Source organism: Pinus tabuliformis, chromosome X (genome assembly GCF_031772625.1).
Source record: "Pinus tabuliformis cultivar Carrire ecotype Pingquan chromosome X, CPIR1, whole genome shotgun sequence".
In the NCBI taxonomy this organism is placed as follows: Eukaryota; Viridiplantae; Streptophyta; class Pinopsida; order Pinales; family Pinaceae; genus Pinus; species Pinus tabuliformis.
In genome coordinates, this window is record NC_142308.1 from 1,140,133,372 (window position 1) to 1,140,205,460 (window position 72,089).

General features: G+C 36.9%; 1 protein-coding gene and 2 pseudogenes across 1 annotated transcript; 2 read left to right on the forward strand and 1 right to left on the reverse strand.

Annotated features, from left to right (window-relative positions):
* Positions 1–4,569: 4,569 nt before the first annotated feature.
* On the reverse strand, positions 4,570–5,154 carry LOC149143871 (cysteine-rich receptor-like protein kinase 6). The gene has a single exon (XM_089451973.1). It carries the CDS (start codon positions 5,152–5,154, stop codon positions 4,570–4,572), a length of 585 nt encoding a protein of 194 aa, XP_089308099.1.
* Positions 5,155–11,326: 6,172 nt separating this feature from the next.
* On the forward strand, positions 11,327–11,842 carry LOC149143872 (putative receptor-like protein kinase At5g20050 pseudogene; annotated as a pseudogene).
* A 5,666-nt stretch (positions 11,843–17,508) lies between these two features.
* LOC149143873 (putative receptor-like protein kinase At5g20050) lies at positions 17,509–50,339 on the forward strand (annotated as a pseudogene).
* The last annotated feature ends 21,750 nt before the right edge of the window (positions 50,340–72,089 follow it).

Here is a 72,089-nt window from a genome sequence, read left to right on the forward strand (position 1 = left end):
TTTAAGTAGTGGTTTTGTTTTAGAATTAGAAAAGACCTTTTATGTTCCAAGTTTTTCTAGAAACTTGATTTCAGTTTCAAGGCTTGTACCTTTTGGATATTCCATTAAATTTTCAGAAAAATCTTTCAGTCTATTTTATAAATCTGATTATGTTGGGAATGGTATTTTGTCTAATGGTCTTTACTGCATTAATTCACAAAACAATGTCACTTATGATTTAATGCATATTCACACTGGCTCTAAAAGATGTGTTATTAATGAAGATTCCTCTAAATTATGGCACCAGAGACTAGGTCATATCTCCATAGAAAGAATTAAAAGATTGGTAAATGAAGGGTTACTTAATACTCTGGATTTTACTGATTTTGAGACTTGTGTGGACTGGATAAAGGGAAAGCAGATCAACAAGTCAAAGAAAGGTGCCAATAGGAGTTCGGACATATTAGAGATCATACATACTGATATATGTAGTCCAGACATGGACTCACATGGTCAGAGATACTTCATCTCCTTTATAGATGATTACTCGCGATATATGTATCTCTACATGCTTCATAAAAAGAGCGAAGCATTAGATGCCTTTAAGATTTTTAAAGCTGAAGTAGAGAAACAATGCGGCAAGCAAATTAAGATCGTGAGATCAGATAGAGGTGGAGAATATTATGGTAGATACACAGAAGATGGACAAGCACCTGGGCCATTTGCAAAATTTCTTCAAGAGCATGGGATTGTTGCCCAATACACCATGCCTAGTTCACCCGACCAGAATGGTGTAGCAGAAAGAAGAAACCGAACATTATTGGACATGGTGCGGAGTATGCTTAGCAGCTCCAATCTTCTTAACTCCTTGTGGACTGAAGCACTTAAGACAAAAGTGTATATATTAAACCAAGTTCCAACCAAGGCTGTTCTTAAAATGCCATTTGAATTATGGAAAGGTTGGAAACCGAGTTTGCGACATATGCGCATTTGGGGATGCCCGTCTGAAGTGAGAATTTATAATCCACAAGAGAAGAAGCTGGACCCAAGGACCATTAGTGGGTATTTCATTGGATATGCTGAAAGGTCTAAAGGTTATAGATTTTATTGTCCATCTCACAGCACTAGGATTGTGGAATCAAGAAATGCGAAGTTTCTTGAAAATGACTTGATTAGTGGGAGCGATCAAACCAGGAACATAGTTTCTGAGAAGGATCATTCAGAATCTCAACCTTCCACCTCAAGTCATAGATTGGTTATTGTTCATAGCACCCCTCAAGTACAAACTGGTGTTGAACAACCAATTGTTGAAGTTCCACAAGCTGCTGACGACATTCTAGTAGGTCAGGTAGTTCAAGAGTTGCCAAGAACTTTTGAACAACAAGTTGAACCACATACTTCTCAGGAAGATGATGGTACAACATTAAGAAGATCTACTAGACTAAAGAGATCAGCGATTCCTGATGATTATGTTGTGTATCTGCAAGAATCTGACTACAACATTGGAGCCGAAAATGATCCCGAGTCATTTTCACAAGCCATGAGTTGCAAAGAATCAGAACTATGGTACAATGCCATGAAGGAAGAAATGAATTCCATAAAGAGTAATGAAGTCTGGGATCTTGTTGAGTTGCCTAATGGTGCTAAAACCATTGGATGTAAATGGATCTTTAAGACAAAGAAAGACTCATTGGGCAACATTGAGAGATACAAGGCAAGACTTGTTGCTAAGGGATTCACTCAGAAAGAAGGAATCGACTACACGGAGACTTTTTCTCCTGTATCTAAGAAAGATTCCTTGCACATTATTATGGCATTAGTAGCCCATTTCGACTTGGAGTTGCAACAAATGGATGTGAAAACGACATTTCTCAATGGAGATCTAGAGGAGGAGGTTTACATGAAACAACCTGAAGGATTCCCCTCTAGTGATGGTGAGCAATTGGTTTGCAAGCTCAAGAAGTCATTATATGGTTTAAAACAAGCATCCCGCCAATGGTATTTGAAATTCCATAATGTAATTTCTTCTTTCGGTTTTGTAGAAAACATTATGGATCAATGTATATACCTGAAAGTTAGTGGGAGTAAAATTTGTTTTCTTGTTTTCTATGTGGATGAAATTTTGCTAGCAACCATTGATAAGGGTTTGCTACATGAGGTGAAACAATTCCTCTCTAAAATTTTTGATATGAAGGATATGGGTGAGGCATCTTATGTCATTGGCATTAAGATCCATAGAGACAGATTTCGAGGCATCTTGGGTCTGTCATAGGAAACCTATATTAATAAAATTTTAGAGAGATTTCGGACGAAGGATTTTTCACCAAGTGTAGCTCCCATTGTGAAGGGTGATAGGTTCAATTTGAACCAATGCCCGAAGAACGACTTTGAAGGGGAACAAATGAAGAACATTCCATATGCTTTTGCTGTCGGAAGCCTAATGTATGCTCAAGTCTGCACAAGACTTGACATTGCATTTGTTGTGGGAATGTTGGGACGATATCAGAGTGATCCAGGTTTAGACCACTGGAGAGCTGCAAAGAAAGTAATGAGGTACCTTCAAGGAACCAAAGACTACATGCTTATGTATAGACGGACGGACAATTTGGAAGTAATTGGCTACTCAGATTCTGACTTTGCTGGATGTGTTGATTCACACAAATCAACATCAGGATACATTTTTATGATGGCCGGTGGAGCTGTATCATGGAGGAGTGCCAAGCAGACCTTGATTGCCACTTCCACTATGGAAGCCGAGTTCGTCTCCTGTTTTGAGGCTACTTTACATGGTGTATGGCTTAAGAGTTTCATTTATGGGCTTAGAATTATGGATTCTATCTCTAAGCCATTGAGAATATATTGTGATAATTCAGCTGTTGTTTTTATGGCTAAAAACAACAAAAGTGGGAGTCGAAATAAACACATCGAAATTAAGTATTTAGCTATAAGGGAACGTGTTAAAGAAAAGAAAGTGTTCATTGAGCACGTCAGCACTGAGTTGATGATCGCTGATCCTTTGACTAAAGGCATGCCACCATTTAAATTCAAGGATTATGTAATGAATATGAGACTTGGTTCGATTATGTAGTTTCTCATTGTATGGACAATGTTATCTTAATGAAATTCTTAATTATTGTGATGTTTTTCTCATATTTATGTGCACCTTAATTTGATTTGAGAAAACTCATTTGTGTAGGACCAGGAAGAAACATAAGGTTTATTCATTAAGAAATTGTTGCCACATAAATTACAATAAGAATAAATACATAGTAATACATGGAAGATAATACTCGTCATTAGAGGACTTATCGCCATGATTCATGTATCTATTACTGAATACAGATTATCAGTGGGTTTTAAGATGAGACATTAAGTTTGAAAGTATGGACCAAGTGGGAGAATGTTAAGCTCCATTAAGTTTTTCCCAACTGCTGCCTACAATTACGGAAGTGAACTGTAGTCATTTCCTTAATTTCTGGAAACCAACTGCAGTAATTTCCTTAAATTACAGAAATCAACTGCAGTTAATTAATTTCTTGTTGGGAGCTTCTGAAGTGATCCATTACTTTATCTAGAGTTCTCTACCATGATCTGTGGAACACCTGACACATAGCCAACAGAAGCTTGATGGAAGCTTGGCTATATATTTTTCTGTTTTGTCCCCAAGCTTGCATCTCAATCCCCTTCAGTTTTTACACCATCAAGTGAGAGAGCAGAGCTTGGAAGTGCCTTCCAGATTATCTGTGTTCTTTTATTTTTCTGGTTGCCTGAGGTTGTTATGTCTCCACCGTGTACTGTGCCCAGATTTTAGAGTTCCTTTCTCTCGTTTTCGTGCTGCCATGAGCCTATGAATTACAAGTTAATTACAGTGATCCCGCTGGTGCTTGTACGTTTACGTAGATAGATAATGTGCTTCTAAAGCTCACGGCACCATCGTTCCAATAAGCTATTGTTCGTTGCGTTGAGGAGTGTGCCTACTCCTAGAAGCGTGAACGATTACTTCCGCAGGGTGAAATTGCCTTCAATGTGCAATTCGATGTGCTAGAAGCCAATAGACCAGGCTGGCGATTATTAAAGAGATCGCAGGGTTCAACTTTTGTATGTGGAGGTTTACCACTAGAATTGGTCGCATTTCAGTCAAGCTATTTTTCTATCGTTTGAGGCCGAGAGGAAACTAAAGGCTCGGGCTCTCTTCAGTAATTTAACCAGATTTCAAAACAATTGGAAAGGAAAGCTACTACTATTTTTGATCAAGCCAACACATCAGAAAATAAGAAGGGAAGGGACTACTACACTTGAGGCATCAGAATGTGTTTAACATCAATGGCTGGAGGTATTCTTCTTGGGCATTAAAGTTTTATTTTTAGATTCTTTTAAGTATTTTTAATTCCGTATTAAAGAATCGTTGTTCAGGTTTAGCATTGTTGAAATTCGATTGTTAATTAGAATAATCGTTATTTCATCTAATAGGGAATCCTTGCTAAGACATGCCCCTGGCTGGTTTGTTGCTTATTTTCTCTAATTCGTGAGTCTCCCCCCTCATAGTACCCTAGAAAAATTGAAGTTCGACCAAGAAAAAAAAGATTTAATTCAACGGACTCTGCGCAGTATGCTACAGAAAGCAGACAATAATAGCAAAACGAATGCCTCTGCAATACCTCCCTGACGGCTTCCAGATAAGGCAGATTTCAATTTTTTTCGAATTCCAAACAGGAACATGATTAACAGGAGAAGAAAGCCGCCAGTAACACCAAAAATTATGGGTAGTTTGCTTGAAGACTTTTCTGGAGGTGATGGAGACGCAACATAGATTTGTGGTGCGGGTGAAGGCGAAGGATTAAAGAAAATATATCCTTCATATCGAATAATGCAGCTTCTAGCCATACCCCGAGCTCCGAGTCGTCCATTATTGTTTTTGAACAATTCATCAATTCTTGTTGACAGACATGTCTTGCAGTCGTCAAGGGGTATATCTCCCCAGCACTGAGCCAGGCCGTAGATCGGGCGCAACTGGCTGGAGTCTGCAGTTGAACCGGAAGCATATCGATTCGTTGCAGTTCCAGCTGTAATATCAGATGACAAATTAGACAAAAGCTGCCGAGCAGCCTCGGCATAGGCAGCAGGGTCTGGGGAGGCGATAACGTTATTGAAATTATTATATCCAGTATCATCCATATGTCCAATGAAGTTATAGTTTCCATTATAACGTAAGAAGCAGAACTTGGACCAAACATTACAACCAACGTAATTCCCACAATAATGCAGAACATCGATCTTTGCTTGACGCGAACAATTGTAGCATTCATCCACTGTTGCGTCTCCCCTGCATTGGAGGAGGGCATATATTTTGTTAGGAGTTTGGCCATAAACAGAGGTGTTAAACCTGCCTTGGGAGGTATGTTAAACCTCAACTAGAAGACGATTCAACATTACATTCATGTTGCTTACAAATGTGCTGCCGTTTGTATATTGAATGGTCAGGTTTGTGTAAGGAGTCGGCCACCACTCTGGTTGTAAGCTACTGCACATGAACATATTAAAGGAAAAGACGACAATAATATATATAACCATGAAAGACTAGGAATGCTTTCCATTGAAGTTGATCATCTTTGTGGTGGGTAAAGGCGGGAAGGCGAATGTCATGATACTGGGAGAGGCTCATGTATAGTGGCCTTTGATAGAGAGCAGAGGCACACAACTCATGAACAAAACACACAAACACTGAACTCAAGACTTGCTTCTATTCATTGATTAACAGGTATATATACAAGCTGAAGAATCTTATGGATATCAATTCAGGCGGTGGCTTCCTGAAGAAGTTTGGCCCTTTGTCAAAAATTTCTAGAACCAACATTAAAATCACTGTTGAATATTGGTTCTTGGTAGTTGGAATTATTTCTGGTTCCTTCTAACACTCCCCCTTAATTCCAACTATATAACAAACATCTGATATGCCTGCTGGTCTAAGTCTCAGCTAGGCTTACAACATAATTTAGATTTTCTACAATGCACAACTTACTTCTACACATTTCAAATTTAGCCTTTCCAAGAGGCTTGGTGAATATGTCAGCCACATTTTCATTTGTATTACAATATGATAGGTCAATTTCTTTTGATTGCAATTTTTCTCTTACAAAATGGTGTTGTGTCTCAATGTGTTTTGTCCTTGCATGATATATAGGATTGTTTGCCAATTTGATGGTGCTTTGATTGTCACATCTGATTACTGTAGGTGCATGTTATGTTTTTCCAACATCTTCAAGTATCCTCCTAAGCCATATTGCTTCACAGGTAGCATTGCATAATGCTTTATATTCAGCTTCAGTGGATGACAATGAAACAATTGGTTGTTTCTTACTGCTCCATGATATTGGTCCTGAACCAATATTGAACATGTATCCAGTAGTAGATTTTCTATCATCTGGATTTACTACCCAATCAGAATCAGAATAACCTGCCAATTCAACATCAAATTCATTAGTATACATAATACCAAAATTAAGTGTTCCTTTCAAATATCGAAGGACTTTCTTTGTTGCTTTCCAGTGGCTTTCACAAGGCTTAGCCATGAACTGACTAAGTATGCTAATAGAATATGCTATATCTGGCCTGGTAGTGGTGAGATAGTTCAAATTTCACACCAATTGACGGTACATTTTTCCATTCACCTCTTTGGTTCCATCATCACTGCACAATTTGACATTCTGTTCTAAAGGAGTAGATATTGCCTTGCATTCAAGCATATTGAATCTTTTAAGGATTTCCCTTGTATATTTGCTTTGTGTGATTAGTGTTTTACCAGGTTCCCTCCAAACTTCAAGACCTAAACAATAATGCAATTCACCAAGACCCTTCAACTCAAATACATGTGACAACTGATTTTTATTTCTTCAATCAACTTGCATGCATTTCCTGTTATGATAAGATCATCAACATATACAGATATTAAAGAAACATTCTTGCCTTCATCTTCCTTGATGTACAAGTTAGGATCATTTTTGCTTCTCATAAAACCTTTCTCATAAAAGAAGGAATCAATTTTCACATACCATGATCTTGGTGCTTGTTTCAAGCCATATAAATCTTTCTTTAACCTACAAACCAAATTCTCCTGTCTTTGTTTTACAAACCCTTCAGGCTGAACTAAATAAACTTCTTATTTTAACTCACCATTCAAAAATGCAGATTTGACATCTAACTGATGCATTTTCCAATTATATTTTGTAGCTAATGCAATCATGATTCTAATTGTGTTCATCTTAGCTACAGGTGCAAAAGTATCTTCATAATCAATTCCCTCCTTTTGTGAATATCCTTTTGCAACCAATCTAGCTTTGTGTTTATCAATACTTCCATCAACATTAAATTTAGATTTATATAGCCATTTGCATCCTATGGGAGCTTTGTTTTTAGGAAATTCTGTTAATTCCCATGTGTCATTCTTCATTATAGAGTTATATTCTTCATTCATTGCATCTCTCCATTCTTCATATTCTTTTGTTTCTTCATAGCTTGAAGTTTCTACAACATTCATAACAAGAGACATTAATGCATAATCTTTATACCTTACAGGTACCTGACTTTGACGTGATGACCTTCTTGGAGTTTTACTACTTTCATCTTTCTTTTGGCTTTGCAGAGTCTCCTCTCCTCTCTTTGGAGTGTCATGACTGCTTGATGCTACTTGTTCTTGAACTTGTACCTGTTCCTGTGCTTGTTCCTGTTCTTGTTCAACACTTGGATCTAATTTGACATAATCATCAATATCATGCCATACACTAGTATTATTTATTTTATCACCTTCATTTGCATTCTCATGAAACACCACATCCCTACTTGCAAGCAGTCTATGAGTATTGGGATCAAACAACTTGTATGCTTTCTGATTATCACAATAACCAATAAATATGCACTTAATTGACTTTGCATCAAGTTTTCTTCTTTCATCTTTAGGAATATGTGCAAATTCCTTGCAACCAAAAACTCTTAAATGACTCACTTTTGGTTTGTACCCATAAAATGCTTCAAAAGGTGTTTTAAGCTCTAAACTTTTGGTTGGACTCCTATTTTTCAAATAAACAGCAGTATTAATGGCTTCAGCCCAAAAAACATTAGAGATATTTTTACCTTGAAGCATACTACATGCACATTCAACTAGTGTTCTGTTTTTCCTCTCAGTAACTCCATTTTGCTGAGGTGTATGTGGCACTGTAAATTGTTGCAAAATCCCATTGCTTTTACAATATTGATTAAATTCTCTTGATTTGAATTCTCCCCCTTGATCAGATCTCAAAATTTTGATGTAATTACCAGTTTGTTTTTCTACCATATTCTTAAATTCTTTAAAGTACTCAAAAACATCACTCTTCTTTCTTATGAAATAAACCCATGTATATCTAGATCTATCATCCACAAAAATAAGAAAATACCATGCTCCACCAATAGATCTAGTTTGCATAGGTCCACATACATCAGTATGAATTAATTCAAGTATTTCCCTTTGCCTTTTTTCTTTATGTATAGGAAATTCCTCCCTATGTTGCTTGCCAAGTACACATGCTTCACATTCAACATGATCATTCTTCAAGACAGGAAGCCCTTCAACCATAGTGTTCTTTTGAAGTAGCATTAAATCTTTGTGATTTAGATGTCCATACCTTTGATGCCATAAATCTACTGTTGATATTGTTGTAGATGCCAATGCTTGATGACTTTTCCTGGTCACATCCAACTTATACAAGCCTCCAACTCTGGTTCCTGTGGCAATAACCTTGTACTTATCTTGAATGTCTTTCACTACACACTGTGATTTAACAAATTCCACCTTCAAATCTTGGTTAGTAATAGTAGAAACAGAAATTAAATTCTTTTTGATATCAGGAACATACATCACATTATGAATCTATTTCTCTTGTCCATTAGGCAAATTCACACCTATTACTCCATAACCTTGAACTTTAAGTGATCTATTATCTCCTAGACAAACATATGTTCCATCAATGTTTTCATGATATTCATCAAACCACTCCTTATTACAAGACATATGGAGTGACGCACCAGAATCAATGAACCAAGCATTCTTATCATCATTTTCCACAGACAATGCAGCATCAGAAACAAACAATTTAAGATTTTTAAATCCATCACTGATTGAGGTATCTTTGTCCACAAAATTTCCATTATGCCTTCTGTTTCTTTGCCTAGACTCATTATATTTCCTTTTATAACAATCTTTAGAATGATGCCCAGGTTTGCCACAATAATAACACTCATCATTTCTCTTATGGATTGGAAATTTAGACTGTGTCATACCTTTTTGTTTTGCTTGAAACTTGCCTCCTTTGTTCTTGTCCCATGGCTTGCCTCTATATGGATATTTGCCCTTAGCCACCAATGCCAAATCTGAACTGCTAGAGCCCAAATTAAAGCTCTTCATCCTCTCCTCCTCTTGTAGAAGAATTCTTGTCAATTCATCAAATGTAGGGGGTTTCTCTCTAGCTGCAAGACTTGAAACAAAAATTTGATAATCTTGCACTAAGCCATTTAATATGATGGTGACTAAGTCAGTACTAGACACCTTTTCACCAATATCTCCTAACTTATCACTTAAATCTTTGACACGAGATATGAAATTGCTTATATTTTCATTTGCTTCCATTTTTAGAGATAAAAGCTTAGTTTTCAAAAACAAGATCCGGTTTGTATTTGTTGTTTCATACAAACCCTTCAACGTATCCCATGTTTCTTTTGATGTCTTGCAATCTCTGATGTGAGGAATAATGTTGTCCTTTACGAACATACGCAGCAACACCTTTGCTTTCATCTCCCTTCTCTCCCAATCTAGAATAGAACCTGCAACAGTGGGTTTGGGCTCATCCCTACTCACTATGGACCACAAATTATTTCCTTCTAAAATAGTCATTAACTTGAATTTCCAATTCACATAATTTTCTCCATCAAGTTTGGTGGATTCATTCATATAATTACTAAGCAACAAATTTTCCATGATGAGAAACTTTCTCCAATCACCAAAATGCAATTTTTTTTTCTTTTTTTTCACAACTTCAATATTTCTTTACTCAATAATAACAACTCTATTCCTTTTTTTTTTTTTTTAAGAACAATTGAGTACTTCCTGAATCACATTAATCAGCACAAATCTTACAAAAAATTGTGGCCAATCACAGCTCTCTCAGTTTATCCAGCGTATTTATTTTAAGCAATATAAAAGTTGTAAGAATTGAATTAATTCCTGTAATCTTGCAAAGACAATGGAAAGGAGAAACTTGGTACCATTCCCCGCATACAAGTAATACCGCCAAAACTACAACTTTATCAGTTTTGGACTTACAGGGTGAATAGTATCACATGGCAGCTTCATCAGCAGATTATCCTACAACTTTAGCAGAGAGTTTAGCAGAGAAGCATTCTTAGGCTTCTCGGCCTCCTTATGTGCACAGCTTTCCACCTCTGGTTGCGGATGGCACTCGTACATTAAGATGTACACCTCACGAACTTCGGGAGAGTCCAACAAACACAAGAAGCTTTCAGCATCTTCCCTTGAAAATTACCACTTCCGAACCCCTGCATTCAAAACAAGTCTGGCTGCAGGCACTCGTACATTACATTATTTATTTCTTGCTCAAATATTTGCATAGTAGTCGACGGCAAAAAAACAAGAACAAGAAATCCCTCAAAAGAATCCACAGAATGCCTTACTAAAAATGAAACGTTTAGCGGATAAACAGGAGAAGCATACACTTCTCAAACTTCTTTGGCACGCTTACCACCAGTACGCCATTCTCCCAGCTCACAGCACACAGCTTACTGTTCTTCTGTAACACACAACAATATCTCACCTCCTTATACACACCACCGAGCCTCATATAGCTCTCAACCTCACACCAGCTCTGATACCATGACAGAGAGAAGAGGCGCACAACTCATGAACACAACACACAAACACTAAACTCAAGACTTGCTTCTCTTCATTGATTAACAGGTATATATACAAGCTGAAGAATCTTCTGGATATCAATTCGGGCGGTGGCTTCCTGAAGAAGTTTGCCACTTTGTCAACAATTTCTAGAACCAGCATTAAAATCACTGTTGAATATTGGTTTTGGGTAATTGGAATTATTTCTGGTTCCTTCTAATAGCCTTGAAGGCTGAGAAGCTCGCACTTAAATGTACTCGCCTCCGTCAACAATGGAGAGAAAAATTATTTGAAGTATTAAGCGCGACTCGAGTTTAAATGTGTTTACAATTCTCGGCCGTCACGTAAATAAATTCACCACAGTCCATCGGAGAGAGAAATCACCGTAGTCTAACTGTTCTATGTTAGAGAATGCCAATCTATGCTATAGACAAACTGCAATTTTCTTGTCACGTAAATAAATTCGCCACCGTCCATCGGAGAGAGAAATCACCGTACTCTAATCGTATTCTGGTCTATGAATTCATGCCCAACGGGTCTCTTGATAAATGGTTGTTCGGCCTAGGCAAGTGTTTAGATTGGAAAACTAGATATTCAATTGCTCTGGATACCGCCCGGGGACTTGCGTACTTGCACGAGGAGTCGAGGCTTTGTATTCTACATCTAGACGTTAAGCCTCAGAATATTCTGCTGGATGAGAATTTCAAGGCGACCGTGTCTGGTTTCGGCATGGCAAGCTGTCTAAATAGAGATATAGAAAGCCACTTGGTGACAGTGGTGAAGGGCACGATTGGATATATGGCGCCCGAATGGCTTTGGGGAGTAGGAATCACATCCAAGAGCGATGTCTTCAGCTACGGGATGGTACTTGTCACGCCCCCAATTATTTTTTCCTTAAATTGGTCGGGTGCAGCACCGCCTAAGTAACCAACATCTTTCATTGTTAACTTACTTTGCGAACTACGCCTTAACATTCATCATAAACATGAATTATTATATTAATGTGCGGAAACCATTAATAACAAACATGATAGAACAACCAGGAACACATCATATGCAAGAGAATGCTTTTATTATATATATAAGAAGATTTTGTACAATGACCGGGAGCTAGGCTCTACCGGCATTTCACCCGAGTTGGGCGCCCACCCGTGCAAGAGCGCACGGTGGTCTCACCTCAACCCCAAACCAAAATACAACACACAACCGAACACAAGTTTTCCTTTGCCCAAATGGGCGGGCGCGCCCGTGCACAACCCACACCAACCGCAATCCAAAACCTGTTCCACGTCCGGCGGGCGGGCGCCTTAGAACGCCCTCCACCCGCACCTTCAACCGCCCTTACAACCTTCGTGCAGCCCGTGTACACCGCCCGGCAAGCGGGCGCATCCCTTGCGCCTTTGCTGTGGCCTTTACTTGCTCGCACCTCTTGTTTGAGCGACAGAAGATGAGCGATGATCGACGGACAAAATGCCACACACCTCCGCTTGTTTATACTCCTCCTTCGTGTGGCGGTCATGCCCTCGGCCGACCCTTCCACAACCTCCAACCAACGCGTCCTCAAACACAAACGATGCTAACACATGGTCGGCTCGCCCTTTGTTTGTCACGCTCCATGGTTGGCTCGTTCGGCAAGTCCTCCAACTTGCCATATAAACCCACGAATGCCAATTCATCCGCACATGTGCCTTGCCTTTGGTCGCTCGTGGTTCTTCGTTCATGCCTTAGTCGCATCTCGTGGAGGAAGGAGCACGTGCCTGGTCGCTCATGAGCCGCAGGACGTTACATCCTCCCCCACTTGAAATCATTGTCGCCCTCGACAATCCCGACTGCCTCAGTATCTTCTGTTCATACTTCGCAATCTTCTTCTTCCATCTCCAAAGCGAGTCCTCTGATTCCCAGCTCTCTTCCTCTGGTGCATTCTTCCATCTGACAAGATACTCCCGTTTCATGTGGCAACCAAGCCCTGTAGTTCTGTAGCTCAAAATATTATCCAACTCCAGTCCTGGCTTGTCCACAATCCCGGCTGGTCCTCTCTTCGGTTCAGCTCTCTCTGGATGATCATCATCAAGTCTGCATCTCTTCAACTGACTCATGTGAAAAACTGGATGCTTCATGTGCATATGGTGTGGAAGCTCCAGCTCATAAGCAACTTCCCCCACTTTCTTCTTCACTCGGAATGGTCCCTCATACTTCCGTGTCAGTTTGCTTGCAGTCCCCTTGGCTGGCTGAAACTGCTCCCCCGTAATATTGAGAAACACCATATCTCCTAGACTGAAGTGCACATCCCGTCTTCCTCTGCCTGCCCATTTCTTCATTCTCCTTGCAGCTTCGTGCAAGCGCAACTGTGCCAACTCCAAGGTCTCCTCCCAAGCCTTCATGAACTTCTTCGCGTGAGGACTCCTCAAGAAACCTCCTGTCACTACGGTATGCGGAGCAACCGGCATCTGCCCATTCACCAACTCAAATGGACTGTACCTCGTCGCAGAAATCTTTTGAATATTGCAGCTAAACTGAGCAATATCCAAGAGTTCAGGCCAATTCTTCTGATCAGCCAACACATAATGTCTCAAGTAATCCTCCAGCAATGCGTTGATCCTCTCAGTTTACCCATCTGTCTGCGGATGGTAACTCGAACTCATCAACAACTCTGTCCCGACTAACTTGAACAATGTGGTCCAAAATCTGCGTATAAAACGCGGATCTCTATCTGACACGATGCTTAATGGCATCCCCCAATACTTCACTATGTTCTTAAAGAACAACTCCACAGTCCGCTCGGCTCCACAAGGCATCTTTGTAGGAACAAAGACGGCATACTTGGAAAAACGATCAACCATGACCATAATCCCATTATACCCCTGAACCTGTGGCAACTGAGTGATGAAGTCCATCGAGACACTCATCCATGGCCTCTCAGGAATTGGTAAAGGCTGCAACAGTCCTCCTTGCCTCTAAGTATCCGATTTATCCTACTCACAAATGATGCACGTATGTACATACTCCTCTACATCCTCTCGCATCTTCTCCCAAAAGAATCCTCTCTCCAATAATGCCAAAGAACGACGCTGCCCTGGGTGGCCAGCCCACGGTGAGTTGTGGCACTCCTTCAAAAGGTGCCTCCTGAGTCCAGATGACTTTGGAACATAGAGTCAGTTTCCAAAGAACAAGAACCTGTCTTGTAGAAAGAACTTTTGTGTCTTCCCCTCCTTTATCTGCTTCACTATATTCTGCGCCAAAGTATCAGTTTCAACACTTTCCTTGAGCTTATTCTTCATCTCTTCTGACATCTGAATTCGACTCCTACTCCTTTCTTCCCGGTCTTCACCTTCCAATGCTGCAAGCTGTCCCTTCCTGCTAAGGGCATTTTCTATCGCATTGTGCCTCCCGGCCTATACTCGATAGTCATGTCGAATTCTGCCAAGAAGTCTTGCCAATGAGCTTGCTTCGCAGAAAGCTTCGGTTGTGATGCAAAATAACTTGCTGCAACATTGTCAGTATTGACAACAAACGGCTTCCCAATCAGGTAATGCCTCTACACATGAAGACAGTGAATGATCGCAGTCATCTCCTTCTTATGAACCGGATACCTCCGTTCTCTATCCTGCAACTTCTGACTCTCGTACGCCACTGGATGCCCATCCTGCATAAGAACCCCTCCTATGGAAAAATCCAAAGCATTAGTGTGTACCTCAAATGGTCTCTCGAAGTCCGGCAACTTCAGTATCGGTGCTGTAACCATCCTCCTCTTCAAGTCATCAAATGCCTTCTGACATTTATCCGTCCAACACCACCTCTTGTCTTTCTTCACTAGGTCTATCAATGCCAATGTTACCTTGGAGTACCCCTCTACAAACTTCCGTTGGTAGTTGGTCATGCCCAAGAACACCCTCATCTCATGGACATTCTTCGGTTCAACCTAGTCCTCGATCACCTTCACTCTGTTTGGCTCCATCCGTATGTACCCTTGACCAACAATATGTCCAAGGAATGGAATCTCGGTCTGAGCAAACACACACTTAGACTTCTTCAAGAACAACTGATTTTCCCTCAGTGCCTCGAACACCATCGCCAAGTTCTTCTTATGATCCTCCATGTTGTCACTGTACACCACTATATCGTCCAAGTACACTACTACGAACAAATCCAAGTATGGTCGTAGGACATCATTCATCAAAGTGCAAGACGCAGCAGGAGCATTACACAACTCGAATGGCATAACAAGGAACTCAAAGCTACCATACCTTGTTACTATCGTTGTCTTCTTCTCGTCTCCTTCAGCTATCCGCACCTGATAATACCCATGCCTCAAGTCCAGCTTGGAAAACACTCGGGCTTTCGCAAGCTTGTCAAAGCAATCAACAGCTAATGGCAAAGGATACCTGTTCCTTACCGTCTGCTTTTTCAATGCACGGTAATCACAGCACATCCGTAACTCACTCGAATCCTTCTTCCACTGGAACAATACCGGAGCTCCATAAGGGGACCTTGAAGGTCTAATGAAACCTGCATCAGCTAACTCCTTTAGCTGTCGTTTCAATTCCTCCAACTCAAGTCCTGACAACTGATAAGGTGCTTTAGCCGGGGGTTGCTTTCCTGGCTCAAGCTCAATGCTATGGTCCACTGCACGCCTTCGTGGAAGTTTCTTTGGTAGCTCAAAAGGCATCAAATCCACATATTTGGTCAGCACCTTAGAAATCTCGGCTGGAACAGGAGTCCCCACTCCATCACCTTCGACTCCTTTGAACATCACCGCATATGTCTCCATATCTGATTCCTTCATAGCCTTCTCCAAACTTAGTGTAGAAACATGCTACACCTTGACTTCCCTCCTTTGCCTATGAGTGGGCAAAGTCCAAGTTTGTGACTGTCCAACTAGCACCACCTCATCACAGAAGGGGACAACAATAGCCCTGTTGCCCTTCAAGAAATCTTGTTCGAGTATCATATCGAAGTCGTTCATCTCCATCACTATGAAGTCCAACTGACCCTTCTATTCTTTTATCTGCACAGGCACTTCGTGTGCCAAACCCGCCACTTTAGCTCTAGAGTTCACTGCCTTGACTTCCATATTCGATGGGAAGATCATTAGTCCAACCTCTTTCACCAACTGTGTCGTCATGAAGTTATAAGTGGCCCCGTGTCCACCAGAGCTTGAATGGTCTTGCCATGAACCATCAAGTCCACGAAACCCAGACTGTTCATCCATGATTTCTCCATAACTTTTCCCTACATACATGTCTGTTCTCTGCATTCATCATCAAGCAACGACTTCACCACCTATGAACCTACTCTGATACCAACTGTCACGCCCCCAATTCTTTTTTCCTTAAATTGGCCGAGTGTGGCACTGCCTAAGTAACCAACATCTTTCATTGTTAACTTACTTTGCGAACTACGCCTTAAAATTCATCATAAACATGAATAATTATATTAATGTGCAGAAACCATTAATAACAACATGATAGAACAACCATGAACACATCATATGCAAGAGAATGCTTTTATTATATATATATGAAGATTTTGTACAATGACCGGGAGCTAGGCTCTACTGGTGTTTCACCCGAGTTGGGTGCCCACCCGTGTAAGAGCGCACGGTGGTCTCACATCAACCCCAAACCAAAATACAATACACAATCGAACACAAGTTTTCCTTTTCCCAAATGGGCGGGCGCACCCATGCACAACCCACACCAACCGCAATCCAAAACCTGTTCCACGTCCAGCGGGCGGGTGCCTTAGAACGCCCTCCACCAGCACCTTCAACCGCCCTTACAACCTTCCTGCAGCCCGTGTACACCGCCTGGCAAGCGGGCGCATCCCTTGCACCTTTGCTGCGGCATTTACTTGCTTGCACCTCTTGTTTAAGCGATAGAAGATGAGCGATGATCGATGGCCAAAATGCCACACACCTTCGCTTGTTTATACTCCTCCTTCACGTGGCAGTCATGCCCTCGGCCGACCCTTCCACAACCTCCAACCAATGCGTCCTCAGACACAAACGATGCTAACACATGGTCGGCTTGCCCTTTGTTTGTCACGCTCCATGGTCAGCTCGTTCGGCAAGTCCTCCAACTCGCCATATAAACCCACGAACGCCAATTCATCCGCACATGTGCCTTGCCTTTGGTCGCTCGCGGTTCTTCGTTCATGCCTTAGTTGCATCTCATGGAGGAAGGAGCACGCGCCCGGTCGCTCATGAGCCGCAGTTTGTTACAGTACTTCTTGAGATCATAAGCGGGCGTAGAAACGTCAATAAAAATGGGGATTTGGACAACTAGTATTTTCCTTCCATTGCTTTTAACAAAACGAGGGAAGATAAAAAGGAAGAATTAATCGAGAGTGGATTGGAATTGCAAAGGCCTGAGGGTTTTGACGAGGCATGTAGGTTGACAAAGACGGCATTGTGGTGTATTCAAAGCAATTCGGCGCTGAGACCTTCAATGGGAGCAGTTGTGTGAATATTAGAGGGGGACTTGGAGAGAAAGGATCCTCCATTAGACTGCACGCTTCCTTTTGCCCCATCCGTTGTTTATTTGAGGCCCGTCAGCGAAACCACTCAATCCATTACTCAATCCATTTCTGAGTAAATGGATACAGGTGTGCCCTGTGAATGTAGCCAAAGAGGTTGCTCAATTTGGGAATGGAGTTGCCAGAGCTTTTCAAGCTGAAAGCAGAGTCTCCCTAGGGTTTACTCATGGAGACTGTGATATTCACTTTATATTAGTTTTGGTATATATATTACTATTTTGAAATTTTATATAGGTATATATTTATTATGTACTTTATACTTTTATTATAAAAAAAATGTTATATTCATATGAGTCGTTTTCGTACGGTATCGGTAAGTTATAATATTGGTTTACTTTATTGTATTAAAAAATTTATTTACAAATTTAAAATAAAATTATAATTTAGTTTATTTATATGTTTTTTTTTAATCTTATATAATGTAATATATAGAGTATATGTTTTGATATTTAAAGCATTTATTAACTATTTAATCTTTATAAGTATATTAGTTAATGAAATAATTAAATTTCTTAGTAAATAAGAAAAGCGGAGATTCACACATAAGAATGTAAATTTTAGAATGAATGATATATATATATATATATATATAGATATTAATTTACATCGATGATGATGATGATGATGATGAATCCCTCTAAATCCATCTAATATTTTATTTCTATGATAAATCCGTCTAAATCCATCTAGAGGAATCAAATCTCTTGAGATGCAAACATCTTTTAGAGTGAAAAGAGATTTGATCTTACTCAACTTGGTAGATCAAGAGTTAAGATGGATCTATGCTGTAATATAAATATAGTTGACATTGAAATATTTTATTTATAAATCATTTAATTATTTTTATTATAAATATTTTATAAATACTACATATCAAATCAATATTAAACATTGAAAGAATTACAAATATTCCTCATACATTGAATTAGAAAATAGCTATTAATAGAATAAGAATTTTCTCAATCTTTCTATCTATATATGTTTCATGCTAAAATCTTTTACTGAATATAGATATTGAAATATTTTATTTCTAAGTTACATTAACCTTTATTTATAAATTCTAATGCTGAAGGAAATAAAGATTAAATTATAAATTATAAACTCTGATTGTAAAGGAAATAAAGATTAAATTATAAGCTATAAATTTTCATTATAAAGGAAATAAAGATTAAATTGTAAATTGCAAATTCTCATTGTAAATTATAATTCTCATAAACTATAAATTGTACTTGTAAAGGAAATAAAGTTTAAAGTTTAAATTCTAATTCTAAAATAAAAATTAAATTGTAAATTCTCATTCTAAATTATAATTCTCATAAACTATAAATTCTAATTGTAAAGGAAATAAAGATTAAACTCTAAATTCTAATTCTAAAAGAAATTAGTATGAGATGTAAATGTAGTGAAAAAACTAAACTATAAAGAAAAGAATAATTGAAGGAAAACTTCATTTAGGGATGGCTACAATGCCAGCAGCCAAAAACAATATTTTTATTGTTAACATATTTTCGTTTTCAATATTACATGACAATTGAATGTAGAATGAATAAGACATTATATAATATCAATACTATTATGTTTACATGGTATTTATCAACACTAGTTAAGAAATTACATGTATCTAGATTTTTAATTTTCAATTATTTTCTCAAATATAAAATTAAAGTGAAAATTGACATATTTTATTTATTACCAACATTGATTTTTTTGTTATTACTATCAGACTTGAGGATTCAATATTGACAATGATGGATCATTTTTTATTTGGCATCCACAACATATATATAGCAGTGCTTTCTCCATATTTATGTGCCAATGTGTTTATGTGATGTTATTGTTGCTTTATATGTTTAAATAATATATATATATATATATATATATATATATATATATATATATATATATATATATATGTATGTATATATATATATATATATATATATATATATATATATATATATATATATATATATATATATATATATATATATTAGTAATTTTTTATGTTTGCTGATTTTTTGCCCATTCTAATGTTGTCAACATTGCTTGGAAGTGGGCAGTAACAATTGGGAAAAAACTCCATGCTCTGAAACTCCTATTAAAACTGACTATAGAGAAGGAAAATGGTGTAGAAATTTGAAGAAAATGTTGCTTGATGCTGATACAGAAATTTCACCTCATTCTTTAGGCTCCTCAAATCAATTACCTGCACCTCTTTGCTACTATCAGACTATAGAAATATGCGAATTATGGCCAACATAGATGCAGGGGAACCACTTTTGCATATAGGATTCTTTACTATACAAACAATATCTATAAAAATGGGGAGGTTCACCAGGGCACTACTACGATGAAGTAAATGGAACATAAGCAAGAAAGAAGCATGACTATTACTTCTACTGCAACTGCACGTGCATTGAATGATTAGCATATAAACATTATTGATATTCTGGATTGGAATTGGAGCATCCTCTTAGAGTTCTTGACAATTCTATCTGTCTATTTCACAGTGGTGCTGGTGCTGAGTCACAGTTAGAGAAAGTATGGGGGCAAGCAGATAAGTATGGTGTTCTTAGATTTATCTCTGTCAACCAAATGGATCTACTTGGAGCAAACTTTTAGAGAACAAGAACATGATAATAACAAACCTAGGGGCAAAACCTTTTGCTCTGCAAATTCCAGTTGGGGCAAAGGACTACTATCAGGGACATGTTAGAATAAGCATCATTAATGCTGTACATACATCATTAACCAATTGTATGTATGTCCTACATATTGTCTTTCAAAGAAATGCATTTGGGTTTGTAGAAATAAGTAGATAAATCAATTCAAATCTCAAAGATAAGCATATTTTAAAAATTATGTTTTCTTGGGGTCCTTAATAAATATAGTTAAAGTCTATAAGCACTTTTTTAAGGCATTACAACACACCTCAGTAACTAATTTAATCATTTGCACATTTCTTGTCTTTTGGTGAGCGCGTTGGGACTTTTACAAAAGTTGTCCTATTTTTTCGAACACAGAAAGGATCAAAGAACTAGATGTATTTGTTGTTTTTCTTTGCTTGTTTAAAACTTTTGAACAATTGATATCGTTCGACGTTTATGTAAATTGAAGTTATATCATAAGCCCTTAACAAGAGAAGAAATTTATAAAAATATGCTTTAACATTCAGATAAGGAATTAGTGAATGGGGACAATTATTCTCCCCATCCTAATTCAATTTAATTTTCTTATAAAAAAATATCAAATAATAAATTATAGTCATGAAAACTAGGTCATTGGCGTCATTTTAGAAGAATTTTGGTTGAAAACTAGTCTCTGATAGATAGAATTCCCCCTTTTTATAGCTCTTGTTACAAAAGAGAAACTTCCAAAATTCAATTTCCTTTTTTAGCATGCAAAGTATGTTTCAAAAGTAAAATCAATTAGAAACAAATAGCAGCAACTTCCATAGTATAAAAAGATTTCTATCTCGAGGTATCACATACTATTCAAGGATGCCAAGGAATAGGTCAAAAGATGAGATCATTGTCATAAAATGGAAAGATTGATTCAATAAGATGTCTCTACAACCTTAGGTACTCATAGAGCCATATGAAAAATGGACTTTAAACTTTGTAGGGAAAATTGCTCCAATAAACCAATGAAAAATGTCAGACCAGGTAGTAACTCCTCAACCAAAATTGATTCGTATATCTTATTCCTTCAGGTAGGTCTTCATTATATACATGAGGGAGAGACTGTTCACTTCATCTCCCGATGACTGTTCATATTACTTATTTATTTATTTACATTATATTCACCCAATCCTGATGATTAGGTGTCAACATTCCCCCCCTTAATCTGAAGGGATGTTGGTGAGTCCAAGCATCATTCTGAATCGTTCAAGCTTTTCTCTTCCAAGCGCTTTGGTGAAGATGTCTGCAATTTTCTCATTAGTGGAACAATGACGGAGATGGATTGTTTTGGCCTCAAGATGATGTCGAATCAAATGATATTTAGTATTGATGTGCTTCGTTTGATCATGGAACTTTGGGTTCTTGGCCAAATTTATTGCTGAGGTATTGTCAATCATGAGTGGAGTTGATTGTACTTGTTTTACCTGCAAATCTTCAAGAATTTTTCTGAGCCACACAATTTCTTTTGTTGCTTCAGCTGCTTCCATGTATTCTGCTTCGGTTGTGGAATCTGCTAGAATTGATTGTTTGTGTGATCTCCAGGAGACAGCTCCTGATCCAAGACTCATAGCATATCCTGAAGTAGATACCCCAGTTTCTTTATCTCCATCGAAGTCTGAATCAGAGTATCCAATCAAGCTGAAGTCGTCCACCTGTGTATACTTGATTCCAAAGTCTTGAGTTCCCTTCAAGTACCTTAGAACTCTTTTTGCAGCAGACCAATGTCCCTCACAAGGCTTTTGCATAAACCTAGAGAGGATTCCAACAGCAAATGAAATGTCTGGTCTGGTAGTAGTTAGGTAGTTGAGACTTCCTACAAGCTGTCTATACTTTGTTGCATCCTCAAATTCTTTTCCTTCAATAGATGTGAGATTTAAGTTTTGTTCCATTAGAATAGTAAGAGGATTGCATTCTGTCATGCCAAACCTGTTCAACAGATCTCCAATGTATTTCTTTTGAGAAAGAAATATGGACTTCGGATGTAGGGTTACTTCAATACCAAGATAGTAGTGAACATAGCCCAAATCAGTCATTTCAAAACTTTTCCCCAATTCCTTCTTTATGGATGCAATGTAGCTTTCATTGTTCCCTGTCATCAAAAGATCATCTACATATACCACAAGATATACAACTATTTTGCCAACTTTCTTGACAAATAAAGTTGCATCATCAAGATCATAATGTTTGAAATTGAGTTTTAGAAGATGCTTAGTTAGTTTTTTCATACCAGGCTCATGGTGCTTGTTTGAGGCCATACAAGGACTTCACAAGTTTGCATACTTTATGTTCATGTCCTTTCACAGCAAATCCTTCAGGCTAGGACATAAAAGCATTCTCTTTTAGATCTCCATTCAAGAAGGCAGTTTTTACATCCATTTGATGGACTTTCCAACTGTTTTGAACTACTAGGGAAAAGAGTGTCCAGATGGTAGCCCATTTTGCTGTGGGGGGAAAAGTCTCCTCATAATCAACCCCTTCCTTCTGTGCAAAACCTTTTGCCACAAGCCTAGCTTTGTGCTTGTCAAGTGAGCCATCAGCTTTATACTTGTTCTTGTAGACCCACTTGCAGCCAATTGGTTTGGTTCCTAATGGAGGATCAACCAGCTTCCAAGTGTCATTCTTTATGAGGGCATCATACTCCTTTTGCATCGCTTCTTTCCATTCATCATGAGAAGCAGCTTCTTTGAAGGAAGTTGGTTCAAAATCTGTAGTCAAGTTCAATTCACAATCATAAGAAACATCCATATCAACAGGTGAATTAGAGTCATCTACATCACCTCCATTTTGCTGGTTTGAATTTCTAGTTCCTGTCTTTCCAACTTCATCAGGATGAACACTTTCAAGTGTCTTTGTCAGCCACTTTGGGGGACCTTTCTCAGATGGTCTAGACTACTCCATTGATTGAGTTCGGACAGAATCAAGGTTGAGTCTCCTAATTCTATCAATCACATCACTTAAAGCATCATCTTTTGTTGGAGTTTCATGCGGGGGAGAGTGTTCTTCAGAAGAAGATTCCACATGTTGATCTAGTATAGGAATCCCCCCCTCAAGATGTGGAATCTGATTATCAAATTCTTGAAATGATTTTGCATTTGCGAATCTATCCAAGCGATCAAGTTGCCGCTCAACAACATTGTCAGTTTTGGATGATTCAAGAAAAATTACAACTCTAGATACAACAAACTTTTTATTTACTTTTTCATAGAGATGATATGCTTTGGAGGTGTTTGAATACCCCAGGAAGATACACTTACGACTTTTAGCACCAAGTTTGTTTCTATGTACCTTTGGTATCAAGGAATAATAGGTGGAACCAAAGACCCTGAGATGCTTTACCGAAGGAACATGTCCATACCACATTTCATATGGAGTCTTGTTTCTAATAGCATTAGATGGACATCTATTCTTTATATATGTAGCACATAGAACAGCATCAGCCCAAAACATTATCTTTACATTTTTGAAGAGCATGGATCGTACCATATTTAAGATTCTCCTATTCATTCTTTCAGCTACACCATTCTGTTGGGGATTATAAGGCACAGTTGTTTGATGTTTGATCCCATGTTGGCGAAGATAGTTTTCAAATTCATTTGATGTGTACTCTTTTCCATTATCAGTGCGAATAGACCCAATATGAGATTGTGCGTCATTTTCAATCCATTTATGAAAGTTCTTGAATATTTGAAAAGCATCAGATTTTTTCTTCAATAAATAAACCCAACACATTCTGGTGTAGTCATCAATAAATTTCATCATATATTTATTTCCATTTGCAGAAGGAACAGGCATTGGATCACATAAATCTGAATCAATGAGTTCAAGTTTTCTATGTGCTCTTGAATGTGAATCATGAAAAAACTGTTTGATATGCTTTCCTAGAATGCAAGCATCACATTGCTTAAGTTTCCTAGGAATTGTAGGTGAACCAGCAACACCATTTTTCTTCAACAAGCGGAGGCTATCATAGTTCAAATGTCCAAATATAGCATGCCATAATAAACTTGATGGAAGAATACCTTATTCATGATGAGAATTGTATGAGAAATGTTATGCACGAGCAGAGGTTCCTTGCAGCTTGAGAAGCCTTTCTTCTTTTATTCCCCTCATGACAAGTGAGTGGTCAAATGATTTTCTCACCTCAAGCTTGCCATCAATCATATGAATGGAGTGACCTTGCTGGCGGATGTGAACCAAGGACAGCAAGTTTCTCTTCAGCTATGGGAGATATAGAACATGGTGCACAAGAAAGTTTTTCACGAGTTTTTTAGGAGTTTTCTTTACTGCAACTTTTTGGACTTTCCGATGCCCGAATCCAATGGAAACAATTGAGGTCTGTTGGCTAGTTGAATTGTTTATTGATTAAACAATCAAGTACCACATTAATTTGTCAACCTGGGAAAGTCTTTTATTTCAAAAGGCTACCGCGTACTGTATGTACTTAACTCTAAAAGCATTAAAAAGCTATAGTATACATGATTCTCACGCTATGTTATAACAGTGCATTGCAAAGATAAAATGAAAGCAGTTAACTAAGATTACAAATCTGAAAAGAAAAGTGATGGATGCTCTGTTAGCAGAGGATCAGGACCTTATCCTCCAGGTAAGGACGTTCAGCACCTGCCCCTGTAACCAGATTGCTAATACACACTGAAATTCTAATTCACCGGTGAAATATTCTTTTACAGCTTCAAACGATTAACAAAATAGAGTACCAGCAAAAATGAAATTATCAGAGGTAATGCTACAAAATCCAAAACAGAGTACCAGCAAAAATAAATTACCAAGCACACTTACACACTTGACAGAAAATAAATGGGTGAATCTTCTGAAAAGGTGGGCCCTGTCCCTCTCACAAGATTCCCCAGAACACAAATGCTGGATTAGGTGCTCAGAACAATTTTCTATTCATCTGCCAAAAAGATCCAGTTACAATAAAAGTTCAGACTTTGTTGTTTGTCTCTCAAAACTTTCCTTACAGTTTGTTTTTATCCCCCCCTTCTCTAATGTAGATGTCTCCTCTTTATAGAGGAGACATCTATTAAAATAGACTGTCATAGTTCATTCAGTTAAACCTTTCTGTCAAAAATAAGAAATCCATCCTTGTTACAGGATGCTGTTACAACAGTGTGACAGTGTATTCTTTCTTGGGTCTCTTACTGTTACACAGCTGGTAACCGAACTTCGACCGTCTTCTTGGAATCCTCGCACTATCCTTTGCCGCTTCCCCATGGTTGCTGATTTAGTAAACCCATGCTGTTCCTGGTATTTTAGCAATTGTAACTGTGTTTTACCCTTTTTGGACAGTTGCTGATCATGCTGCGTCAGCATGGAATTCTGGCAATCTTCTGATAGTTGTCGTTTGTTATTTCCGGTATTCCAGTTGTTTGCAAAATAACATTTCCCTGCTTTAGATAGTTGCGGTTGCTGGTGCTGTAGCAACTGCGTAGTTGCTGTTTCTGGTGTTGCAGCAACTGCGTAGTTGTTATTTCCGGTGTTGCAGCAACTATGAATTATAATTTTTGCAGTCTTTAGACAGTTCAATGGTTACTTAGCAACTTAGTTAGTTTTTCCAAAGATAAATATAAAGATAACATGAATATGTAATGAACAATTAAACACATAGTCATGCAGAGAGTTACTTCATACCTTGGGGTGATTAGGTCATTATGTAATCAAAGCTTTCAAAAAAAGGGTAATATTATAACAAAAATACAAGGTCAAAATGGTCAATTCGAAGTCCTAACATCCCCCCCAACTGAAGAGATTGCATGTCCTCATGCAATGCTTACTCTGAATCTGAGTCGGAGTATTGGGATGAACAGTGTAAATTACTGAGACAATAGCTATAGAAAGTGGCATCAAACTTGTCTTTGAACCCACAGACAGTCTGTATTTGCCTCCATGCTGCCGCCTCTTTTTTCTTTGATAATCCAAACTGACCCTTGTATTGCTGACCAAATAACCATAGAAGTGGAAATTTAAATCTGTAGCCAATCCAATTCTCAGCACATTGTTCCATACATCTAACATAGTAAGGTACCCTTGAAATTGCTGCTTGTAAATTGGGTGGATTATAAGGATGATACTCTTGCCTTTCCTTGGGACAGTTTTCCCAAAATAGGTTGTTAGCCTTAATAGCCAAGGGTGCCTTGGTTCTCACATAATGTTGGCAATCTCGCAGGACCACTGCTTGTAGTTGCCTGACGTGATCCTTCATTTCAGGGTCACTTAACATTCTTTGGTGCTGTGCAATGAAAGTGGCTGCATTTTGAGGTTCAGCCCTGATCCACAGAAGGCAATTCTGTTCATTATGTTGTGCTGAGATAAAGGCGTTTTGCCATGTGAGTTGGTTGGCTAAAAAGGAAATGAAAGCTCTGAGCTGTATGTCGCCAACAACAGGTAGTATATTCATGTTTCTCTCTTCGGACATGGCTTCATTGTGGAGATAAAGCTCGCACAACAAATTCTGATCATTTTTGGGTGCCTCTGCAAAGGTTTTCATAAATTGTTCTGATGTAACCACCTGATGAGGTCTACCTTCTCTAACTGCCTTTATCTGTAAGAATGTCAGTCGTTCCCTTAAAAATGTTGCATAGTTGAAAGAGGGTTTCCTTGTGGCCAGTATTCTTTGGAGCAACTCAAACATCTGGGACAGTCTAGCCTTTAGTTCCTTAATTTCTTTGTACTGAGCTCTAGACTGCTCCAGTGCTTCCCAGTTCTTATATGCATAATTGAACCAGATCCCCTTTTGCTGTTGGAATGCTTTGCCTTGTGACAACTCATATTCTCTCCACCATTTTCCTTTTAATTCTTGAAAACTAGCGGTCTCTGTGCATGCATCACTAACAGAGGGAGGTTCTGTTTGTGTAAAGGCATCAATAAATATTTTATGCTCTGTGATAATTGGAGTAAGCCGGGATGATCCGATGTCTTCCTTTCCATTTCCAGCTACTGTTTCTTCTATAATAATTTGGGTGGGCCGGGGTGATTTTACGTTTTCTTCATTCTGTACTGATTCCTGCGTAACTGCTTCTTCTTCTTGTTCCATTTGGGTAGGCCGGGGTGAATTTATGTCTTCTTCTCCATTTCCTTCTGATTCCTGTGTTACAACCAATACCTCTTTCTCTTTTTTCATATCAGTTTGGGTAGGCCGTGGTGTCTTTATATCTTCTCCTTCATTTTCTGTTGATTCCTGTGTTACAACCAATCCTTCTAGTTCTTTCTTCACACTTTTTAGAGATCCTGCTGGTTCTTGTGTTACAACAGGTTGTTCTGTTTTCACCTGTATAGTTTTTGGAGAACTTGCTGGTTCTTGTGTTTCAGCAAGTTCTTCTGTTTGCTCCTGTGCAGTTTCTGGAGAACCTGCTGGTTCTTGTGTGACAGCAGGTTCTTCTGTCTGCTCCTGCACCTTTTCTGGAGAGCCTGCTGGTTCTTGTGTGACAGCAGGTTCTTCTGTCTGCTCCTGCACCTTTTCTGGAGAGCCTGCTGGTTCTTGTGTGACAGCAGGTTCTTCTATCTGCTCCTGCACCTTTTCTGGAGAGCCTGCTGGTTCTTGTGTGACAGTAGGTTCTTCTATTTCAGCAAAGGGTTGTGGTGTTTCTGTTTTTGCTTCTGTAGTTTGTGTAACAACAGGTTCTTTTGTTTCAACCACAACAGCAGAGACTTCAGTCATTGGTTCTGCAACTATCTTGTATCCTGCTTGAGTGTATATCTCACCACAGTTGGCACATATGTATTCGCTCTCTTTACTCTTCTCTGCTGCAGATGCTACTCGTGCTAAAACGTGCAGGCTAAATTCCTTTTGATAGGCTTCCTTGACCCTTATTATTTCCTCCTGGTAATCCTGAATTTGGGATTTCAGAAATTCAATTTCTTCCTGCAGGGCAGATATGGTAGGCTGATCTTGTGGAGCGGCAGATTCCAGTGGGGGCAAAGGTTGTGTTTCGTCATTTTTATCACTTATATCCCCAACAAGTGGTTCTTGTGTGTCACCTGGGGTAGTGGTTGTTTCTTGTGTTGCAGCCACTAGAGGTGATGTTACATCAACGGGAAAAGATGTTGCAGCAACAGGAAGTGGTGTTGCAGCAATGGTAAAGTGGTGTTGCAGCAACGGGGATTGGTGTTGCAGCAACAGGAAATGGTGTTGCAGCAACGGGAAATGGTGTTGCAGCAATAGGGCTCCCAAGTCCGCAAAGTGATTCCTTTGAAGCTTTTGTTCTCAGCTATTTTCCAAAGCTAAAATCTGCAAAATACTGAAATGTAATATAGCAACCCTTGGCAGGGATTATTAGTTAAAAAAAAGACTATCTAATCTAAAAATGCATAAATAAACAGAAATTTAAGTGCTTTGAGGGACAGCAAGTTCCCCTAGGGAAGCATAGTGTTTATTTTCCATGCAAGTGGCTTTAAAATCTTATTTAGAAACAGGCCGCTAATATAAACGGAGTCAATACCCATTCACTAGTAGTGGTGTTCTGCTTCCATCAATTGTTAAAAGTCTGACTGTCCCATTTGGAAAAACAACATCCACTTCATAAGGCCCTAACCACCTTGTTCTTAACTTACCTTGGAAATTCTCGAAATGGGAATCATAGAGTAGAGCCCAGTTACCTTTCTAAAACTGCTTTTGCTTGATGGTTCTATCATGCCACCTACTTCTTTGTTGCTATATCATGGTTGTTTGATGGATGGCATCCAGTCTCTTCTCGTCCAATTCTTGAAGCTGCTGCAACCTGGCTGTCTGTGCATCAGTCAAGTCAAGATTAACAGCTAAAGCAGTTCTTAAAGTTTTAATTTCAAATTCTACAGGGAAAACAACATTTTTTCCAAAAACTAATTCATACGGTGAAAAGTTTGTAGTATTCCTCCAAGTAGTTCGATAAGCCCATAATGCCTCAGGCAACCTTTGAAACCAGTCCCTCCTATTCTCCTTTATCGTTTTTGTCAAAATGGCTTCTATGACTTTATTGGTGCTTTCTACCTGCCCATTTGCTTCGGGGTGATAAGGTGTAGTCATTTTGTGCTTAATATGATATTTCTGAAGTGTGTCTTTGAAGCCATGAGAGTTGAAAGGAGGTCCTCCATTTGTGACTAATTCTCTAGGCAATCCAAATCTAACAAAGATCTCTTCAAATAAAAATGTTAGTACTGCTTCTTCATTAGCTTTAAGGAGTGCCTTAGCCTCTACCCATTTAGTCATATAATCTTTGCATACTAATATGTACACTCTTTGATTGGATGGAGGATTAATGGGACCTATAAAATCTAATGCCCATCTCTCAAAAGGTTCAAGAATTACTTGGGGATTGAGTGGCATTTCATCCCTGTGATTAGGCTGGCCCATTCTTTGACAGCTATCACAGGCCTTCACATATTTCCTTGCATCTTTGAAGAGTGGGGGCCAATAATAACCCATTCTGAGTACCTTGTGTGCTATTCTTTTGTCTGCAAAATGCCCTCCACAAGGTCCATCGTGACAAGCTTTTAATACATCATAAATTTCATCTTCACCAATGCATCTCCAGATTTCCTGATCAATTCCTGTGTGGAAAAGACACCCGCTTATCTAGCTGTACCTAGCACTTTGCTGGATGATCTTTCTTTTTTCCCTGTGTGATAGGTGTGACGGAAATTTTCCTGCAACTAAATAGTTGGCAATGTCTGCATACCAAGGTGAGTGAGCAGATACTGCAAATAAATATTCATCAGGAAAAGAATCATCTACTGGATTATTTTCATCAGTTTTTAATCGAGAAAGGAAATCAGCAACTACATTTTCTTTTCCTGGCCTATCTACAATTGTGATGTCAAATTCTTGTAATAATAATAACCATCTGGTGACTCGCGCATTTGTAACTGATTTATTCATTAAATACTTAATGGCCAAGTGATCAGTATGCACAAATGTAGTGTAGCCAGTAATATAATGTCGAAATTTATTGATAGCATAAATGACTGCTAGGAATTCCTTCTCAGTGACTGTGTAATTCAGTTCAGCTGGTGTCATATTCTTACTGATAAAATAAATGGCATAGGGAAGACTATTTTCTTCCTGGCCTAAGACAGCTCCAATTGCAGTATCTGAGGCATCAGAGGATATATGAAAGGGTAGTGCCCAATCAGGTCCTCTCAAAATGGGAGCTGTGGACAACTGATGTTTAAGTTCATTAAATGCTTTTTCACAATCATCAGTCCACTTAAATTCAACATTCTTTGTTAATAACACAAATAGAGGAGAAGCTATTTTGGAAAAATTCTTAATAAATTTTCTATAGTATCCAACATGTCCTAAAAAGCTTCTTACATCAGTTTGTGTTTTGGGGATAGGGAGGGTCTGAATTACCTGTATTTTGGCTGGATCGACTTGAATTCCTAGGAATGAGATGAAGTGACCCAATACAATACCTTGATTCATCATCATATGACATTTTTCAGTGCTTAAGGCAAGGTGTGCTTCTATACATCGCTTAAGTACTTTTTCAAGATTCTGCAGTGCATCTTCAAAAGTCACTCCATAAGGAGTAAAGTCATCCATAAATATTTCTAATGAATCATTTAGCATATCAGAAAAAATCCCTATCACTGCTCTTTGAAATGTTGCTGGAGCATTACATAGCCCAAATGGAAGTACCCTGTAAGCAAATGTCCCCCATGGGCTAGTAAACGTGGTCTTGTCCTGGTCTTGGGGTGCAATCTTAATCTGATTATATCCACTAAACCCATCCAAGAATGAAAAGAATTTCTTACCTGTCAAATTATCTAATACCTGATCAATGAATGGTAAAGGGAAATGGTCCTTCTGGGTGGCTCTATTCAGAGCTCTGTAATCCACACATACTCTCCATTTGCCATTTTTCTTGGGTACAATTACAAGTGGGGAAACCCACTCACTATCAGATATAGGGTATATAAATCCTGCATTCAAGAGTTTTTGAAGTTCCTCCTTCACAATTTCCCTTAGATTGGGATTCATCCGCCGCTGGGGTTGACAGACTGGGCAGGATCCTTCTGTAATATAAATACGGTGAGTGCATAGCTCAGGAGAGATCCCCTTCATGTCTGTATAGTCCCATGCAAATGCTTTTTTATTTTCCCGGAGTAACTTTATTAACTGTTGTTTTTCATTATCAGTTAGGTTGGGATTTATATTTAATGCTTTTCCAGGCTCAATTTCTAATGTTGTACTTTTGGAAGGGCTGCCTACTGTTGTCTGAAATAAATTTTTATCTTTCAGGTTCTGCTGAGATTCAGATTCCAAGATTGCAGTGAAGTGATTATACGTTTCTGGGCTGACCGAAGAGGGTTCAGAAATGAAGCTGCTGATTAATTCATCTTCGGTAGAGTCTTTGAAAGTTAAAGCTTGTCCGATAGTCAAGATAGGTTGGGTTTCTTCATCCTCATAATCTACCCATACAGAATTGTCATTATTAATCATGGGTGTAGCATGAGGATAAAGGGTAAGTTGTTTGGTTTCCTGCCCATTAGAAATGGTCATTGATCCTGATCTACAGCTGATGAAAGCATCTGCTGTAGCCAGCCAAGGTCTTCCTAGAATCAGCGGATGACCCCCCAACTTTGTTTTAGTTTGTAACACCATAAAGTCAGCTGGGTAATTCCAGGATTCTACGGAAATTATTAGATCTTCAATGACCCCTTCAAGTTTAATTGTAGAGCGATCAGCCAACTCTAGGATGGTTGGAGTTTCCCTAATAAAGTTTTTTAACTGAAGCAATTGTGCTGTTTCAAGTGTCATAATATTTATTGCAGCACCTAAATCTACTAGAACTTTAGAGACAAAGGTTTTTCCAACCTGGACTATTACTGTAGGGTGACCAGGGTCACCATATTTCACAGGAGGATCTTTTTCTGTCATTAAAGCAGTCAGTTCTCCCATCACATGAACTGTGAGGGGGTCCTTAGCTTTTCTTCCAGGTTTTTTTATACAGATATCTCTAACAGTCCTAGCATAAATGGGAACATCTCTTATTGCTTGCAACAATGGGATTTTAACATATAAATTCTGTAGTTCACCTAAAAGGTTAAAAGCAGGTTGCTCAAGTGTTTTAGTGAGAGCCAGACGTTCAGGGAATGTCGGATCTGCTGTTTGATCATTGTTGTTAGATGCTGATTCGACTGTTTCAGCATTATTGTTAGCTGGTTTTTCTTTTCTAACTTCCTCTTTATCAGAGTCAGTGATGTCATCAATGATGGGTTCAACAATTCTCCCTCAGCGAAGATGGATATCGTTACATTGCATGGGGGAGACAGGCTGATTTTGAATATTAATTACTTGCAGGGCTTTATTGTTATTTGGGTTAGGGTTGGGTTGCACAGGCAGCCGCAGTCTAATTGCCTGGTTATTTGGAGGTGTATTGGATGGTAAGGAAAGAGACTGTTGATGCTGAGGAAATGACATCTGTTGGCCTGCCCAGTTCGGATTCCATTGATTAAAATACGGTTGCTGGGGAGCCCAAGGATTCCATATGGTAGGATTAGGAAAAGGAAGATTTGGTTGCTGCATAGGTAGAAAATTCATTGTGTTAAAGGGTGGGCACTGCATTTGGTTCATGGGTGGGTAATTTGTTTGAAAAGGAGAATGATTATTCCAACGACTAAATGCTGTGTTAGAATTCATACCTTGTCTTTGTGGCCATTGCCTCCTCTGTGTCATCAGGTACACTGCTTCAGCCTCTTCTTCAGTTGACTGCAATGCTGCTTTAATTCCAGGCAGAGAGGGGCATTGCTGGGTCTCATGGTCCTTTTCGCATATCGTGTAGATTGGTACCTTATCTAGTGGGCATTCCCTGAGTGGGTGTTTTTCTCTGCATTTGAAACAAAAAATAGCTAGGGCAGCTTCTGCTTCTGCCTGTTTCTTCTTTACCTGCAGAGCATCAATTTGTGAAGCAAAAGAGCTTAACATCTCAGTTTTAAATTCTTCCAACAAATTACATATTTCGGCCCTTGTTGCTCCTCCACTTGCTAACTTCTGAACTCTTGAATATACACTGTCCCTGCTTTTTGATCTGCTTACTGCTCCTCTTGAACATCTCATGCAGAGATTGATAATTTCATCAAATGGTTCCTTGGAAATGTCCCCTTTTCCCAGCATGTTCAACATGTCCAAGCAGTCATCTCGTACCCCTTTCAGCAATATAGTTTTCAGAATATCTTTACTCATGTTAGGGTGGTCAGACCGCTGCAGATTATACTGCAGTCTTTCCACAAAATCTTCCAGATTCTCGTCCTCCTTCTGAACCATTTTAAACAATTCTTCCTTCCTTTCTCTTGTCCAACAGTAATCTTGATATTTGGCCAAAAAGATTTCTTTCATCTGATCCCAGGTAGTGATTTCCTGAGCTCCTAAGCTCATAAACCACCTTAATGCATTCCCTTTCAGTGTTGCTGGAAACAGTTTTAGTTTCTGATTAGGACTCACATAATCATAACTTCTACATAGTATATCGAATTCAAAGAGGAATTCATCCGGGTCTTCAGAGGATAACCCACGAAAATTGGGTAATGCTGAGAGTGGAATGTTCTTCATAGGGGTTGCTCCTCTCGGGAGCTCCCCAATAGGGAACTCCAAGGTAGAGAGTGAGTTTTCCCCCCTTCCTTTTGCTCTGTTATCCTCCATTGGTCTTTTTCCTGAATCGCTTACTTTATCTTCTGTATCTTCTGTCTTTTCAGGTCCTTCTACTGGTTCCTCAGTGTATTCTGGTACTTCCAGCTTCCTTTCAGGTCCCAGTACTTCCTCCGTCTGTCGATCTGTTTGTGAGGAATACTGGATGTGAGGTCTCCGGGAACTTGTCCTCTGTGATGTTTCGGCCTTTGAGATGATTTCGTCAATAAAGGTTTTTCTTCCTCCTCCGCCTTTGCCGCCTGTGAAATTAGGTTTCCTGTGTCCTCTCATGCACCTGTTATTCTTAAAAAGAAATCATTAATGCTTTTAGAAATCTCTAGTCGCCTTCCCCGGCAACAGCGCCAAAATGTTGGCTAGTTGAATTGTTTATTGATTAAACAATCAAGTACCACATTAATTTGTCAACCTGGGAAAGTCTTTTATTTCAAAGGCTACCGCGTACTGTATGTACTTAACTCTAAAAGCATTAAAAAGCTGTAGTATACATGATTCTCACGCTATGTTATAACAGTGCATTGCAAAGATAAAATGAAAGCAGTTAACTAAGATTACAAATCTGAAAAGAAAAGTGATGGATGCTCTGTTAGCAGAGGATCAGGACCCTATCCTCCAGGTAAGGACGTTCAGCACCTGCCCCTGTAACCAGATTGCTAATACACACTGCAATTCTAATTCACCGGTGAAGTATTCTTTTACAGCTTCAAACGATTAACAAAACAGAGTACCAGCAAAAAGGAAATTATCAGAGGTAATGCTACAGAATCCAAAACAGAGTACCAGCAAAAATAAATTACCAAACACACTTACACACTTGACTAAAAATAAATGGGTGAATCTTGTGAAGAAGGTGGGCCCTGTCCCTCTCACAAGATTCCCCAGAACACAAATGCTGGATTAGGTGCTCAGAACAATTTTCTATTCATCTGCCAAAAAGGTCCAGTTACGATAAAAGTTCAGACTTTGTTGTTTGTCTCTCAAAACTTTCCTTACAGTTTGTTTTTCTCCCCCCCTTCTCTAATGTAGACGTCTCCTCTTTATAGAGGAGACATCTATTACAATAGACTGTCATAGTTCATTCAGTTAAACCTTTTTGTCAAAAATAAGAAATCCATCCTTGTTACAGGATGCTGTTACAACAGTGTGACAGTGTATTCTTTCTTGGGTCTCTTACTGTTACACAGCTGGTAACCGAACTTTGACCGTCTTTTTGTAATCCTCGCACTATCCTTTGCCGCTTCCCCATGGTTGCTGATTTAGTAAACCCATGTTGTTCCTGGTATTTTAGCAACTGTAACTGTGTTTTACCCTTTTTGGACAGTTGTTGATCATGCTGCGTCAGCATGGAATTCTAGCAATCTTCTGATAGTTGCCGTTTGTTATTTCCAGTATTCCAGTTGTTTGCAAAATAACATTTCCCTGCTTTAGATAGTTGCTGTTGCTGTTGCTGTAGCAACTGCGTAGTTACTGTTTCTGGTGTTGCAGCAACTGCGTAGTTGCTGTTTCTGGTGTTGCAACAACTATGAATTATAATTTCTGCAGTCTTTAGACAGTTCAACGGTTACTTAGCAACTTAGTTTTTCCAAAGATAAATATAAAGATAACATGAATATGTAATGAACAATTAAACACATAGTCATGCAGAGAGTTACTTCATACCTTGGGGTGATTAGGCCATTATGTAATCAAAGCTTTCAAAAAAAGGGTCATATTATAGCAAAAATACAAGGTCAAAATGGTCAATTCGGAGTCCTAACAAGGTCAAATCTTGATTTGTGTTATTTAAATTGGTTTTAAGACTGTATATATGGATTCAGCACCCTGAAAAAATCCCTAGGGAACTTTGATTGTGCAGGGATTACCCATCAAGCTTGTGATTTTAATAAATTCCTACTGGATTTTAGAGAAATTAGACTAGAAAAGATTCCAAAAAGTCTCACTAAAGACAACTCGGATTTTTTATTTTTATTTTACTTTCACTGAGTAAAAAAAAATGAATAATTTTATTGAAAAAATAAAAATATATTATATTATTTTTTAAAATAAAAATATTACATTTTAAAATATTATATTCAAAACATAGAGTCCAAAAATTATCAATGGTAAATTCACTATTTTATTTTAATCTTATTTTAATTTATAATTTTATTTGCTTTAATTTTAATTTTAATTTTTATGCAATTTGACTAAGTCAAAATGTTAAATAGGACAAGATAGGACATTACAACATCTCTACCATACTGGCCGGAGAGCACCTCTCAACTCAATAAATAAAAAAAATATATAATATAAATTGAGTATTAAATATTATGAAAAAATATTTTATGTATTGATAATCTCATCTAATTAATAATATTCATTAAATAATTTTTTTTGGTCAGTCAAAATATTTTCATTAATTCTTCAAAAAGGTATATCATATATGTAGGTTTTAACCCCGTACAGAAATTACCTGCATACAAATTCTAAAAACAAAAAATAAGCAATGGCAAAAGCATAACACATAAAACAAATATACACAGATTTTCTCCTGGATCCCAAAACTGGGACTACTAGATTGATTTTTCATTATGTTCCTTTCAATGTTACAATACATATATATACATGTCGAAGCATCCATAAACCCCAATCCATTAACCCTAGATTAGAACATAATCGTAGTTCCCTTAACCGGATCTATAAAATACCATGGACCGAAAACCATCGCACCAAAAACCATGTGCGAAATCCATGCACAAAACCATAGTTAGGTCTGCCCACCTAATATAGGGTCCAAACAAATTTCCCTGGGCACTACCTTGGACCCCGTGCAACGTACAGGGGGCCTACCGCATGACAGTGCAACGTACAGGGGGGCTACCACCCCCTCTATAACCCCCCCTCGTGTGGGCTAGTCATGGAAAGAATATAACACTACCCAACATTCTCCCACTTGTTTTCTTTTCACAGGGGCCACAGGAGAGCTTAGTCATTGATCCAACCCTACAACGCTCATTGTTTCTCTACACCAAGAGAACTTCTCAGTGCTCATAGACTTAGTCAATGCATCTGCAGTATTCTTCAAATTGTCCACCTTTACCAGCAACACCTTTTTGTCTTCTACCATATCCCTCACAAAGTGATACTGAACATCAAAGTGCTTTGTCTTTGAATGATAAGTAGGGTTCTTTGCCAAGAAAATTTCACTTTGGCTATCACAGTCTATTCCTTATAGCTCACTTTACTAACCCCATACTTGAACACAATCTCTGTAACCAAACTGCTTCCTTGCTTGCATGAGTGGCTGCCATGTATTCTGCCTCTGTAGTTGAAAGTGGCACTATAGATTGTCTCTTATTCATCCAACTGACTTCACCACCAAATAGGTTAAACACATATCCACTTGTAGATCTTCTCTGATCCAGATCTCTAGCCCAGTCTGCATCAACAAAGCCACAAATTTCCAAAACTCTGTCCAATCCTGGTCTTCCTTGGTAGCACAAGCCATAATCACTAGTGCCACGCAAATACCTGAAAACCCGCTTCACTGTTGTCCAATGCTCCTTCCTTGGTTTTGACATAAACCTACTCAATACTCACACTGCATGTGCAATGTCTGGTCTAGTATAGACCATCGCATACATCAAGCTATAGACTACACTTGCATATGGAACACGGGACATGTCCTCTTCCTCTTCTTGTGTCTTGGGACACTATTCAGCAGATAACTTTACACCTACATAAATAGGAACCTTCACCGGTTTACTATCCTGCATATTAAACCTCTGCAATATTGTCTCCGAGAAAGCCCTACTGCTGCCATTGTCAAATTCAAGGCCGGAAGTATCGAGCCGGCCCATCACCATACCTTTGGGCATGATCTTCTTGTTGTGTCTGGGTCGAAGAGAGTGTGGAATCTCACTAAGAATCAGTGCTTCGATTTGGGCCCCGGGGATTATCTCTATACTCCTGCGCCTGATGTGCACAGGGTGCAGTGTTTCACGGATACTGAGTTTTTCATCAGATGGGATGGGCATTGGGATATATTTCTGGACGAGGATTTGCCCACAGCAGCCGATCACATTAAGGCGAATGTAGAGGAATCCAAATAGGTGTTTTTGCGTGTGCGTAGAAGCTCATATGCAGGTGCAAGCAATAAGTTAATTTCGTGGTACTATGCTGTTTAAAGTTTCTGTAGTTTATTGTCTGGGGATGGATTCTGTATGCTATTTCCTGAAATTATGTTCAGGTCTTTTATATATATAATAATTAAACTATATATTCAAAGTTTGCCTAATACCCTTTGTGATGTAAATAAATTTCAATGAACATCAAACTATTCTCATAATTTGCATGGATTCTCGCAACATATCGTCGGCAGGTTTTTTTCCCTTCAATTTTGTGATTCCTTCCTTCTGGTCAAGGAAGGTTCCAGACCTTCACGTCTTACCTGAGCTCAGGTAAGGTCCTGGTTGTGAGCTCTGCTCAGTCAAAGAGAGGGCCTTACTCGCCTGAATAAAGGTAGCTTACTTAGAATTTTCAAGACCTTAATTGACCTTGAGTTATTTTATTTTTGCACAAGAGAAGCAAGGTGCCGGGTGGGCGTGGGGGCTGAGTTGTGCAAAATTTCACGCCCTGTTGAAGGTAGTGTATGAAGGTGTGAAGAGAAACATGATGGGCATGGGAATTGCACTCCCTCAAGATGGTGGGGTTTGGTGAATTTCACTCCTTCAAGATGTAGTATCATTCTATATATGTATATTATTCTTTATAAAATATAATAATAATATCATGGTTTCTAATGGAATTAACTTTTTAATAGCAATATATCAACATGTTTTCTAATATTATGTTTTGACTTTCTAAATGCAATATACAATTATGGTTTTCAATGAAATATATTGGTAAGGGATAGTCATGGTGGTTATTGCCTTGGTCACTAGCAAGCTTCGTATATGCTTGGCCATCTATAGAGGTTTCTTGATTTTGGGCAATTAATTTAACCTCTTGATTTTGGGTAATTAACTTACTCTAAAATGAAATGAGACATTCAATGTGTTCCTTGTAATATAGATATAAACAAAACATCTAAAGAAAAGTAATTGCACAATGATCGAGTCCAAGAAAACAATGTTTTCTACAAACCAACTAACTCTTCTAGAAAAATTCAACAATTCCAATTTAATAATCCTATCGGCCTCTCTTTATACCTTTTGAAACAATTGCTAGTAATAGTTTTTTGAAAAAACCATGATTAATAATTCAAATTTGAAATTCTTACCCTAATCGTTATCCTTCACACTAATGATGATTTGATACTTGATATTTTGAAAATACTTATCACGTGGTTATCCTTCGCAATCTTGAAAGTTTGAAAATATTGATACTTGATACTTTGAAAATACTTATCCCGTGGTTATCCTTCGCAGTCCTCGTTATTTAATACTTTGAAAATATTTGTTCAGTGGTTATTCTTCGCAGCCTCGTGATTTGAAAATATTTATTTAGTGGTTATCTTCGCAATCTTGAAACTTTGAAAATATTTATTAAATATTTGTTCCGTGGCTATTCTTCGCAGTCTCGTGATTTGAAAATATTTAGTGGTTATCTTCGCAACCTTGAAACTTTGAAAATATTTATTAAATATTTGTTCAGTGGTTATTTTTTGCAGTTTCGTGATTTGAAAATATTTATGTAGTGGTTATTTTTGGAAATTTTGAAAAGATTTATTAAAAGAGTTGTATTTAGTATTATTTTTTGGTTTAATTTTTCTAAAATTTAGTAGAAATTTATTAAAATTACAAATTTATGGTTAATCTCATGTCTTAAAATTTTGGGAAATACTAAATATATATAGTTAAAAAACTAATTTAAATAACATAAATTAAAATTTTATTTTAAATTTTTTCACCAAATTCCAACACATAAAAAAATCCAAAAAATAACACTAAAAACAACTCTTTTAAACCACTCTTTCAAATATTTGCCAATCGTTATTCTTCGCACTCTCAATTTGCCAATCGTTATTCTTCGCAGTCTCGTGATTTGAAAATGTTTACTTAGTGGTTATCTTCGCAATCTTGAAACTTTGAAAATATTTATTAAATATTTGTTCCGTGGTTATACTTTGCAGTCTCGTGATTTGAAAATATTTATTTATGGGTTATCTTCGCAATCTTGAAACTTTGAAAATATTTATTAGATATTTGTTCAATTGTTATTTTTCAAAGTCTCACGATTTGAAAATATTTATTTAGTGGTTATCCTTCGCAATCTTATAACTTTGAAAATATTTATTAAGTAGTTATGCTTCGCAATCTTGAAACTTTGAAAATATTCATTAAGTGGTTAGTCTTCGCAGTCTCGTGATTTGAAAATATTTATTTAGTGGTTATCCTTCGCAATCTTGAAACTTTGAAAATATTTATTAAGTAGTTATGCTTTGCAATCTTGAAACTTTGAAAATATTCATGAAGTGGTTATGGTTCGAAGTCTCATGATTTGATACTTTGAAAACATTTATTAAGTGGTTATCCATCATTTGAGACATGTAACTATGTGTTGTGTTGAACACATTTAACTGTGACAAGAAGACTTGGTGAGAGAACTCAATAATTTTCTGTGACTCAAAAGAACTTTGCGATATTTCGCAGTCGCCTTATTTATTTACTGTTAAACCATCACCGTCCCCGACATTTCTTTGACAGGGAAGGGAAGGGATGGATTATATAGGTCTCACAACTCAAATAATGGAGATAGGGAAGGCCTATACAGGTCTCACAACTTAAATCATAAATTTATTTTAATATTTAAATTTATTAATGCATTTATTATTAAATAATTATGTATATAATGAAATAAAATCAAGTAAATTTAATAAAAAAAATTAATGTTATTTCATATGTTATTTTGATGAGAAGAAATTTAGAAATCATTATATTATAAAATAAATTATAAATTTAAATAAATATTAAATATTCAAAACTTATAATTGACTTAATAAATTATAAATTTAAGTAAATATTAAATATTCAAAACTTATTATTGACTTAAATTTTTACCAGGATTTACACAAATGTTTTCAGAGGAATAAACCTATAACATTGCGAGTAGTAGACTATTCACTATGTTGAGAATCTACCAGCTTTCTAGATGAAAATCGTAGCTCACAATACATGATTATCACACACTGAAAATTTATAGAAGATTGCCAGAAATCAAAATTAAGACTTCACTTTTGCAAAAAACAATAAACAATTTCTGAAATCATGGAAAGAAAAAATGGTATGTCCATTAGCTACATGGAAAGGATCCCAACCTAATTTGCTTTCGAAGCATTGTAAGCCCCTCTTTTGATAATCTATCAACAACGACAAAGTTACCTTTCCCTTAATTGTTATTGACTTACTTTGTTAGTTATTCAACTTATTCTACCACAATTCATTTCTGCATACGAAACTTTACCATAATTACAGTGTTTATCTGATATATTAAGATAATCTCTTTATCTTTTATATCTAATAAAAAAATCTACTCTTATGCCTAGAATCTTGGTAATTAGATTTTGATTTTAAGGTATTCTGGAAGCTAGTTGTGAGTTCATAATTACGCTTGAGATACAATTATGAATGATTGTTAAAGTCGAAATGAAAATGAATCTAACAAATCTAAAAACAAATTATTATAAATCTTATTTATAATATGTATATTTATTTTATTTGGTTAAGAGTTATTTTTTTTAGATTTAAGGAAAGATTTAAGACTTCGAGATATATGGCAGGAGTGAAAGTCTGTCTCTTTACTAACTTGTGAGGTGTTTTCATGAGTAGTGATAAAGTGGGGTGTTTTCTTGAGTAGTGATAATGTGTCAGCCTGCATTTTCTTGAATAGAGATAGATGTCCTCATAGTAGATTTTACAACTAAGTTATGATAGGTTTTCCTACTGTTTTAAAAAACATGATATAATGTACATCTCACTAAAATATTAAATTAACAATATATTATCATAAATCTTAAAATTAAAAACTATTTGTTAAATTAAATAACAAGGTAATTAAAAACTATTTGTTGAATTAAATAACAAGGTAATTCAAATTTTTTTTAGACTTTTTTATCAACATGCAAAAGAATATTAAAGTAATGGAGATATGGAAAATTAGTAAATATAATTACAATGAAAGAGTTAACATATGTGATAATAAATTTAATATTGTATTAACAATTTTTTTATTAACAATAAAATAAATGTGTGAGAGAATTAAGAATAGACTAGATATAAAATAATATTAGATTTGTAAACTTAGATAAATCAAAAGTAGAAATCATAAAGATTTTATATTATTTTTTTTAAATTAATAAAAAAATTGATTTAATATTAAAATATTAAAATCAATAAAAAAATTAATTTAATAAATGTCAGGGACGGTGATGGTTTAACAGCAAATAAATAAGGCGACTGCGAAATATCGCAAAGTTCTTTTGAGTCACAGAAAATTATCGACTTCTCTCACCAAGTCTTCTTGTCACAGTTAAATGTGTTCAACAAAACACATAGTTTTTTTCAGTAAGAAAAATCAGGATATATTATATTGAGAAAATATAATAGTTACACGTCTCAAATGATGGATAACCACTTAATAAATGTTTTCAAAGTATCAAATCATGAGACTTCGAACCATAACCACTTCATGAATATTTTCAAAGTGTCAAGATTGCAAAATAAATATTTTCAAAGTTTCAAGATTGTGAAGGATAGCCACTACGTAAATATTTTCAAATTACGAGACTGCGAAGACTAACCACTTAATGAATATTTTCAACGTTTCAAGATTGCGAAGCATAATTACTAAATAAATATTTTCAAAGTTGATTGCGAAGGGCGTGGTTTTTGTGGTGAGCTTGTTTTCGCGTTTTGTGGTGAGCTGGTTAGTTAATGAAATAATTAAATTTCTTAGTAAATAAGAAAAACGCAGATTCACACATAAGAATCTAAATTTTAAATTTTAGAATGAATATATATATATATTAATTTTCATGGATGATGATGAAAAGAAGAATCTCTTTAAATCCATCTAATATTTTATTTCTATGATAAACTTGTCGAAATCTATCTAGAGGAATCGAATCTCTTGACATGCAAACATCTTTTAGAGTGAAAAGAGATTTGATCTTACTCAACTTGGTAGATCAAGAGTTAAGATGAATCTATGCTGTAATATAAATATAGCTGACATTGAAATATTTTATTTATAAATCATTTAATTATTTATTATTATTTTATAAATACTACATATCAAATCAATATTAAACATTGAAAGAATTACAAATATTCCTCATACATTGAATTAGAAAATAGCTATTAATAGAATAAGAATTTTCTCAATCTTTCTGTCTATATATGTTTCATGCTAAAATCTTTTACTGAATATAGATATTGAAATATTTTATTTCTAAGTTACATTAATCTTTATTTATAAATTCTAATGCTAAAGGAAATAAAGGTTAAATTATAAATTATAAACTCTGATTGTAAAGGAAATAAAGATTAAATTATGTTATAAATTTTCATTATAAAGGAAATAAAGATTAAAGTGTAAATTGCAAATTCTCATTGTAAATTATAATTCTCATAAACTATAAATTGTACTTGTAAAGGAAATAAAGTTTAAATTCTAAATTCTAATTCTAAAATAAAAATTAAATTGTAAATTCTCATTCTAAATTATAATTCTCATAAACTATAAATTCTAATTGTAAAGGAAATAAAGAGTAAACTCTAAATTCTAATTCTAAAAGAAATTAGTATGAGATGTAAATGTAGTGATGGGATGTACCCGCCTATGCATGTAGTAGCGTCGATGAGTCCTTCGTCAATGTTGCTGAGTGCATCACAACTTCAAGCTCAACCACTCGAATGGACCTTATGTAAACAAATGAGAAATGAATTAATGAAGATTCTAATTTCCTTCTTGTAATGCAAGAAGCGTATAGAAGGGAAAAATTAAAAGAGGGTAACTTCAAATGGTGGGCCTTACGAGGAGTTTTGGAGCACTGTGCAAGCTGCTTTTTTAAGCAGAATTATCGAGCCAATTTGGATGTCTCCAGATACAACCTGTGGGCTATATGCGAATGGTAGCAAAGTCTTATGTTGATGTGTTCCATCAGATAGAGTAATGTGGAAGTGCGAGGATGTTGTTTTTAATGAGGTAACAGAACCAACATCGATTATCTGAAGTAGTGGTTGAATCTCAGTGCAACCATTCAGCAACAGAGGAATGGCATTCGTTGTCAAGGTTGTCTCCATAATATTAATAGGAGGATTCTTTTTCCTGTGATAGTAGTACCTGCAATTCATCAATTTCACCACAACACAAAATTCTAGTCAAAGAAGATGTGATGTGAATGCGGAATCTAATCTAACAAGGCTAACTTTTGATGGTGAAACAATAATAAGGGCACAACCTAGATGGGGAGGAGAACAACCTCTCATATTAACCACCCAAGGTAGACCACATTAACAAAATGCCTATTAATAAGATTCGGTGACAAGGTACATATTGTGCAAATTTGGAAGTACCTCAAGCGACTCAAAGATCCTTATAGTCTTACAGTACCTTCAAAACATCTATGAAATAGGAACATTTTCCAGCCATTCCTAATACTGATCCTTTCTGCAATATTCTGTTCGCACATGACATGCGATCCTTGTAGGAAAAATCCACACGTTTCTTACACAACGTAAAACCCATTAAGAGATGTGTTTCAATCAAGGCATTTGCCATGTATTTCGCTCACTTAATTTACCCTTTGCAGACCTCTTTTAAAGGCTGACTGGACTCCTTATGGCTTTGTAATAATATTTTATAAGTGGTTCATATTAGTAGGCCTTGGAGGCATCGACATAAAGTTCCCACACTTAGGGCAGGTAGTGTGAGACCCATCACTTGGAAGCAGTGTGCTTCTTTTGTGAATCTTGTGCATAATTCATGATATTTTAACTATTTTCTGAACAATGCACAATTTTTTTTTTATTATGCTATATTCAGTTGTACTCACTGTGCTTGTGCAATTTTGCACATTATAGGAAATCACTTTCATTAAACATATGTTGAATAGTAGCCATTGCAGATAACAAACACGCTATTCAAACACTATGTATAGCTTTCAATAAATTTGTGAGTCTGATGCATGAAAGGGTGGAGCTATTGAATCTGAAAGTGCACACATTCCTTTAGTCCAGGCATCTAGAAGAGCTATCTGGGGCCAAGCTCATGTTTGTAATAAGAGCCACTAGAAGAGTTATCTGGGTCCTCCCTCTTGTTAAAAACAGGACCCTGAAAACAGCATCCAGACCATAACAACAATCAGATTTCATCAGTCACACAACTATGGCCAAATTGCAGACTATCATGGGCAGTTTCTATATATTTGCAGCCTCACCAACCCATCTAAATTCAACAATTTGCAAAAAGAGGAGTAATTCAATTCCCATTTTCTTTTCGTACAAAGTTACAAAGAGCCAAATGGAGTATGATGTGCAAGTGGAAAGAATGTGGGCAGTTTTGATATAATTTTAGCCTTGCTAACCCATGTAATTTCATGGACTGCAAGGAAGGGCTTTGAATGACCTCGCCTCCTACCTATCCTTAGGTGTGCACAATCAAAATTTTCTCTGAAAATGTGTGCTCATAGCATGTTTTGTCTAATAGTATTGTTATTATGTCAGTTTGTTAAGCATCACACATGCAAAATTCAGAGTAGAATGAAATGGATAGGCCTCCACAATGTTTTTTGAATAATTTGTACTTATCTATGCACTCTAGGGTATGTCTGCCTAAAACTATATATTTCTTGTAAACCTACGCTACATGGTTTAGCCACAGTTTTTTAGAATATAAATTCTAACTGTTATTGTGCAAAAAAGAGCAAGTTTAACACAAAGAAACTTTATAGAAGATTGTGTGTTCGTAAAAGATGTTAGAACCTGAAAGGTACTGATCAAATCAAAATGATAGGTCTCTCATTATTTTCTTAAATGAAAATATTGCTATTAAGTTACAATCAGCAGTTGTAATGAATTTCTGCTACATTTTCCAAAAATTTTGGCTTCCAATTACAAAACTAGTTCGAGTTTGCTATTTAAATTTTGTATTAAATTGGATTCCAAAACTTGTTAAACAATATCTGCAAATTCCCTGATTTATTATTCAAATATCCCCATGGTCTTAAGATAAATTAATGAAATGGTCTCACTAAGAGTTATTCTATTGTTAAGCAGCAAAGGCGGAACATGAAGTGTAATTGTCTCTTGAATATCTCACTGCTTGCAACTATGTTGACATAGGGGAATGAGGGAGAATTTTCCTATCACATCCTTTACTGATGTTATGTTAAGAAAAGGGAAATGTATGTTTATAAACCGTATTCCCATCATCGCGATGAAGCGCTTGGAAGGATTCCTTCTCACTTATTCCAAGCCCTATCATTCCAAAATCTATCTTTCATCCATCAGCTCTGTATATATTTTACTCCCATACTCCTAAAATTGTGAGCATCATGTAATCTACCCAGAAAGTTTTTGATTTGCAACTGAATCTTTAGGCCGATAGGCCTTCCTTTGAGTGAGACTTTCGTCGTCCTTTTGTTTCTAACGTTGACACCTGGCGTCCACATTCAGCGGGCATTCAGCGGGAAATTGTTCATATGTGTCGTGCAATTTCTGTTTATTCTCAGCAATTTCGGAGAACATCCTGCTTTCATCCACCATATCCGTCCGTTTCCCGCTCTTCCTCCATATCCGTCCATTTTGTGCTCTTCATGTTCTCTTCCACGCCCTCTGCAATAATGTTTTTGTGTTTTCGAAAATGAGCATTGACTCGGGCTATAGAGTTTGAGGTATTGTGGATTAGGGTTCACGACAGTGGATTGGATTGCCTATTATTTATGATGTTCTGCATATTGAGCTGTGGATAGCGGTGAACAGGTCTCATGAGTTGTCGTTGTGTAAAGAACAGTGCATCAAGCTCTAGAATTTGAGGCTTGGTGTATTAGGGTTTGAAGCAGTGGATCAGATTTCGTTTCTTTATGAATTTCTGCAAATTGAGTCGGGGATACCAGTGAAAAATTCATGTGAGCTGCCTTCATGTAAATAACAGGGAATCGGGCTCTAGACTTCAAGGTTTTGTCAATTAGGGTTTGAAATAGTGGATTGGATTTCGTATTCTATACTATGTTGTTCGAATTGAGCTATGGATAGTTGTGAACAGGTCTTTTGAGCTGCGGTGAATGAGGGATGGGGTGTATATTTTGCCAAGCAACCAGCTCCAGCCCCCGCGGAAGATCCTGCAAGCCCTAAGGAAAGGCCTATTCAGATTACATTTGGAAGAAGGTCAAATGCTTCTGTCCAGAAGCTCGAGAATGTTCAAGTCTCCAACGGAGTTGGAGAGGGGAAAGAGGTAGCCAAGGTGAGGAGTAAGCACAATGCTAATCTTGCCGCAGATGTGGCAGAGCCGGCATGGGAGAGGCGGAGGGAGAAGCCTAATCCCAAATTGAGCAATCCTCCCAAGCACGTACATGGAGAACAAGTTGCTGCGGGATGGCCCGCCTAGCTTTCAGCTGTTGTTGGAGAAGCTATCAAAGGGTGGATTCCACGCCGTGCAGACACCTTCAAGAAGCTTGATAAAGTAAGTGATAATAGTAATTATAGATTATATTGTTTGCATAATTGTTTAGGTTTGGACTCTGCAGTTGTCTATGAAAGTTGCTCCATATTTTTGTTTCTTCCATTAGTCTTGCGCAAGAGAACCTTGTGGTAAATGCAGTTTCATATATCTCGCATTTACTCAGGTCGAGTTTATGGGTTCTTTTTATGACTCATGACACAGAAAGTGTGAATATCCGATTCAATTTATTAAGAACAGGGTATGGTAAACTCATACATGAACACTTAAACAACTTGAGATTTCCATGATAATATATGTGTAACCAGATTTCCTTCCTGCTTTTTAGTCCGCAAAATATATTCTCGTTATTTTCTTAAATGAAAATATTGGTATTAAGTTACTATCAGCAATTGTAATGAATTTCTGCTACATCTTCCGAAAAGTCTGGCTTCCAATTACAAAACTATTTCGAGTTTGCTATTTAAATTTTGTATTAAATTGGATTCCGAAACTTGTTAAATAATATGTGCAAATTCCCTGATTTATTATTCAAATATCCCCATGGTCTTAAGATAAATTAATGAAATGGTCTCACTAAGATTTATTCTATTGTTAAGCAGCAAAGGCAAAACATGAAGTGTAACTGTCTGTTGAATATCTTGCTGCTTGCAACTATGTTGACATAGGGGAATGAGGGAGAAGTTTCCTGTCACATCCTTTACAGATGTTATGTCAAGAAAAGGGAAATGCATGTTTATAAACCGTCTTCCCATCATCGGGATGAAGCCCTTGGAAGGATTCCTTCTCACTTATTCCAAGCCCTATCGTTCCAAAATATATCTTTCATCCATCAGCTCTGTATATATTTTACTCCCATACTCCTAAAATTGTGAGCATCATGTAATGTACCCAGAAAGTTTTTGATTTGCAACTGAATTTGATACCTATCTTACTTACAGAAAATTAGTAATGGTTTAGAATAAAGATGGAGACTGTATCCTCACAAAGGGAGTACTATCTAAGAAAGAAAGTGATCTTAACAAAGGGAATGATACTGACTTGAATATTTTGTAATTGTGACCATTGACAGACCACTGGTTAAGGTAATTGTAAAAAACACAAGTTATCAATTGGTTCATAAATTGTATTACCGAGCTTTTTAAATTTGTTTGGAAGATCCTATGTCTTATATTCTATGATGGAATTACCTTGTCGTTCATATACCATCACACAGTGGAAACTGTTAAATTAATTAATATGTTTTCATAGTATTTAATACAACTGAAAAGCCTAAATGCAGTTTCATATATCTCACATTTACTCAGGTCGAGTTTATGGGTTCTTTTTATGCCTCATGACACAGAAAGCGTGAATATCCGATTCAATTTATTAAGAACAGGGCATGGTAAACTCATACATGAACACTTAAACAACTTGAGATTTCTATGATAATATATGTGTAACCAGAATTCCTTCCTGCATTGTTTTCGATTGAAATCTAATGGACATGCTAGAAAGTAGAAGTTGTCCATATGAAGAGCAGTAATTGTTGCTCGAACTGAAACCCAGATTGCTTTATCGGAGGGTTGCATGCCAACAATTTCATGAAACGTCTTTCGTGGTAGGGCACGTTTCGAAGCAACACCATAGTTTCTACTCAAAGATGGAGAAGAAGAGCTATAACCTGTTTCACGGAACCATGCATGTAGTTGGTGAGTTTCTTCAACTTGTGGGCATGTAGTTGGTGAGTTTCTTCAACTTGTGGATTTATGGTGAGAGTGCTTGTTGGTATCGTCCCTATTGTGGTGGCATTAAATTTAGATACACGACCTCCTTTGATTGCAAGGATTGGTGGGTTGTTCCCTCTCTCGTCTATGGGCGGTTCCACTATTTCAAACAATTGGAATCTATTGAAGGTGCCAACGTATTCAACAGAGAATATCTGATGAATCTGACTGGCTTTCCTGCAATATTCGCTTACGAGAGCATTGAGATAGCCACAAGCGGGTTCAACAAAGAAATTGGAAAGGGAGCATTTGGGGCAGTTTATAAAGGAACTTTGATGGATGGTACACTGGTGACTGTAAAATGTCTGCTTAACGAGTCGAGGCAGGGACAAGCAGAGTTTTGTGCAGAAATCGCTACAATATTGTCCATCAATCATTCGAATCTTGTGAGATTGCATGGAATTTGTGTAGAAGGTGCTCATCGTATTCTGGTCTATGAATTCATGCCCAACACGTCTCTTGATAAATGGTTGTTCGGCCTAGGCAAGTGTTTAGATTGGAAAACTAGATATTCAATTGCTCTGGATACCACCCGGGGACTTGCGTATTTGCACGAGGAGTCGAGGCTTTGTATTCTACATCTAGACGTTAAGCCTCAGAATATTCTGCTGGATGAGGATTTCAAGGCGACTGTGTCTGATTTCGGCATGGCAAGATGTCTAAATAGAGATATAGAAAGCCACTTGGTGACAGTGGTGAAGGGCACGATTGGATATATGGCGCCCGAATGGCTTTGGGGAGTAGGAATCACATCCAAGAGCGATGTCTTCAGCTACGGGATGGTACTTCTTGAGATCATCAGCGGGCGCAGAAACGTCCATAAAAATGGGGATTCGGACAACTGGTATTTTCCTTCCATTGCTTTTAACAAAACGAGGGAAGATAAAATGGAAGAATTAATCGAGAGTGGATTGGAATTGTAAAGGTCGGAAGGTTTTGACGAGGCATGTAGGTTGATAAAGATGACGTTGTGGTGTATTCAAAGCAATTCGGCGCTGAGACCTTCAATGGGAGCAGTTGTGCGAATATTAGAGGGGGACTTGGAGAGAAAGGATCCTCCATTAGACTTCACGCTTCCTTTTGCCCCATCCGTTGTTTATTTGAGGCCCACCAGCGAAACCACTCAATCCATTTCTAAGTAAATGGATACGGGTGTGCCCTGTGAATGTAGCCAAAGAAGTTGCTCAATTTGGGAATGGAGTTACCAGAGCTTTTCAAGCTGAAAGCAGAGTCTCCCTAGGTTTACTCATGGAGACTGTGATATTCACTTTATATTAGTTTTGGTATATATATTACTATTTTGAAATTTGATATAGGTATATATTTATTATGTACTTTATATTTTTATTATAAAAAAATGTTATATTCATATGAGTCGTTTTCGTACAGTATTGGTAAGTTATAATGTTGGATTACTTTATTGTATTAAAAAAATTATTTACAAATTTAAAATAAAATTATAAGTTATAAATTTTCATTATAAAGGAAATAAAGATTAAATTGTAAATTATAATTCTCATAAACTATAAATTATACTTGTAAAGGAAATAAAGTTTAAATTCTAAATTCTAATTCTAAAATAAAAATTAAATTGTAAATTCTCATTCCATGCAATCTGTTGTGCACGACCTAGCCCTCTGTTGTTCCATATACACTTTTTACACCTGCATTTTACTGTTCAGAAATTGTTCACTCAGGTGCTCAAGTATACACTGTTTACACCTCTGTTTTACTATTCAGAAATTGTTCCCGCTCAATTTTCAGGTCAGTGCTCTCAAAAATGGGTTTTCTGATCCCAGACCTTACCTTTATATATATATATATATATATATATATATAAAGTAATTTTAATTGGTTGTTAAGTTAATAGTTAGTTAAAAAGGTATTAACTATTTAATAAAAACATAAAAAATATAAATATTAGAATGAGAAAATAATATTACGTTAATTGAATATCTAATTGTTAAATTAATCTTAAAAAAAATAAAAAATAAAAAATAAATAAATTTAAATTATCCATATTTAAATTAATTGTATATATGAATATACCTAAAGGAATAAACTACCTTATAAAAATTAAATTTATAAATAAATAAATATATATATAATAAAATAAATTAATTTAATTAAGATAATAGTTAGTTATAAAAGGTACTAATAGTATAAAAATATTAAAATAAGCCAAGGGGTGGAAAGAATAAAAATATTTTAAATAATCATATAAAATAATTGTATATGTTAAATTAACTTATTATTATAATTATCTAACAGTTCAAATAATTAGATGAGTCAAAAAACGAGCGGGGGGGCGGGAGGGCTGGAAAGGAAGAAAGAGACTAGGAAGAGAGTGCTGGGACCCAACACCTACTGATTTTCCAGCCATCCTCTCTATTGAGATTGCTCGGCCTCTTTTCAATCTCAAGAGCTTCCCTAAATTTCCAATGATGGAACTGTGAAACTCTAGCAATAACACTAGCCTCCTCAATACAAACATGATGATTGGTTTTTTCCTCATGCTCAGCTAAAGCGAAAGACTTTGTTCTCCTATGCTTAAGGTCAACTGCGTGCTCACTAATCCTTTGATTAATGGAGAGACCAGTCTCACCAATATAGGGGGTCCCACAGGAACAAGGGATAATATATACCCCTTTCATATCTTTAGGGTGGATAGGATCTTTCGCTGATCTAAGGGACATACGAATGTTGTTAAGGGGCCTAAAGGTCACAGGGACACTATGCATCTTGAGAATCATTGCAATCTTATCAGTGTTCCCCTGAACAAATGGAAGTTGGACACTTGGAATTCGTTCCTTCGGTTCGCTTTTAGCAAGAGAATTCTTGGCAGCTTTTAGGAAAGCCTTTTGACCCATGTATCTACTATAACCATTCTCAACAAAGACATCAAGGAGATGGGATTTTTCTTTCTCAAAACTCTTTTTATCTGAGATCCTTAGGGCCCGAGTAGCAAGGGTATTGAGAACACCCATCTTCTGAGCTGGGAAATGGTGGGAACTGGCATGAGGATACTGCTCCGTATGAGGGTTTTGATTCCTAGCATGATTAGATCTGTTTCATAGATATCATTATTGTTTTATTGCATAGATAAAGTTATGGATCATTGTACTCTCTTTTGCTGCATCATTTGATGAAAATTTAAGAAGAAGAAGATTTGCAAGGGTTTTCCCCATAGTGGGTTTTCCCTGGTCTTAGATCAATCCTGGTGTCTCTATGTGTATGCATGCTTTTTTCTATTGTACATTTTATGTTCTGCTGCATTGATGATGATGGTGATGTTGTTTATTTCAAGGTAATTGCATATGCTAATGTATAATGGTGTAGATCCGAATAATGTAATGATGATATGGGGTGAACTTAAAGTATTAATGGTGAAATGCAATTATCAAAGTAAAGAACAGTGTTTCCCTAAGAAAATTAACATGGTAGCAGACTGGGCTGAAGAAAAGCCATGTAGATCACCTCGATGATGACACAATCGATGGAAGAAAGAAGAGCATGGTGGATACCTAAAATAATTCTATGGTTTGAAGAAAACCCTAGGTAACTTGATTATTAGGGTTTGATAGATTCTATGAGGTTAGGGTTGAAGAGAAAGCTTTGGTTTATGGAAACTATATGAGATATAGTATGGTCAATGAGAAGATGGTCAAGCACTTGTGGGAGATGAAGACCTAGATGGGATAATCCCTATGAAATCTATTTGGATACTTTAAGAAAACATTGTTATATGGACCATGGACATTGATGGATCTTGAAGATTGGTTCAAGAGGGAGAGGATCACCTCTCATTGAAGATAAGTATTTCTTTACTTATGATGCTTCTTACTTGTTAGACTTGTGGATATGATGATTATGTTTATTACTTGTACTTCCTGCATATGTATTTGAGTATATGGATGTTTCTAACCTCCTTGATGAGATGTGATGTGTACATCCTTGTTGAGGATCAGTTTGAGATGCAGATATGGAAAGAGATAAAGAGGCACTTGATGAAAATATGACAAAGTGCTTCAAACAGCTTATGTCTAATGAGTAGGTGCTAAGGTATAATACCACAAGGTATGTTGTGTGTCAGCTACTGGCTCAATAAGCCCTTAAGGTATGATGAGAATGTCTCTTTATTTCCTATGATGAAAATATGCACTTAGTGTTGAACATTTTGACCTTCTTGAATTCTATGAGGCTATCTAATGTTGATACATTGATACACTTGATGTTTGGCTAACATCTATGATCTATCTGTGGATATCCTGATCCTATAAAGAAGGCTACCACCTTGGCTCTAGAAAATGATACTCTTAATACTTGTCATGATGGATTTCATATAAAAGGATAGTTCATTGACTCCTATACACGAGTTTTTTGGTAATGCTTGTGAAAAGCATGATTAAAGCATATGGAAAGAGCGATTGGCACTCTTGTTGTTTTGATGAATATTTATTGAATGACCTAATTTGATATCATTGGTCATGAAGTTCATGGGAGATGTATGAGTGTAAGATTGATATTCTATATCTCTTACTACCTATGGTCTTGTCTTGACACATATGGTTAAACTTGATAGAGTGACTTGACAGAAAGTGCTATTGTGTTCATAATCTTTGAGAATTATCTACTATTTTGAGTCTAATTTTGATGAAAGATTGATGTCATGATGATGATAGCCATATGTTTATGATCTAAAATAAATGATGTTGCATGAATCTAGTAGAGACATGTTGCTTACATGAATGAAGATGAATGATGCAGATCCCCAGTTAGAGGGAGAATATCTTCTCAAGATTCTTACCCTTATTACTATGTGTATTATATGTTGCTAAAGTATGATTTATGTGCATATGACAATATTGATTTGCAATAGAGTCTTAGATATGAATCCCATATAGAAATTAGGGTTTTTGCTCTGGACACAGTGACAAATCTAGGAGATTTCGTCCCTAGACACACACATGCTAAGGCCTAGACAACGTTCAGGCAACTAAATTTGCTCGCATGTTAACCTGAAGGGGGCAACCAGAGGTTTGAATGTTGTTGACCATCATCTGAAGCTTTCTAGAGCTACTTGAACTCTGAATCATGATGTCCCTAACATAATCTGCCACTGTTAACTGATTTTTTAAGTTGTTGAGTTAAATTGTTGATCATATAATGAAGTATTATGCATGAAATCAAATGGTCACTTGGAAGACATCAGTACCACATATGTATTGTAGATAACAACAAGATCTTCTAGTAGGAAAAGCTTGAATGGTTTCCATAACATGAACATGGAGACTGAACTTGTGTTTGCAGAAGGTCGAGACATACATATAGATATCTCATTATGTTTATGCTACAAGAGGTTGGCATGATTTGACATAGTATATATGAAAAGTGTTTTGTCATGATGCTTGATAATAACTTTGAATTGATGATTGAGATGTGCTTTGACTATAGATCTCTCTACGATATCAGTTGGAATTGACATGATGGCTAGTGATATGATTTGATGATTGTTGATTTTCCCTAATATCGATACTATGTGGGCATGATGACTTATTTGGATATTGGCCTCCTTATTCTTATCACAATGGTTGAAATAATGATAGTTGTGATTCAGCATGAAAATGGAACCTACATGACTCATCCTTGGTGTATGCATTTGCAACTAGTGACATATATGACTTGTGTTATGATTATGAGAATGACTTGATAAAGTTCGAATTGATAATACATGGTTGATGACAACTTGTTGGCATAATTGAATTCAGAATTGATATGAGCTCTATATGTCTCCTAGTTGAAAGTATTAATACTATGATAATGATGACTTTGATAATGGTCGTGATATTCCTTCTAAACTATGATTAGTTGACTTTTTTGTTGATGGTACAACATTGAGGATGATTGTGTTAGCTTAGCAAGGCATTATGCTTAGAGAATTGCAATCGAGATATGTCCAGATTTGATAGTCATCTGATGAAGTCATGATGATGAGTTCCAAGGTATGGCTTTGATATTGATTATGGTTTTTGTTTTATATCCTGATGATCTACTAGTGACAGGTGATTAGCCAATGATGATCTAAATTAGAGGGAGATATCGCATGAAGCCTGAAATGATGTATCATGGAATGATGAATCGATTTCTAGAATTTGGGAAATAAATTCCATATTGCAAAGCCATTGGAAAATGTTTTCGAATAATGAAAATGAAAATCATTGGATATTCTGATTTGAAGTTCAAGATGTTGTTGAACTTCACATGGCATCCCATGGTTGAAGCATTGATGTTCTGTTTTTAACATCCATCTGTATATATATGATGTGCATATAACCTTAATGAATTCATGAGTGAATTGCTTCATTCACATAGAGTTGCCACCGAACATGCTTTGAAATATATGCATGAGGTGTTTTATTTTGAGAATGAGATATTTCTCCTACGATATGTATCGGCATAGATGTATAGTTGATATTTGAGATTATTATTGATAAGCACAGTTGGATGCTTCTTTAGTATGCGATATGCGATGATATCTTGGATGAGAGGTCCATATCATGAGAGAGGTGGATCATGATGTTGTTAGCATGGCTAGCTGTGAGGCAGGACACAAAATCTCCTTAGAGAGTTGTTTGAGTATGATCTGGATATGACATGGAAACATTGTGATGATTCAATTGGTAGTAAGTCCCATATTTATAGTTGGGACTGAAATACTCTAATATGTTGAGACAATGGAGTTGTGCGAGACAACCTTAGGCTTGTGGTTGGAACCTCCTTGAGAGGGAGGATGATTATGGTATCATTTTGTGATTCATATGATTATATATGATCTGACATGATATTTGATTTGATATTCTGTATGAAAAGAAACAACTACTATTGAGAAAAGATGATGATGAGAGCATCGTTGATCGAGGACACTCAGAAAAATATTCCTGCCCTACTTGAGCTCCCAGGGTGAGGAATTGAGATAGAGGTCTCTTGGGGTTGAGGGAACTCTCGACAATACGAAGTTACCCTATCTTTTACCTAGGGTAGAACAACGTTTCGCCCCTATCTTTATAGGTTCATGGAATTATATTCCCTTATTGGTCTTTGCAATGTATACCCCAGTTGGCATCATACCCTCAAGTAGACCAACTTGATGGGAATACCACTCCTTGTTTTGGCCAACAAGTTGAGAGTATACTTGGGGTGTACAACCTAAGTCGATTATGATGCAAGTGTTCTACCACATGATTATTCAAGGTCTTCAAAGGGAATATCAGTGGGAAATAACATTTGTTGAGATAACCCAATATGATTCTGGGTTGAAGGTAAGCTCCCTGATGAAATTCCATGGTTGAGGGTGTACTCCCCTATGTGGTGAGTTATCCTATTGCTCAATATGGGTGGAAGTTATAGCTCCCCGATGTGGTTCCACACTGAGACATGCTCCTTGATGATATACTCTCCGATGACGATTGATGATGATATTCTGGGTAGTAGCCCGCCGATAGAGATTCTAGATAGGAGCCTAATTGGATAAAGGGTGTTAGCTTAAGCTCCCCTCCGTTAAAAAAAATCTTCTTCTAGATCTGAAAATGTTCAACATACGAGCAATAACAATAAGAGATAAGCAAAAATAATAAACGGATAGATCGAGATGTATAATGATGATTTATGATGATGGGACACTTGATATGGACATGGAACAATGAATACATGATAGAGATGATCCTTGATGATATGTGATGACATTCGAATATTCCAGAATAGCATATTGTTTGATGGACATATATTGGCAAGTGTAATTCTCCCTAATTGAGAGGGAGTGTTAATTTTTGCAATTGCGGTAAAATTTCACCTTATACAGCCCAAATGATCTAGATAATGATTGCATTAGATTCCTCTTTTTTAGAGGACCAAAATATAACTAAATATCACCCAATTTGGTTAAGTGGAAGTTGAGTTATGAATTATTTTATTCATACATGTATTATGGAATGGGTCGGCCCTAACCACATGAGTAACTACTTTGGTAAGCCTTAACCCCAAGTGAACCCTCAGGAAATACTATAAATAGAAGAAAACTGAAGATAATTTGGACACATATTCTCTTCTCTTTTGTCTTGGTTCACATAGGTTCGATGGAAGGAGTTCGCTCAAGGGTCTGAAGTCATAGGCGAAAGGTTCGCTCTGGGTTAGGGTTGTTTGGATCTCGGTTGCTGGCACAGAATATGGCATTCTAGTCTCTGGACACTGGCACATAATCCTATGAGAATGACTATAGACCCTTGGACTCTGACACAGAGGCTTATGGGAGCGTCTATGGCTTCAAAGACAGATCTGGAGGTATCACTCCCTCGTCGTTCACACAAAGTGGTCCTCAGAGCGACCAGGACATCTCAGTCGTTTGCACAACATTAGTAAGGGAGTGACTATGGATTTTAGATATATTATGTCATAATCACACACATAAATAATTCATTAGAGCAACCCTATAGTCACATTCGCTTGCATACAGTTACCGAGAGAGAGTGACCAAGGAGTTTCAGTCGCACGCAAACAATCATGATGAGGGAAACCAGAGTTCAGATATAAGATTTGGCATCTTGGATTCAATTGAATTCAGTGATCTGGTAGATATGGGTTTCCTTCTACTATGATAAATATCTATAGATCTGATTTGTTAGTTTTTGTTGCAAACATATGTATTTGTCTCGTTGACAGTGACAACATTTCTCAGCAGTGTTCGACATAGTGACAACAGTATACATCAGTTTGTGACATCACATTACAACCATCAGTATGAGGGTTCTGATTCCTAGCATGATTAGATATGTTTCATAGATATCATTATTTTTTTGTTACATAGGTAGAGTTATGGATCATTGTACTCTCTTTTGCTGCATCATTTGATGACGATCTAAGAAGAGGAAGATTTGCAAGGGTTTTCCCCATAATGGGTTTTTCACTGTTCTCGGACCAATCCTGGTGTCTCTATGTGTATGCATGCTTTCTTCTACTGTTCCTTTTATGTTCAACTGCATTGATGGTGATGGTGATGTTGTTTCTTTTGATGTAATGGCATATGCTAATTTATAATGGTGTAGATCTGAACAATGTAATGATGATATGGGGTGAACTTAAAGTATTAATGGTGAAATGCAATTATCAAAGTAAATAACAATGTCGCTCTAAGAAAATTAACATATCTAGCCATTCCACTATTTCATTGACTCGATAATCTTCCTTTTCAATGAATTTTCTTATATGTTCCACTTCCTTGCATTCGTTAGGCATGTGAGAAAGAAATGATGATGGATGACAATGCAAACCATTAGCCCCTAATATTTCAATGTCCTCATCGACTCTCCATGTTTCACCTAGATCATTATTTACATATTGTAGCTTACTAGACATATCAATATATCCTTCTGGGAGAGCAATAATGAAATCCATATTGATTTATATTGGAATTGATGTGTGTTGTAGTGTTGCAGATGTTTTGTTGGTTGGCATTGAGGTCAACTTGGTTGTCTGGGTTGTAGGTGTGTTAGTTATGCATGTGCATGTGTGGCTGCAAGTGGATTGTGTATGGTGGAGATGTGATGGATGGTCCTTGGCATGTCTACTAGCTTAGAATAGCTTGGAGATGTGATGATTCTCTTTATCATGTTGTTACATATAGGTATTTATGGCTTCTACAAGAGTTAGAGTTGAGGAGCCTTGTTGGTTTGGTCTCCATGTTTAGGATTAGGCCTCCTATGGTTGATGATGTTATACCTTGGGTTTGGAGAGGATATACATGTGTCAGTGGATGCGTGAGATGGTTGTAAAGGTGTTGGAGGATGTCTGACATGCTTTTGAGCTGCATATTGCTGGAAGATTATTTGTGGAGCATTTTTATGGCCCATGTTCTAGTATGGTTGTTGGTTAGTATTCAAGCCACCCTAGTTTGACTGATGATGATGACAATGATGTGGAAGTGATTCGATGAAGTGTTCCAAAGGTTCCTTGAATCCCATAGGTCCTATAGATGATTATCAAGCTCTGGAAGAAGGTGGCACATTTTTTGAGCTAAGTAAATATGTTTTCCTTCATCCTTTGCCCCAATCGCATAGATGTTGAGTCATGTGAGAAACTGAAAAGATATAGTCACTATAAGGGAGGCCTATGGGAGTGATTAAGGAGTTATAAACACATGGATCCTATTTTATGCATGCGTTTGAGCCTTTTGACAAGTTTTTCTATGGATTCCTCATGCTACTTAGCTAATTTTGGTGTTGTGGTGATGTTCTTGGTTGGAAATTTTTGGCATATGGTCGGAAAAGGTAATGGAGCCTCTAGAAGATGATCAAGGTTGAATATATCCAATGGCTAGTGGAGTAAGTGGTTTTATTTGGTCAAGAAGCCTATCTCAACCAAATATAAAGTGTGTGAAAAGAATTGTTGAGTGGTCCATAACCTGTAGCACTGTAAGTTACTTAACAAAGGAAAATGATAAATAGAAGAAGGCTATGAGGTTACTTGGTTGTTTTTTTTGAGAGTGTGAGAGAATGATAGTGTGAAGACATTGAGAGTGAGTAGAGATTGCAGTAGCTTCTCACATAGTATTTGCAGAGTTATATCATAGACTTGTGAGCAAAAATCAAAGATGGAGTTGAGAAAAATATTCAAAATTTGTGTGTTGTTTGTGATGAAATATTGGGAGTTTGTGGTGTGTTTGAGATAAGTATTTTGGTGTGAGTAGAAGAGAAGAAAAATCCTTCTCTAGGAAAAGTTTCTGATTCATATTTAATGAGCATAATGATGGAGTTTTTGGGTTTCTCATGTTGAGTGAATTGACAACCCAATGTGAAACATTTATGAAAAATCGTTCGCATGGAGGAAGTGAAGGTGTCGAGGCTTCAAAATAGACAACGATTTGGTGAATTTAGTAGTAGGAATATTTTTATCCATCCAATAGGAGTTGGATATTACAATGGTATTTAGGCAAGGATTGTTGGTCATAGAAGCTTCTAGCTAATAGATTTTTGTAGATTCGTGAGAGAAACGGATTTCCGAATTAATAGATGTCAACATATTATAGAGGAATCCAAGCCTTACAGGTTATGGGTGTAAGCTAATCCATGTATGATTTGCTCACTGGAATAACAAAAGAATTGAGCAACGCAACAATAGTAAGGTGGTTTTCTCTCGAAAGGGTTTCCACCATAAATACTTGTGTTCTTGTGCATGCATGCTTGTGTTGATATTCCTCATGCTTATTTATCATGGTTATTACGTTTTGAGTTTATTGCTACTTACATGTTTTGATGAGCTAATGTTGTAAATGTGCATATATGTTTGAGATTGTGGAAAAATATTTAAAATTGGTATAAAGGCCATCACTACTGATTCACCCCCCCCCCCAAGTAGTGATTATTGTTTCCAGCAATTGGTACCAGAGCAGGTGATCTTTAGTGAAGCTTGACCGCTTGGAGAGTAGATCATGGATCACAGCCAAAAGCAAGAGGAGGATGTCTCAAAAGACAAAGAGTTTGAAGAAGGAATAAAATAAATCCATTACAAAAGAAGCTGCAAATTGTGAAATCTCATCCAAATCAGATGTGTCACGAGGTAATATTTTGAAGGAATTTTTGAATTATGATTCTAACGATTTTGTAGAGCCACTTAGTCAATATAAGAAGGATATTTCTATTTTTAAGGATGAATATGAACCAATAATTGTTGTGATAAAAGAATTAGTTTCTCAAGTGGAAAAACTAACAACTACATGTAGATATTATAAGAAATTGTTGTAGATATGTGATGAGAAGGAGAAGAATCTCGAGGAGGAGCTCATTACCTTGAGAACCCAACTCACAGATTCAAAAAGAAATGAATAAATAATATGCAGAAAACAGGAAGAAAAGAAATATCACGTTGAAGCACTCAAAACTATAGTAGATAAATTGAGAAAGAAAATAGAATAGAAAGACCAATAGCTTGAAAAAATTAAGAGAAACATAATACAGAGAAAATCTAGCTCTAATCTTCAATGAGGAGATGCAAGTTCGGATGTAGGAAATATTAACAAGATAGATTCAAAGAAGCCTACAATGAAATTTATGACTAGCCATGATAATGCTAAAGAAAAGTGGTATCAATTTCATCAACCAAAAAGAAGAGATTAGAAAGGAATATCTATGCCAAGAAAATCATTCACTCCTAGAGTCGATAGTAGCAAAATTCAAAGGAGAAATCACAATTCATTTTCTCCTTTGATGAACAAAATTGAGTGTTTTAATTGCCATAATTTTGGACATATAGCAACCTTTTGTAGGAGCAAATTGGACACATCCATGTAGCAGTTTGGACAAAAATAATGATATCTTCCTTCAGGTATACAAGTTTATTTAATGGTTTATATTATGCTTGTAGCCTTTTTGTCCATAAGGCCATTAATTACAGGTATGGTATGAGAGATTGGAAGTCTAGTATGAGGAACAAAAATCAGATCCTTTGGCTTCTTATCTTGGTCATGTAGAATGTTTTATGTGTCACAACTTTGGACACATGGCCAAGGATTTCCTGATGCCTAAATCTATGAGACCATCAGTACAAACCAATAACCTAAAAGACATGCACAACAAAGGAACCAACTAGGAGTTGTGTGGAAGAAAAGGGAGGAATAATTAGGAAAATGTTATATTGATAGAGGATGATAAATAAATATTGATAGAGGATGTTCACATAATATGTCAGGAGATAGGAGAAAAATTCACTTCCTAAAGAGAATCAATATGGTCAAGTTTTTTCTGAAAGGAGTGAACCAAGAGTTGGGAAGTGGTAAATCCATCCTTGGAGAGAAGAGGACCATTGCAGAAAATGTGTGGCTCATAGATGGTTTAAAGCACAATATTTTAGGTGTGAGCTAAATGGTTAATGGAGGTAAGGAAGTTGTCTTCAACTCCAAAGGTTGTTTCATTTGAAAGGAAGGATCAAATAGGGTGATAGCTAGAGGAGTTAAAACACCAAACGATGTTTATGTGTTGGAGGGAAGAGTAAGCAAAGAGAATAGATCAAAGAAGTACTCTTCATCTTCAGATTATAAACAAAAGAGATTAGCACATATTGAAGTCCTCTCTTGCATGATAGATATTTTAGACTGCAAAATGGATGTGAAGCCTTCATAGGCTTAGGGAGAATATATGGCATATCATTTTTTTTCATACAATTAGTTTGTGATGATATTAACGCTTATCTCTTTGATTAAGATTTCTTGATGATGGATTTTTCTATTGATGTTGTCTTTGCTAAGGTGTGACTAGGAGGAGAGGTGGCACATGTTTAGGGGGAGAACTTTATATGCTTCCAAAATTTCAATGGTTTTGATGGAACCATGGTTCCTTGGAGGAGTTTCTATTTGTTCCATGCTATATGTTTATTTGATATATAATTGTTGCAGGAGCTTGCATTTTGGTTATGCATGGATATTATACTACATGTGTAGTTGACTTTAATCATGCATTTTGGGCCAATGATTTTATGCATATGGTCATACCATGGAGATTAGTATGATGATGGTGCATGATGCTTATATTTATGTGTTTCTTATTAATGTTGCAGCTACATATGATGATGGTTATGTTTTCAATTATGGTTTCTGATGTGATGTTTCTGCTCTCATTACATCATTATATGCTCATTTTTTCCTATCAGTTTTTGAATATATTATAGAGGATCATGCTTCATATGATGGTTATTATTGCTACCTTGTATAGCTATAGAGAGATGATATATTGGGCTTATTGATGTGATATGTTTCTTCTTTATGATGTTGCTGATATATGATATTGTTGGGACACTATGTATTGTTATGTGTTGTCACCTACTGTTGATGAATTATTAGTTCATGGTGGATGATTTGGAGAGGCTGATACATGTCTCTTATGTGATTTATATTGACATTATCTTACCGCCATAGGAGGACATGTTGTGGATCATATGCTCCATGTAATTTCATTATGCAATTGTTTAGACATACATGGATGAGAGGATTGTTATGAAAGTCATATATGAGAGACTCTCATTCTTGGATGTTTCATGCATAGTGTTGAGAGACATGTTTGATATATGTTGTATAATGAGTTATAAGAGTTGGTTCAACTATGTATTGGTTGTTAGAAGTATTTTTATAAGCATGTATTTAATGTATTATTTGTGTACACTCTCATACTTATGATGGAGAGATGATCTAGAGTCATGTATGCATTGAGAGAAAGTCACGGTTCAACCATATATGGCCTTATTGATGTAATTGTACAATCATGTATTCTCATTTTGGTAGCCATGTAGTAGGTCTATGAAGCCCTATAATTTGTTGCACATCGTTTGGTCATATTCCTTGGTCTATGTGGAGTAACCTCTTGCATATGAAAAGGAGGCATTGGAAGCTATATATATACATAAATTTACATTGAACCATGGATATGTTGGCATTCAGTGGAGTATGGTTGATCATAGTGTTGTGATTTGTCATCACGTACTTGCTACCACCATGTCTACTTTAGATCGGTGTTACTTCTAAATAGTCATTGTTGTTGCTTGTATATGAGTTTTTTGTTCCTAGAGAGTACATTGTAGAGAGGATGTATTTGTTGTTGTTGCTTCAGAATGGTTGGATATATGCTACTAATACTATGGAGTTTATCAGTGTTGTTGCTGCTAGCTGGTCTTACTATGTTGTTGTTACTATGTGTTGGTGATCTCACCCGCTCCTACTATTATGTCATGGATTGTGTTGTTGCTTCTTAAGGGGCGAGAGCATGTCATTCAATTTTTATTGCTGTTGAGTGAGAGAGCTTATCGTTGCTGGTGGTAGGAGATGTATATTATTTCTCTGTTGAAAAATGTGCAACAAGAAATGTTAAATTTAGAATGTGCTAAAAATAGAATGTGCTAAAAATAGAAATTTCTAATAATAGCATTTCTAGGTCCCTTCCTATTTATAGCAGTCCCTAGTCTATCTATAGGAAGTAAAATTAATTTTGGTCTTAACAGCAGTTGGAAATATTAATTAATTAATTCAGTTGAGTTAATTAGTTAAGGAAATTCGAATTTGAAGTCTTTGTGAGCATGCACATGAGTTGTCCCACTGATTGAGGAATTTATCCTTAATTTCCTCCACTGATTGAGGGAATAAGTATGAGTTCTATAATGAGAGAATCAGTTGACTTAGTTTTAACTAGTCAAGTCCAGTTAGATTATTTTAACAAGTTGTTAAAATAATAAAATATAGTTTGTTAATGCTTGCATGCATGTGACAACTATTATTTTAGATAACTGAGAATTCACTCATGGATAACTATTGCATGTCAATTCTGTCAAAGACCTAGTTGAGATCAGATGTGGGACAGTGTATTATCAGATGCTTGGATATTTCTAGTAAGTATTCCTTGCATGGAGAAGGATTTATTATAGGAGATTGGAGGACTTGTGGCCTATATATTGAGGCCTAGGTAGTCCATGATTTTCATCTTCTGATTGAAGATCATCAGGATCTTCTGATTACAGAGAGAGCAGGATAGCTATTGAGCTGATTCTTTTTGTATGTTGAAGAGGATTTCCACTTGATTGATAATACAGTGTTGGGGTTTTATGCTGGTGCTTTCCCCAGTGATATACTATGTGTTATGTGTGATTGATTTCTCTTGATCAGTTATGCATGTTTCTACTTGATGTTGCTCATGAATTCGATTATGCTTCCGCTTAATGTTTTGTAGAAGTAGAACAAGTATTATGCTTTAGGACATTGCATATATCGGTTTGTTCTACATGTGAAATTTCTACATGGTATCAGAGCACAGGTGATCAAGCAAGAACAATATACTAGTAGGAGAAATTCGAAGTTTATTATTCAGGATATAGATATCAAGTTCTTATCACATCTATTTCATCAATGGCATTCTATGGTTTGAGGCTTGAGTATGCCCTTGATGGCAGCTCAAACTATATAGCTTGGAAGGATCACATGGAGGCAGTTTTGGAAGATAATGGTCTTAAGGATTTCATTGATCAAGAAATCCCTAAGCCTACTGACAAGACTGAGCAGGTGGAATGGAGGAAGTGTGTGGCTAGAGCTAGGAGAATTCTCTTGGAGGGAGTGCGAGATCACATTGTCTCGAGCCTCCATGGGAAGGAGACTCCGCATGCAATGTGGAAAACATTGAAAGATTTATATCAGAATAGCAGTGATCAGAGGAAGCTGGCACTAAAGGACAAACTTCAAAAGATCAAGTGTGAAAGGGATGAGACGATCTCTATGTATCTGACCAAGCTCATCACATGCAAGGATGAGCTCGCAAGTGTAGGGGTCTTGACATCGGATGAGGATATGGTGAGTCTAGCACTCCTTGGCCTTCCTAAGACTTGGCATAGTTACCAGGACTCAGTGAATGGAAGGGAGAAACTGCCAGATTGGGAACAACTATGGTCAGATTTGATGCAGGAGGAGATCAGATGGAGCACCAGAGATAGTTCTTCATCTATGCATGATGAGGAGAACTATGACTTAGCAAGTAAGGCAAAGAGGGGAAAGGAGAAGGTTTCTCTTTCTGAATCCAGTTCTTCCAATGATGGGAATAAGGTTGACAAATCGAAAGTGCAATGCTTTCGTTATCATGAGGTGGGCCATTATGCTACAAATTTTCCATGGAGGAAATCCAAGAAGGGATCCAGGGAAGGATCTGAAGGTGAGGCACTTGCTTCATAGTTTGAGTTGGATTTCAGACTCTTCGCATGCATGGTTTCATCCATGGTGGGAAGTGGTTGGTTTCTTGACAGTGGAGCTTCTTTCCACATGACCGGCGACAAGAGTTTGTTCAGTACTTTGGAGGAGGAAGATCTCCAGATACTCATAGCTATGGGTAATGATGAGAAGTATAGTGTCTCAGGTGAAGGCACCGTTACTTTTCAGAGGGAGCATGGAGCTCGCCTTACCTTGACCGATGTCAAGTATGTACCAGGACTGAAGAGAAACTTGGTGTCGATCGCGATGCTGGAAGACAGAGGCTATGATGTAGTCTTCAGTAAGGGAAAGGTTTTCCTTAGACACATCATCACTAGATAGGTGAAGAAGATTGGTTCATGGGTCAAGAACCTGTATGCTTTTGAGTTTCAAGATGCATGCAAAGCCTTGAGCAGCAAGGCAACTGATGGAGACTTGGTGGTTGAGAGGGAGGGTATATTACCTCTCAACATGCAGAGCCAGAAGAAGTCTCAGATGATTGTGGAGGATCCACGATTGGTACAACAACTTCAGGAGGTTGTGGAGCAAACACAACAGGGGAAGTTGAGTGGATATCGAGTAGAGACATCTACTCATGCAGAGACCTATAGTAGGGGGAAACTTCGAGCCAGGTGGGCTGAGGGATCACATGCAGCCATACCTCCAGGTAGGAGGTGGGGCGATATAGAGTGATTGTCCCAAGGAGGAGGGGCAGGATCCTTGAGGTACCCAACCCCTTGGATGAGACCTTGCTACAAGATCCCCGATGTGGAGTAGCAGGAATTGACTGATTGGGTAGAGACAGATGCGGATGGAGCGGCAGAGAGAGCGATAGTGCAGGGAATCCCTGGACAGCGCATAACTAGCAGGCTACATTAATGCGAGAGGCACAAGTGTTTTGCATAGTGCTAGGTGGCACAGAGAGGTGTGCAATGGTGTGAGATGTATGGAGATGTTGCAGTAGCGCAGATGTCAGAGAGGGAGCACTTGTCAGCAGCAGGTGTAGCTTTAGCATCAGAGTATGTTCCTAGCCAAACAGAGTGGTCAGTTGGGAATGTTTTTGTTCCAAGTGTTGTTGGAGCAAGTGGACCGGGTAGATGTGTTGCATGCAGAACATTCCAGAGTTATAGGATCGGGTTCGAGAGAAAGCCTTTCTTGTTGAGAGGGAGTGCTAAAAAATGTGCAACAAGAAATGTTAAATTTAGAATGTGCTAAAAATAGACCTGCTAAAAATAGCATGTCTAAAAATAACAGTTTGGCCAATGAGGTCATTGGCCACATTGGGTGAGAGGTGAAACTGCTAAAAATAGAAAGTTCTAATAATAGCATTTCTGGGTCCCTTCCTATTTATAGCAGTCCCTAGTCTATCTATAGGAAGTAAAATTAATTTTGGTCTTAAAAGCAGTTGGAAATATTAATTAATTAATTCAGTTGAGTTAATTAGTTAAGGAAATTCGAATTTGAAGTCGTTGTGAGCATGCACATGAGTAGTCCCATTGATTGAGGAATTTATCCTTAATTTCCTCCACTGATTGAGGGAATAAGTATGAGTTCTATAATGAGAGAATCAGTTGACTTAGTTCTAACTAGTCAAGTCCAGTTAGATTATTTTAACAAGTTGTTAAAATAATAAAATATAGTTTGTTAATGCTTGCATGCATGTGACAACAATTATTTTAGATAACTGAGAATTCACTTATGGATAACTATTGCATGTCAATTCTGTCAAAGACCCAGTTGAGATCAGATGTGGGACAGTGTATTATCAGATACTTGGATATTTCTAGTAAGTATTCCTTGTGTGGAGAAGGATCTATTATAGGAGATTGGAGGACTTGTGGCCTATATATTGAGGCCTAGGTAGTCCATGATTTTCATCTTCTGATTGAAGATCATCAGGATCTTCTGATTACAGAGAGAGCAGGATAGCCATTGAGCTGATTCTTTTTGTATGTTGAAGAGGATTTCCACTTGATTGATAATACAGTGTTGGGGTTTTATGCTGGTGCTTTCCCCAGTGATATACTCTGTGTTATGTGTGATTGATTTCTCTTGATCAGTTATGCATGTTTCTACTTGATGTTTCTCATGAATTCGATTATGCTTCCGCTTAATGTTTTGTAGAAGTAGAACAAGTATTATGCTTTAGGACATTGCATATATCGGTTTGTTCTACATGTGAAATTTCTACATTCTCTATTGTGTTGTTGATTGGACATAACTTGTGTCCAGGGGGAGTTTATTGCACATATTTTTTAGTTATGTGGGGGAGTGTTGTTGTCTTTTAGTCTTAAACTCAATTGTTCATCACCTGCATATGATTTTGAGTAGAGCTTATGTTTTTTTATGGAGCCTATTTTCATCTAGAGTAGTATATAGCATTTGTCCTTGATATATCTAGCCCTTTTCCATTAATGTCGAAGGGGGACGATGGGAAGATGTTGATTAGTTTTCAGAGGAAAACTTCAAATGATTAGTTTAGCAAGGGTTGACATTAGTGCCAAAGGGGGAGATTGTTGGAATTGATGTGTGTTGCAGTGTTGAAGATGTGTTGTTGGTTGGCATTGATGTATGTTGCAGTGTTGAAGATATGTTGTTGGTTGGCATTGATGTCAACCTGGTTGTTTGGGTTGCAGTTGATTTGGTTATGCATGTGCATTGTGGCTACAGGTGGCTTGTGTATGGTGGAGATGTAATGGACGGTCCTTGGAATGTCTACTAGCCTGAACTAGCTTGGATATGTGATGATCCTCTTGATCATGTTTCTATATAGGTATTGATGGATGCTACATGAGTTAGAGTTGAGGAGCCTTGTTGATTAGGTCTCCATGTCCCGGATTAGTTCTCCTATGGTTGATGATGTTATACCTTGGATTTGGAGAGGATATACATGTCTCGGTAGATGCTTGAGATGGTTGTAAAAGGTGTTGGATGATGTCTGACATGTTTTGGAGCTACATGTTGTTGGCAGAGTGTTTGTGGAGCAGTTTGATGGCCCAGGTGGTAGTATGGTTGTTGGTTGGTGTTCAAGTCGACCTAGTTTGGCTGATGATGATGACAGTGATGTGGTAGTTATTCAGTGAAGTGTTGCATAGGTTTTGGTGACTTCTAGAGGTCTTGCATAGGAATTTAAAGATCTGGAAGAATGTGGAGAAGCTTCTGAGCTGAGTAAATATGTTTTCCTTCATCCTCTACCCTAGTCGCATGGATGTTGAGTCATGGGAGTGACTAAAAATTTCTAATCATTGGTAGGAAAATCTATGGGAGTGAATAAGGAGTTACAGTCACATCAATCTTGTGTTATGTGTGTGACAAAGCCCTTTCATGAGTTTTTCTCTAGATTCCTCATGCTGCTCAGCTAATTTTGGTGTTGTCGTGATGTTATTGTTCAGAACAAAATTTAAAGAAAGCATGGGGCATGCAAAAGATTTATGTAAATAAATGTAGAATACCAAGGGAATTCAAATATGGGGAGCATGTATTTCTAAAAGTGAAACCAAAGATTTTTTTTTTGAAGTTGGAGAGTTGCATTAAGTTGGAAATTAACTATTTTGGTCCTTTTGAAATCTTAAATAATATAGGAATTGTTGGATATATCCTTTCATTTTACTAACATAAAGGGAATACATGAAATATCTTTATTAAAAAAGTATGTACATGATCCTAACCATGTCATTAAGTGGACTTTGATCTTGGTGGAATTGAAAAGAGAGTTCCAAGTACAATGAGTATATATCTTAGACAAGAAGATCATTATGCTTAAGAATATTTCTATAAGGTAGGTACAATTTCAATAAACCCATTACATTTCTAAAAACACAATGTGAGAGTTGGAAGAAGATATGCATGAGGAATACCTATAATTTTTTTGAATTTCTGCTGTTAAATTTTTGATATTGTACATAATCTAATATTTCATTGAGGATGGTCCAAAGCTAAGGGCGAGGGGGATGCACTAGCCCAACTTAGATCACCATATTACTCATCATATATCTATATGAGGAAATGGAATTATGTTGAACACACGTGACTTGTAAATTGTACATTGAATTATAAGATAAACACATTACATATCATAGAATAATAAGCATTACATGTCTCTATAACCTTTTTTATATATATAAGGTTATTAACAAAACAACCCATGAGGTGAAGCCTAATGTGTGTGTGGGCATAGCCTCTATTAAGTATCATGGTCAAACCTTATGGGCACGCGTTAAGAAGAGAGCCAATTGTGAGAGATAAAAGCTTTCTCAATGGGCATCCATGTTCGACAAGCCTCATACAATCCTAGTGATAACATGCCACCTTTAAACAAATAGTTCTTCCATCCAAGATAGAATAAACATTACATAGATATGAAAAAGCAAAGTTTCTCTTCATTTCACTTGTTGCATCTTTAGACTTTTATGCAATGTCTCTTTAACATAGCATGCCACCGAAAATACTTTTTCTCTATTTTCTTGGCAGAATTTCTAGGCTCTCTTATCTAAAATCGTGTCAAATTAAAAAAATCATAGTTTTAAGTTGTTAAATCTGCATAAATTAAATATTCTAAAGCTTATTTAAAATGACAATTCCATTTTTGTATTTAAAATACAAATAAAATAATAGAACATCATAATCTCACCAAAAAGTTGTGTTACCAAATATATATATATATATATATATATATATATATATATATATATATATATATATATATATATATATATATATATATATATATATATAATATCACTTCATTAGGTACACCCCATTTTATTTTGGATAGTTCTAAGAAACACATTCCTTTTGAACTTTTTCCAATTCACTATTTACATTTTTAACATGTTAATTATCTACTAACAATCATAAATACCACAAAAATACCATGCATCACACTACGAATTGCATTATAATAATTAAATCTAATTGTTTTCTGGATCCAATAACTTTTCTGCAATTTACATCAAAATAATTATAATAGTGTTTATTGCCCTGCAAGTCCTGGTCAAACAAAACACAACGAAATACTCCGCAATATCCCCAAATACTCGGCCCGGCAACACGACTTTCTTAACTACCCTACGTGTCCTGGGCAACACAATTTCCTTACTTCGTCAATACGGGGAGCATAACTACTCCTTGGTCAATAGGGTGAATTTCTTACCATGTCCCACGTCTCTCCCAAGTAACCCAACAATTTCCCTTTCACTTCTGTGTAACTTTTTTAATGTTTTGGCCCAAGAACCTGCACACAAATGACTTTATATAGTAGCAGCCGAACTTATATTTATGTGCATAGATGGGTACAAAACTCAAAGCATTGAAGGACATTTGAGTCCCAGTGGATGATAGAGAGAAATGGATCTTAAAGTTGTCCTTCACCTTCCTCTGATGACACTTTTGTGCTTTCTCTCCATGGCATCCTCTGTAGCCACACCAACAATCAATTATACTCATCCACAAGATGGTTTTTATGGTGATCAGCCACACCAAGGTAATATGTTGCAGGAAGGTCATCAAGTCCCACTGTGGATGGACGTGCAGGCTCTTTTAGCTTTTAAAAAGGATATTAAAGATGCATCTAGAAAGTTGTCCCATTGGACATCAGAGAACTCAGAGGAGGTATGCTCTTGGTTTGGTATTACCTGTAGACAACACAATCCAAGAGTAGTTTCCATAATCCTTCATGGATTAAATCTCACAGGTACTCTTTTGTTGTCTACCAGAAGCCTCTCCTCATTGCATACTTTGAATCTTTCACATCATAATTTGACAGGAGAAATTTTGCCCGAATTTGGGCAGCTTAAAGTGCTACAAGTGCTTGACTTGAGCTTTAATCCTATGCCCATTGGATTTATTTTTCCATCACTGAGCTTTAAATCTAGGCTCAATGGGTCTATTCCATAATCACCATCTAATTGCATAAGCCTTGAATGTCTTTCCCTTTCTCATAACAACTTTACAGGTTCCATACCAACATATTTTGGTCGTCTGGTAAAGTTGGAACAACTTGACTTTTCATACAACTCTTTGACTAACCATATCCCTCCAACTCTTAGCAACTGTATTAATATATCCTCCATATTTTGTATATCCAGTTAAGGGAACTACGGTTATGGATGCTTCGGCATGTATATATATGTAT

Excerpts from the sequence above, each read along its gene's own strand:
- LOC149143871 (XM_089451973.1), bottom strand. The coding sequence starts at position 5,154 with ATGGATGATACTGGATATAATAATTTCAATAACGTTATCGCCTCCCCA.